Source organism: Rosa chinensis, chromosome 7 (assembly GCF_002994745.2).
Source record: "Rosa chinensis cultivar Old Blush chromosome 7, RchiOBHm-V2, whole genome shotgun sequence".
NCBI classification, from domain to species: domain Eukaryota; kingdom Viridiplantae; phylum Streptophyta; class Magnoliopsida; order Rosales; family Rosaceae; genus Rosa; species Rosa chinensis.
Window position 1 is genome coordinate 61,366,067 of NC_037094.1, and position 60,741 is coordinate 61,426,807.

At 38.0% G+C, this 60,741-nt stretch overlaps 3 protein-coding genes and 1 long non-coding RNA gene across 6 annotated transcripts in view; 1 reads left to right on the forward strand and 3 right to left on the reverse strand.

Annotated features, from left to right (window-relative positions):
• LOC112175712 overlaps positions 1-1,159 on the reverse strand; it is a 1,286-nt gene extending 127 nt beyond the window's left edge. Inside the window, exons 1-2 of the long non-coding RNA XR_005803682.1 lie at positions 919-1,159; positions 1-362 (exon numbers count right to left, since the gene is read on the reverse strand). The exon at positions 1-362 is cut by the window's left edge and continues 127 nt beyond it. This is a non-coding gene — a long non-coding RNA (uncharacterized LOC112175712). The remainder of the gene's footprint in view (positions 363-918) is intronic.
• Positions 1,160-1,892: 733 nt separating this feature from the next.
• Positions 1,893-11,660, reverse strand: LOC112175693 (kinesin-like protein KIN-4C). Its single transcript, XM_024313414.2, has 26 exons — positions 11,274-11,660; positions 10,975-11,121; positions 10,718-10,870; positions 10,388-10,635; positions 9,777-9,955; positions 9,443-9,567; positions 9,307-9,343; positions 9,106-9,197; positions 8,905-9,021; positions 8,692-8,805; positions 8,533-8,616; positions 8,164-8,362; positions 7,432-7,529; positions 7,143-7,238; positions 6,945-7,058; positions 6,750-6,866; positions 6,587-6,667; positions 5,568-5,639; positions 5,381-5,497; positions 4,969-5,054; positions 4,374-4,430; positions 4,030-4,257; positions 3,769-3,901; positions 3,484-3,537; positions 2,737-3,279; positions 1,893-2,630 (listed from the first exon to the last, which is right to left on the reverse strand). The coding sequence occupies exons 1-26, from the start codon at positions 11,382-11,384 to the stop codon at positions 2,253-2,255; spliced, it is 3,780 nt and encodes a 1,259-aa protein (XP_024169182.1). The 5' UTR covers positions 11,385-11,660; the 3' UTR covers positions 1,893-2,252.
• A 23,413-nt stretch (positions 11,661-35,073) lies between these two features.
• Positions 35,074-41,063, forward strand: LOC112176421 (mechanosensitive ion channel protein 2, chloroplastic). 3 transcript variants are annotated; one of them, XM_024314337.2, is made up of 14 exons: positions 35,074-35,223; positions 35,527-35,692; positions 35,806-35,865; positions 36,207-36,358; positions 36,534-36,657; positions 36,751-36,848; positions 36,963-37,076; positions 37,434-37,494; positions 37,849-37,998; positions 38,163-38,273; positions 38,465-38,632; positions 38,719-38,832; positions 39,498-39,554; positions 40,081-41,063. In XM_024314337.2, exons 2-14 carry the CDS (start codon positions 35,612-35,614, stop codon positions 40,858-40,860), a joined length of 2,070 nt encoding a protein of 689 aa, XP_024170105.1. In that variant the 5' UTR covers positions 35,074-35,223; positions 35,527-35,611; the 3' UTR covers positions 40,861-41,063. The 3 variants fall into 3 exon arrangements, with proteins under 3 accessions (XP_024170105.1, XP_024170104.1, XP_024170106.1); XM_024314336.2 differs by having other exon boundaries at positions 35,114-35,223; positions 35,487-35,692; XM_024314338.2 differs by lacking the exon at positions 35,074-35,223 and having other exon boundaries at positions 35,351-35,696.
• A 177-nt stretch (positions 41,064-41,240) lies between these two features.
• Positions 41,241-45,131, reverse strand: LOC112176423 (O-fucosyltransferase 31). The gene is made up of 10 exons (XM_024314343.2): positions 44,867-45,131; positions 44,719-44,781; positions 44,548-44,632; positions 44,384-44,454; positions 44,118-44,206; positions 43,820-44,023; positions 43,023-43,290; positions 42,574-42,801; positions 41,915-42,112; positions 41,241-41,692 (listed from the first exon to the last, which is right to left on the reverse strand). Exons 1-10 carry the CDS (start codon positions 45,005-45,007, stop codon positions 41,483-41,485), a joined length of 1,557 nt encoding a protein of 518 aa, XP_024170111.1. The 5' UTR covers positions 45,008-45,131; the 3' UTR covers positions 41,241-41,482.
• Between the last annotated feature and the right edge of the window lie 15,610 nt (positions 45,132-60,741).

Genomic DNA, 60,741 nt, shown 5'->3' on the forward strand with positions numbered 1-60,741 from the left:
TAGAGATTCAATACAATCATCTTTCCTTAAGGAAGAAACATAAATGATGTCTGCTCCACAATAAGACCCATCTAGCTTTCAGCTTCTTTAACATCATCCTCTGGGTTGGATACATCTGATTCTTTGTGATCCTTCCCTTCAACCTCAGTATCATCAACCTTGGAATCTCTTGTCACGTCCTGTAGCTGCTCAAAATTAGGCAACAAATACTAGTGAGCAAATCAATACAACGAATAGGCAACATATGAGAACCTACCCCACTTCAGTGTTGAGTGATTGCTTGAGTTCGAGAAGTCTTTAATTCCAGAGGCACTGTCATCTCATTAGTTTCTTTCTCATGGGGACTGCTAACATCCCATTAGCTGCCAAAGACAATCAAATCCAAACAAAACATATATGATTACACAGTTTGTCAAAACAAAGTTTGCTTATTCATGTATGAGAGTAAGGATATTCAGTAGATACTAAAATTAAAAATGTATAGAAATTCATTAATTCACAAACCATATCAAAACAACCATATAATTGGCAAAGAAAGAATCAGAAAACAATTCTGAACCCATTTCAATTCTTCATTCATCTAGAACTCATGAATTCCTATCCCCCAGAAGCAAACCAACAGTCAGTAATTCAACAAACTCAATTTAAGAAATCCAGAAATTAACAAACAATAGAACAAACAGATTTCATGAATCAAACGCATCAAGCTTTCCATAATTAAAATCTAAGGAACAAACTAATGCTGAAACAGATCCACTAGCCAAATAATTTCCAAAACAAAAAACAAGCTAAGAAGAATACAAGTATCTGTTACAATAACAGAGATCCGCCCAGAAAGTTTCAGCCAATTCAAAATCAAGGTCAAAATATTAAATCAAACTCAAGAAATCATATACTCACTACAAAGAGAAAACCCACTTGAAGAAATAGATGGTGCTTGAGATGAGAATTGGTCGGGTGAATTCTCTGAGCGTTGTTGATACTCTCCAGAACGAATCGGGGAGATAGGGAATTCGGGGTTGGAGGCTTAGAAAAGGGTGAAAACCCTTGACTTAATCTGATCGGACTGTTTGATCGTTGTTGATACTCTCTCTTGAACGGACTGTTTGATCGTTCTCTCACTCCGCTTCCCGATCTTCTCTGAGCGCCAAATCGAAAGAATTGAGGATCCCTTTTCGCGCCCGAGTTCAGGAATTGGGGTTAGATCACTGTTTATCACTGTTTACGATCTGAGCCGTCCAAGCTCATTAAACCTGATCCAAGGGCTGGGAGCCTATCCCTCAAGTTGGCCAAAAATAGGTATCCCTCATTGGAAGGGGGCTGATAGTATATATATATATATATAGTAGAAGGATGGAATACCAAAAAGAAGGCAGATTTTTTTCCCCTCTTTCCTAATAATGAGTTAAAGATAGACATCCAGAGAGATGATGATCAGTCATTGGATTTGACAAATCATCATAACAGAAAGCATACTCCTAATCACAAACAAGTAAGATAAATATGAATTCAGAAAGAAGATTCTCTTGTAAAGTGTGTATACTTGTATAAACACTTTCCAAACATCATTCATAGAACATCTTCTGTCAATTTATCATATCGAATCGAACTCATCACCTTATTGTTCACCTCAACATTGACAAGTAAGCATGGGCATGCTTTCTTAGATGTCATGATACATTCATCTCACAAAGTTCATAATTTCTGTTGTAGTCCATTAATCATATCTTTTACTTGTTAATGTTTAGCCTGAAGAGATGATATCAACTAATTTGGGGATGGGCAAATGGGCAGGCAGAAGTGGTGCAGAACAACGTCGACAAGTGCTGCTGGACTGATAGTTTGATACCTTCTTTTCGGTTTACCACCTGCAAATGCTTTGTGACTACATGTGCTATAATTCCAAGACCAATTGCATAACAAATTTATGAACAATGTGTCGGATTGAATTCATGTGGGCAATATCTCTCAGTGGTGCAAAGGTAGAAACTTGAACAACACTCCTGAGGACCATCTAAACACACCAAAGAAACACCTAAGCATCTACATCTCTCTTCAGCAATCAAACAGAAACTCAAAGGCTTTTGGGACTGATCAATCCTCGTAGCCGCAGTGTTTTGGCCATTACTAGCCGCCTTGAACACAATCAAGTGAATCAACTAACCTACATCATCGGTACTAGACATACATCTCCAGCTTAGCGCCACTAATGGTATAAATAATGCCACGGTTCTTCTAAGGAGAAATGATATTTAAAGGCCACAGTTCTCCTTCTCATCTGATGTTTTGTTCTGCCGCAGAGGACTTCTTGGAGCAGGAACACCGGCCTCCTTATTGACACCAGATTGATCTGCTTTATCAGAATTCCTTTCTCTAAATAAGTTGCCACCATTTGATGCAGCTGATCGCATTGCCCTAGGAAGCTTCATAGGGATGGGTGCCTCTGGTGCCCCTTTATCTGCCCCTTGAGGAAGCTTCATAGGGATGGGTACCTCTGGTGCCCCTTTATCTGGCCTTTGAGGTGCTTCAGCAGTTGCTGGCTGCGAGGGAGGCGGAGCATTTGTAACCAGTTGGATTGTGGTTCTTCGCCATTTCTTTCTCTGGTTAGGCTTCGGCGCATTGGATTTGGCCTGCAGTTATAGAAATCATTTAGACCATAGAAAGTTTTTAAGTGAATGAAACTAGACCAGCAGATTGAATGTCTCTATTAAGTTTTTGGGATAAGAATAAGTATACCAACGTATTTCCGATCTCTGAAAGAGCTTTCCTTCTTGGTCCACCATCATCAGTTGTTTCACTAGGCCTCTCAACTAATGCATTCTGAAGTAACCTGGCACCCTGAGAAGCAAGATGCTGATTCTTCTCTGTTTCATCAGTCCCTTCATCATTTCCAATTCCCTGAGCAGTTTCTTCTTCTGGAGACCCATGTACCTCAAGGCTGGATTCTCTATTTGAACACTTAGCAGGCACACAACCACATGATGGCCCACAGGCTCCTCCAGTAGTTCGACATTGACATTTAGTTGTTTTGCAGGAGGAAGTCTTGCTACAAGAGCAGCATACGCCGGACTCGCTTTTCCTCACAACACTGACTATCCCCTCACCAGCACTATCTAACTTGAAGCCTCCAGAGTCATTAGTACTTTGCGCATTGAATCCCTCACTTGAACTTCCATATTTGGACTTTCTCTTTTTAGTCTTTGGCTTTCCTGAGGCTATCCACTCATCATCTGAGTCAGATATATCCATGTCCTCCAAGATGAATGATGTCCGTGAATCCTTGTGCACATAAAGCACCAGTAATTGAGTAAATTATAAGAATAAAGACTAGTAGTTATTTTTCAATCAACTGAAATCAGTTCATAATGAAAATAAGTAGTTTATAACATGTAAGAGAGGTTACAGACATGGTCTTATGAAGGTAAAATAAAAAAATAAAAAATAAATAAAAAAGCTTTCAAAAGGGAATGCCACTGCACTTACTAGCTTGCGCAAATCATACTTGTGTCCATTTTCAGATTTCTTCAACGCTGAGTTCTGTTGATATAAAAGATTAACCAAACTAGAATTAGCATTCATGAATAGAAAAAAGAAAAAAGTTAAAGGGTTTCTCTAATGCTAGAAACCAAAAGGGGAAAAAAATTTCCAAAACCAAATGTGTCAAAGAAAAAGACCAATATGAGTATTTCAGTGGGTATCATAAATGAATTATATTTGGTAGTGCTCCTTTCTACTCAAAGTTGTATTCAATATAGCTGCAGACTTCACCTGATGCATAAGTTCAGCATTCTTATTCTCCAACTTCCTGAGCGAACTACTGAGGCTTACGACTTTTTCCTTCAAATCTCTTATTTCCAAATCCTTCTCTCTGTATACAAGTTCTTTATCTCGTAACAGGCACCTTGAAAAGCAGGAGAAGTCTTGTTTTCAGTCATAGACCAAAGTATGAGGGAGTGTATGACAATTACACATCATTTAGAAGAAATGTTTCTATTTGGGGAACTTCCAATGTCATGTATAATCTATTACCTGGAGGAAGAAGCTAAGTTGAACAGATGATTCATCAAAATTTTGGCATCTGTAAGAGACCGAACTTGATTCCAACGCCCCCTGCCATTGAAACCCCGCTCGCGCTCTTCTGCTTCTGACAATTGTGATGCCATAGATACCATGGTGCTAGAAGAAGTAGCAAGCATGTTTTCAAGTGCAAAAATCCTTGAATTTCTTGCACCAGGAGACATTATTTCCGAGGAATCACTGCATTCATACCATTGAAACAAAGATATATATATCATGTACACACAAGATAATGGATGAATTTATTGCAACATGACAACATGATATTGAATATATTCGACTTCAAAAATACTCACCTTAAATTACGTTGTTCTTCTATTAGCTTGGTTCTTTCCTTGGCCATCATAGCACGCCTGTGGTAGCATAGTTAAAATGAAATTGATTAGAGAACTGCCACAAAAGAAACACTGTCCCAGTCAAAAACAAAGTTGATATATGGACAGTTATTGGTCAGAGAGCATGGCTCTTTTCAAATGAAATACAAAAAATATGGATAACTACAGGTACTGTTACTATGAATATATTCAACGTATCAGAGAAGTTGAGATAGATGCTTGACTAGGTTCTTAATACATGATGCTATTTTGCCAAGTGAAATGTACTAACAAAGAGAGATACTGCAAACTCTGCAATTAAAGGAATTTTGTTGAAGTTATATCCAACATACACTACGATCAAAAGTACAAATCCTCTCTAGGTTCAAGGACCTGACACCTTAAATTTTTTAACTTGTCTTGAATAATATTTATCATGCTTATCATACCCATTTCTTCATAAATGATGAAAACAACTGAACATATCTAGAAAGCTCCAACAGCACCTTCAAGCAAGTCAATTCTAAAATCCTTAAAGATTAATTCATAAACTAGTCCAACAGAATTAGAGGCTTACTCTTCAATTTGCCGCTCATACTCAGATCTTACTTCATGAGTCTTAACTGTGACTTCAAGCTCAAGTTCGATTGCCTGCATCAGAGCCTATATGGAGAAAACAGTTACATGAAGGATTACCACATCCCAATGCATAACCAAACAAATCAAAAGGTTACGTCCAGTCAGACAAATAGAGTGAGGAGACAATTAGATCCCCATTACATAGGATGGAAATCGCAGTATTATAATAACAACACAAAAGATAATCAAACTTCTTTACTATCAAGCTACATTAAAAGCAAAGGTCCAGTCCAATGTGACATAGATAATGTGATGCCATCTTTTCTTATATTTGTCATTAGTCCAACTCATAGCATACAAACAAGCACTTCATTTTGATAAATGATTTTTCTTTTTTATTAGAAAAATACCTGAATACCATGAGCATTATGACCAGAAGTTTCACGTGAAGAAGTCTTTCTGGATTCTAAAAGCTCCTTTAGCTTTTTTGTGGCCATATTAGCTTCTTCTGTCTTTCGTTGCAAAACCTGGCATAGCATAGAGAAGTGAGTATATCTTTCTATAAATGAAGGGCATCCCACACAAACGTTTGCTTACCATTTTTTGCCTCTGGTTTAAAGCTAACAGCTTATGCATCTCATACTCGTTCCTCCTTCCCTCTTTCTTAAGCTGATCATTCACAAAATAGAAGATTTGTAGCTGTTTAGTTTCAACATGGATAGAAAATAAAAGATATAATCAAGCTACATTATGTACAGCTTCTTAAAACTATTGCATATAAGAAAATATGGTATACATCTAGCAAAAGCTGCTCTCCCGCTAACCCAAAAAAAAAAAAAAAAGAGCTGATAACATTCTGAAAGTTAAAACTTCAACATCAAAAAATTTACTCCCCATAATTTGATAAAAATGTCGGTTTCGTCAATCAGGATGATGTTTTCTACTAATTAAAATCTGAAAAGTACCACTTGAACAGTTGAATGGTATGCAGAATTACTATAAATATAGACTACAATCATTTGAGAATTATAGTAGAGTTTAAAGACAGCAAGAATAGCCAAAAACAATACTAAGAGCCAAATTTCTTATACCATTCAGATTCTGCGTCTGTTTTTTTTTTTATTTATTTACATCATAATAAGATTAATCTGCCAGCAGACCATACATTGAAGAAAAATTCAACAATATCATTTTGACATCTTCACTTCAAAAAGAGTAAAAACATGAAAACTAACTAACTAAACTGCGTAGTAAAAAGTTAAACTATTTTAGGTCTGTGCCTGTAGTTTGGAGTGCATTCCACTTTGGGCTCCCTGTAGTTTTAGTCTTAGCAGTTATTTTTCTTTAGGGATTGCAGTGATTCTAAAGTTACCTTACTGTCAAAAATATCTACAAAATTGTCCCATAAAAGGTTATCAAAATCAACAGAACGAAGAACCATCATCATACTTCAATTTAAAATGAATAAATTTTTTTAAAATGAATAAAAATTTTATGCATCATTTATTTGCAGATTACTTTATTATGTTCAGTCAAGTCATATCACAAGTAGTGTGGCTCTGGTTCAAAAGAAAACCACAAAGTAAACATCTATGATATTCCTCCATTCTATTTACCTGAAGAACTTCTTTTTCTCGTGATGCTTTCCATAATCTAAACTGCTCAGACTCCTGTTTGATCTTGTGTTGCAATTGAACCTATGAAATAACCTTGTATTAATAATAAACAAACACAGTCATCATTCTCCATGACCATATGCATTTCAACAACAAATAGCACCTTTTGAGTCTTTATTCTCTGAATTTCATCCTGTAGTCTCCTTGCAGCCTCATCGCTTTTTTGTTTTTGTCTCAACAGTTGGGCTTGAGCATCCTGTTTCTTTTTCAGCTCAGAAACCTGCAAAGGAAAAAAATAAGCCGGAGATATCAAAATGCCATCAAAAGGGTAAGTCTAATCGTTTATGAGTCTACTCACCTGTCCTTCAAGAAGGTTCAACTTGTGTAGATAATCCTCCTTTAACTTTTGAGCACCATCCCCAGAAGTAGATGAGATATTTGAAAGATTTTGTCTCAACTCTTCAATCTCTCTCTGAAGAATGAAATTATATGATCTTTTAGCCAGACATTAAATGATAGCTTTGACAACATAAAGTAAAGCAGACAAAAAACTAACCTGAAGGGCTTTCTTCTCATGTTCTAACTCATGAACCTTCTTCTCATACAGCTTAAGAACCGAGGTATCAGAACTTGTAAACCGCTTCATTTCAGCCTTTAACCAAGTCAAAGAAAACCACAATAAAAACAAAGTGACCATACACCCAAGAGAATGGAGAATGAACAAACGAGCAACACCTAGACAACAGTAGGATGAAACAACTCACTGATAACCGCTTCAACATCTCCAGGGAGTTGGAGATGTAGCAAAGACAAAAAGACTACAGTTAAAACTGAAGAAACCTAACCTCCTTTTGCTCGAGAGCTTTGTCCAATTCTTTCAGCTCCCGATCCAGTTTTTCTTGAAGAGAAGAATGTTCTTGCTCTTTTTCTACATCTATCACATCTACATATGAATCAAGTTTGTGATTACTAAAGAGTACAAACGATTCATTAGGGACATATCTAATCGTACAAGTCTTGAGATTAAGTTATTCACATAAAACAATAAATCACAGCTACATAACATAATATATAATAGACCAAAAGCTTTTAACCACTTGAATGGGGGAAAAAAACATATCCATAAAATCAGAGGAAATCATAGCCATAATAATCCTACTCCCCCACCACACGAATCTTTAAAATTCCTTGTATTTTCTTCCACTTTAAGCCAAAAATAACATCACATTTCTAGTTGTACCACTGTTCGCAACTTAAGAGAATTCAAACACATCACCATAAGCAATTGAAAAAAAAAAAAAAAAAACAAGATGAGAGAGATTATAGTTCAAAGAATCCCCAACTATTATTAGTCTGTACAGCCCACAGCTTGCAATACAAGGAAAAAATATGACAGACTCAGACTTTGTACTCAATAACAACAAAAGTCATTGACAAATAGCCGTAACAGAAATCGTAGAGAGATTAATCTTGATGGTAGATGAAATTCTGATACAGAACGCAATCAAAAAAATATAACACAAACAATTAGATAACTAAAAGAATACCAAACAGCAAGGAGTTTTTTCATATCTTACCAGAAACATCCCCAGCTTTGGTATCGTAATCAGATGAATATTCATCATTACAGGGGAATAATATGTTGTTTGAGTGAAAGCCATCACCATCCGCCTCTACACAGTCAACAAGTCTCCTGCTTTGTGAGTTTTTCAAGCATAACAATTCCCCTTCTAACTCTTGAATTTTTGATACATAAGTTTTCAGCATGTCATATTCCTGGAAAGTGTTAAAATGCCATGTCACGGTTTAATTTCTTTTCTAACAGAAAGCTGCAGTAAGACAACAACAGGGGGGGGGGGGGGGAGGGAGGGGGGAGGGGGGGGACAATGCATAGTTCCAAAAAGAAGATAAACTGAACGCATCCAGCCAGTAAAAGATTTACAAACCTGAACTGGATTGGAGTCAATCTCATCCCAAGATTTACCATTTCGGAAGGCTTCAATTTTCATGGCCAGTTTATCTTTTTCAACCTGAAATATATAATATTAGTCAAGTGTCATGGCTAGAAATTATTAATGAATTACACACTTTCAAAATTATCAAACCTGAGCTTCAAGAGCACGCTGTGTTAGGTGTTCACAAGTTATTCGGCGCCCCTGAAGCTCCTGCCTCAGCTCCATGTTGCTTGCTTCGAGTAATGACACTTTGTGTTTAAGAATCTAGGAAAAGTGAAGGTTATTGAAAGATCTAAGATCAATTAACACATTACAGAATTATAAAGAATCACTCTTTGAAACTTCTTCTACAGTGGTATATACCTGCAGTTCTTCAAATGGTGCACTAGCATCACCACGGTAAAATAGAAGTTCAGTCTGCAAGTGCTCAATCTGGCTGCGCATCAATTGTAACTGAGCAGCTACTGGATCACGATTGATCTAAAATAAAGAGTAAAGACAAGATTATTAGACAAAATGCCAACATGAAACCATAAAAGAGAATTACGTTACCCAGAAACTTACCACTGCCTTGTTCTGGATGTTGCGAGCACGGTTAGCATATTTTAAAGTATTCAAGGTCTCTTCTGCATTTGTGTCAGCTGGACTAACACAAGCTATCAAAAGACAAAAGAAAAAGAAATTAGAAACTAAGAAATGAACAGTGAGAAGGGTATATCATGATTGCCTAAAGAAACTATACAGTGACACACAAGTGCAACATACCAATCATCACAGTCTTACTGTTTCCTCCTAGTGAATCCTACAAATTCAATTTCAGTTAGTAAGCTAAAAACATGTCTACAACTTGCAAGAACTAACAACCATCACCAGATTGAAATAACTGAAATAGGTTACATACCTGTAACAAGCGAGTTAACTTGCTATCACGGTAGGGAACATGTCCGCCTTCTTTCCTCTTTTTCTCATCTCCCAGGGCACTAATCACATTTCCGAGAGCAAGTAAACCCTTGTTGATATGAATGCCTGTTACAAGACCAATAAATAGTCTTAAAAATAAGGGGTATCTACTTAAAACCAAATGCAAAAGCATTAAACGGTAGTTTTTCCAAACTTTTTGAGAGCAATAATGCAATGGGAGTGAAAGACTACTAGAGCCACTGTAAAAACATAAAGGGTTAATCTTGCCACAGCCCCATCAAATCCCCATTGTATGCAAGAAACATTATAGTTACCTTCTTTCAAGCGCATGCCATCTGCACCTGTTCGTTTTGCCCGCTCAGAACCTGCTAGGTCAACTAAATGGAGTTTTGCGCATAGTATGTCATCACCGATGTCATCATTATTTGCTCCATTCAGAGAGTGAGAAATCTTCTTTTGCTCCATGGTTATTGTAAATATAGCATGTGAGCGACTGCATTGTGAGAAGAAAAAGAGAGAGCAATAGAAATAATATGTCAGTTCCTTCCTAATGAAGCTAATTAGAAACACACAAATGATCTTTTTTGAGTTAATTAATGTCTCAACATATGAAGTATGAAATCAAAAGGTATGTCATTACACAAGCCAAAAGCAGCATTTCCTATTAATGATCAATTAGACAAAGTCTACCACCCCCATCATATATAAAGAAGTAATAAAAATATACTGCATGGATATCTATACATAGACAAAATTTATTTACATAACAAATACTGGTTCCACAAATCAAATGCAAAACAAAAACAGAAAGTGCAATAATATAATATGCCCTGAACTTAAAGACATACATATATCACTAATATTTGTTAATTAGTCATCTACTTAAATACTTCAGTCTTAACAGAAAAAAGAACAGGCATTGCACCTTGACTGACTGTTCATGTTTGTGCTCCCTGTAGCACGAGCTAATGAACCTCGAGCCAGATATGATCCCATATCTTCCTTCGTCCTAACCTCTGGCTCAGTCACACCAGCAAGTGTTATCCCTCCACTCACTGTTTCTCTGATTTGGATAGGCACTCTTGCTATAGGCTTTGTAGTAGCTGCCCCTTCATTTTTAGAGAGAGTTGATGAATTTGGATCAAGCAAGTCAAACACTTCCTCCTTGAATATCTGTGTTGCAAATTCATCATGAGCAATACACACCAAATAACTTTACACCAGGCAAAATACAGTAGTATAACTCGACATTTACCTCAATAAACGATACCCTGATCAAGAACTCTGTGTTATCTTTCGTTGTCTCCACTCTTTTGAAAATAGTTTCCATCACTTTCGGTATGATTCCGCCGGTGCTTCCTTCACCAGAATAGTTAGTGCCCATTGTATACGTCTTCCCAGAACCCGTCTTCAATATCAAAAGAATTAAATCAGTTACTACCTAACCAGCTCAAGCATAAATAAAACAAACACAATAATTGCAACAAAGAAAATCCAAAAAAAATGTCAAACCTGGCCGTAAGCAAGCACAGTTGCATTGTATCCATGGAAAAGCGCATCCACCAGTGGAGCAACACAATCATCATACACTGAGCTAGAAGGCAGTGCGGTGCTACCGTATACATAATCGTAGGTGAATGTATGAGTCCCAATTTGCACCTATTCAAAACACCCCAATTAATCACAAATCCATTAACATTTCTAACCTCCTATTCAAATTGACCAACACAAAGATCAAACCTTTGATTCAATAAGCAAATCAAAACAATCAAAATCCAATTCAAAATCAAATCAACAGCTCAAAATCTCACCTGAGGTTCACCGGGAACGACGGAAATGCAATCCGTGCAGCCGACCAAAAGCTCGGAGGTAATCAACGGCCTGATGTTCACGGCCACCCGCACGCATTCCGAGCTATCCATCGAGCCCTAAAAATCCAGATCGGAAACCCTAGAAATCCAGCGCCGGCGCAACACGAATCAAATCAGAACCACACGCGCCGCCGCGCCAATTCGCAACGAATAACGAACAGGCAGAAACGAAATATGAACCACTAGAGATTCAGAGCTAAAAGAAGAAGAAGAAGAAGAAGAAGAAGAGATTGATGGATCTGAAAAATGGAGGAGGATTTTTTTTATTATTATTTAAATTTGTTTTCGGCGTTTGATTTTGAATTTGAAAGAGGAGGGGCGATTCGGTTTGGTTTGGTTTTGGGGGGGTCCAAAGTTTAAAGAGGAGAATTTAGAGAAGGGCGGTCTGAGTGCGAATTCAAAATAAGGTCGGCACGTGAGAGGCGCGTGTCTCTCGAACGGTACTAATTAGCGGGTTTAATTTTGGAAAATGGCATCTGGCCCACACCTCGCTTTGAAAATGGGTGGTGAATTTGTGTTTACTAATATGCTAAGAACACCCCTTCTTCTTTTTTTTGTTCGTTTGAGGAGAATGGTGAGAGGCAGTTGTGGACACTTCACTCATACAAAGCAACACTAGTGAAATCCATGAGGTGCAAATGGTAAGGTAATTTTGAATTTTAATTTCTATATTCATCCGAGGACGTTAATTACTATTGGATTTTTAAGTTTGTTTTCAAGCTTTTATGTAATTGATGACATGTTTTAAAAGAAAAATGATATGAAGATCGAGAATTTGATGTATGTAACCATTTCAATTTTCTTTTCTTTTTTATTACAAGGATGCCTGAAGGCAAAGAATAAAAAAAGCCTAGATCACAACTAATCTTAGTGTAGACAAGCCCAATAAATTAGCTTCCAGAAGAAAAATGGTATCAATAGGGGGAGCTAAAGAATCTGCAACCATGACTAAAGTTTGCTAACAAATCAGCCACTAAATTACACTTTCTATAAACATGGGTAAGGGACACATTCCAATTCATATTCCAAAGTTGCTTACAGTTTGCCACAATACTATAAAGAGAACGAAGATGATCAATTGGAGATAGGACCAACTTGACCGCAACAAGGGAATCCATTTCTGTTTCCAACAATCTACAACCATGTTGCCAAGCCATTCCTTTTTAGAGATGATATATAAAGTAATTTTAACAATAACCTCACTAAATGAATAAGATAATAATTTTTCTAGACATTCTTTAGAACCTAGCAAATATAAAAGTAATAATTAATAAAATACATAAAAAAATTATCATAAAGAATATTAATAATTGATGCAATACAAAAAAGCAATAGTATATAAAAATTCATAATACATATTAAGAAATTTGTAACAATTTATATTTGCTCTATTTAACTATTTCTCAAAAGATCATTCAATAGTCCTTTGCTTTTTCCTTGTTCTAAACCGAATTGAACTTCATCCTAATGTTTGCAATGCATACACCAAATGTGGTTTTTTTTTTTTTTCCATCTGGTAGCATGTAGTTGCTCAAAGTTACAATTGCGTGAAATGCCTCTTTTGAAGAAACATTTGGTAGAGTACAATTTTCATCTGGATCTTGATCATCTTTCTTTAAAGTAATAAATATTCATATATCGATAAATGAATAATGATTCATTTATCGATAATATAATAACCCCTGTAAAGTAATAATTTTCTGTAGTCCCAACGTTATTAATTTATAGGGGTTTTGCTGTAAATGAGGACAGACTGTCAACCTAATATAGAAATCAAATTACCACAGGTACGTGCACTCTTACGCTCCACTAAACCTAGTTTTTTTCGTCCCTCGACTGGTTCTTATCCTGCTCCACACTGACTTTGCAGCGAGTGCAGCTAGACAGGTAATATTCATTTTCCTCTTTGGCTTCTCATCTCACACATCGACTTAGCTTAGCTAGGTTTGAGATTGGTTTGGTTGGATAGGAGAAGCGACGGGCTATCGTTGGGTCATATCATTTTCACTACTAGTCACGGCGTGCTGGTGGTTGTCAGATCGGATTGCTGGGGTCGCGGGTGGGAAGAGAGCTATTGTTGTATGGAGGTCGACCCATATCTGTAATAGATGAGGCTATGATTGTGCTAGCTAGGGTGGGTTGTTGTCCTTACTTGTACGATGACGGCTGGGGTGCAAAGATTTTGGGGATGCTACAATGCATTGTTGAGGGGGTAGTACTAGGTGTCTATGGTATGAAGTAGGGTTACCACTTGGTTTGGTAATTACCAAACTAACCGAATACCAACCGATGTTTTAGATTTGGTAAACCTACTTTTTTGTAACCGAGACCGATAAAACCGAAATCAACAATTATAAAAAAAGTTGGTTTGGTTTTGGTAAATACCGAATCTACTGATTATCAAAATATTAACTTTATATATTATAGTTTTTAATACACATACATGTGTATTAAGAAATAAACATAAATATTTGCATAATAGTATGAACATTATTACATATACTACATTAATAGTACATGTATTTTAAGTAACCTGCTCAAATATCGTTAATAATCTAGTTTTAAAATTGTTAAAATTTGGTGTCACATGTAAAAAAGAAAGCTATAATAAATAGATGAATATAGAGTTTACGACTATAAAATTGAAAAACCTAGTAATTGTTCATTCTAAATTATATCACAAAAAATTAGTTCTTCTAAAATTGATAATACCGAAAACTGAAATACTGAATTTGGTAGATATGATTAAAAATCAAAAATTTTGGTTGGTAATTGGTAATTCAATTTTGAAACCAAAAGCTTTGATTTTGAAGTTGGTAATACTTATAACCGATTTGAACCGACTGAGTGACAGCCCCAGTATGAAGTAATCCTATTGTACTATGGGCTACATCTTGGGCTTGGGCTCAATCCTTGGGCCCTAATTGAGCTACTGATTTTAGTTTTTAATTAGTTTTATTTTATCAGAGAGTGATGATGGTTTCTTTCCTCTAGTAGTGACAGGTTAAAGGCGGGGTTACTATGGTTTGTTGCTGGTTTGGTATTTTGTTCTAATTAGTTAAGTAGGGGATAGATGGTTTTTTAGTGTGGCTGTATTTCGACTCACCCTACTTAATTGCTTTGTGCACTTGGGGTCTTGAGGAATTATTCTATGGTTCCGAACTACCACGTGGCACTGTCATGTGATGGTCCAAGTCAATAATATCACTCGAATTTAGTGGGGACCATGCAGGGGGGGTCAAAAAACAAATTAAGATACTAATCAGAAATCATATGAGCCAATAACATCAACCCGTATCACCATGCGTACCATCGTTCGAGACCATGTTATAATTTTTCTGGGGTCTTGGGGTTTAGGAGTTGAAATGTAAGGTTACTAGTTTTGGGGGTTATTTACAGCGTGTGATTGGCTTCTTATAACGTTTCCTTCAATGATCAATGCAAAGGCATTCTCGTTTCTCCTAAAAAGAAAAAAAAGTATTACTTTTTGAGTTTTTTCAAGAAGTAAAGTTTTAGCTAGTAACCCCAAATTATACTTTAATCCTAGTATTGGGAAAAGTCTTTGTCTTCTTTCACTTGTACGTACTACTTAATTCTTTTCAATGGTTTGTAGACTATTTTGTAACCATATAGCCATATAGGATCATCACAAGCTCCATATCTTTATATCATTCTATGGAACTACAGCTCCTACGCTCGACGACGGAAGTCTCTTTTTTTTTTTGGTCAATAAAAACATTCATTAAAAATCAAAGGGAAGAACCCAATGGAAAGAGCCCAAACAAGGCCCAATTACAAGTAATACTAACAAGGAAAATTACTGCTCAACCCAAATCCACAAAGATAGGGCAAAACAGAGTAATCCTAAAAATTAAGAAAATCATCATCTTCTACTATACAGCAGCCGCCACCCAAGCCATCCGTGCTGCCGTCACCGCTGCCCGGAGCCAAAAGGTAGGGAAAAGTGCCATATCGAGGAGATGAAATCCGAATAACTGCTGCCAAAACAATCCCAAAAAACAAATCCAATCGAAACCAAGGTAATGAGAATTTAGGGCTGTCAATTCCGACACGACCCGATAACACGACTCGAAACCCGCACAAAATAAAGCGGGTTGAACCCGCACGATTAAAAAGCGGGTCGACGGTGGGTCAACCCGCCATGACCCATTTAATAAATGGGTCGGCCACGGGTCAACCCGCCAACACGAAGTGAACCCGTATAACCCAATTATGCTATGTTTCTTCTTGAAATTTTGGACATTCAGAGTATTTTATCATAGGATTAGACAATTTGAAATATTTCTCTTTTTAATTATTGGATTTAATTATTTATGAATTATATATAATTATTTATATCATTCATCTTGTGGAGTTTTTAGTGAATTTAATCAATTTATGTATTTTTTTAGTTAAATGGGTCTCATTGTTAACACTTAAATGAGTCATTTTGTCTAACAAGACACGACTTATTTATTAAATGGGTTAAGCGGGTTGGAAATGGGTAACCCGTTTAATAAATGGGTTGGGTTTGGGTTTAAATTTTTGACACGATTATTAAATGGGTTGGGTTTGGGTTTATATTTTGCGACATGACAAATACCTTAACCCGACACGAACCCAACCCAACACGACCCATTGACAGCCCTAAATGAGATGATAAACAGGATCCAAACCCACACACAAATGCCCTCTTTTCCACCAGAGAAACTCAAACCGGAAAGGAACCGAAGCCACTGAAAAGGGACAGAAGCCAGTAGCAAAGAAAAAATCCAATGGTGAATGGAGAGTGAAACACCCATGCGTGAGCACCCATACACCCCAAGGTAAGTGTTTAAGTGTTTAACACTTTAAAGAGGTAGTTATCAGAAACTTCAAGGAACAAGTCTTTCGTAGTTGGAAGGGAGTTTATGTGAGGAAATGGGTGAGGGGAATCATGGAGGTTTGAGGATTTGAAAATTTTCTGGGATGTTTGATAGAGAGAGAAGGAACAAAGTCCTCTAATACTGAACATAAGTCAGGAAACCACCACAAGAGGGTGTAAAGCCACCACAGAGGGTGTGAGAGAATCAAGGGAGATGAAGTGAGTGCAAGCCAGAGCAAGGAGAAGTCCCTCCCCCCCAACTCTCAAGCCACCAATCGAGATCCGGAGGATCACAATCAGGGGAAGAGAGAGAAGGGAGAGAGCTGTGGTTCTAGATCTGTTTTCTCTCTCTAAACTTAGAGAGAGAGGATCTCGCGTAACTGATCAAACACTACTTGACTAGAAAAGAGAACAAAAAAATGACGGAAGTCTCTTTTAAACACAAGTTCATGCTATGAACTCTTATAGCTGTGACAGAAAAATGTGAATTGAAGATTAGCGGCCGGATCTAGTATATATATGAAACTAGCTAGATTGCCTGCATACCTCTAGGTCATAAGTAGCTCTCCGTTTTTTCTCATTTTTTTAAAATATATTTTTTGCTTCTACTGCCCTTTGTTGGGAGTGAGAAAAACTCATATTCTAGATAGAACCATCATATTGTTTAAGAATGAGAGAATTGAGAGAGATTGATGAGAGAATTGTGTGTTTCATTATTGATAATATGAGCCATATATTACAAAGTACATATATATTCTAATGATACAAGGAAAACTATTCCGAATAGGACTAGGAATTCTAGAACCTTCTCTCCTATTATAATCATAGAACTAATCCTAGTTTGATAAGGTACACAAAGTCAATATCCTTCGACACATATGATGTTCGTTTGTCAATTTTTCCTTCTTCTTTTTTTTCGTGCTTTTCTTCATGAATAAAATGAATGATCATCATTTGATTTGGCATTTCTGACTTGGGTTTTTTTTGTTTTTTCCTTCCTTTCTTTCTTGTGATACGAAATGGGAGCTGGCCGGCATTGACATGGCAGCAAATTAAAGTTGCATGCAGGTCATCTTCAGCTCTTTTTTTTGCTTTTTGCATTATCTGAGTCGATCGGTCGAATCAGTCCTCCTCCGGATCATTTGAATCCAATTAACTAATTAAGCAAGATTAAGCCCAAGATGGAACATATATGTGATGGATGGTTCAACTATAGTAGGCATCTGAAATCTGCAAAGAGGACAAGAGCGTTCATTCCGCCGTCCCAGCCATGTCCGAATGCATTCGCTATGAAACACATGTGAGCAAGGCATGGCAACGCAAGGCGGCCTACTCCTAAACTCTTCCAAGCACACACTACAGATCTCTTCCCCTGGAACTCTAACCCTTATCTCTTCCCCCTCTATAACGTCCCAAACCGGCATCTCTTCCCCTCTATAACGTCCCGATCCGACATCTCTTCCCCCTCTATAACGTCCCAATCTGACATCTCTTCCCCCTCTCCATCCCGCTTAGGATTACTCTCGCAACGATATGTCGTGTATACTCTTAAAATCGAAACTTGCAAGGCAAATAACCCTTGATTCTTCCTCTCCGGGTCAAATTCCCTGCCCACACCCTTAACCTCACCCAATATTCGGGTGTGCTCCTCGCTGCCCTGCGTGATTTGAAACGGTGAAAATTTTGCACCCAGTTCGTCATCCGTACTCAGTAGCACTTGCAGATCGAATTCACCACACAGTTTCATCACGGGGTCCTCATAATGGTGGATGAGGGTTGGGCAGTCTTCTTCCGGTGATGATGGGAGGGAGTATATGCTCCGGGTAGACCATGAGCTGAAGAAGATTTGGTGCTGGGTAATGTAGACAAAGTGGACTTGAAGTCGAGCGGGTGAAGGTGCTTGTTCCAGACCTGGTGAGTAGATGGGTTAGACTTGTTCCACGGAGGCGCTGAACCGCTCCTCCCGCCGGGAAGTGACCACCACATCCTGCGAATCCATGGCAGCAGTGAAAACCCTAGCCAGCTAGATCGATCAATGGAAGATAGTTAGAGGGTGTGGTAAGGAATGGGGCGAAACTGAGCCAAATTGAAGAACTGAGAAGAAAGAAAGACTACTTGAAGGATAATTGTGAGAGAGGACTGCACTGCCCAAATATATAGCCGAAAGAAAGAAATCCAAATCCTAACTGTGGAAGGAAAGCCGAAAGATACAAATCCAAATCCTAACTATGGAAGGAAAAAGTTTTTCCGACTGTTTATAGGAAATGGGTCCAGTTGTTTGAACTTTGAATGCCCAATATCTTTTTTTCTTTAAAGCCCAAATTTTTTTTTTTTTTTTTTTTGGTCAGATTGAATGCTTAATTGCTTGTAAAGTTTAGAGATGTCATTCACTGCATGAATGTCCTATTGTTCATCATGTAAACTGCATGATGAACCAATTTAATGTCATTATTGTTCAAGACTAATTAAAATGATTGATAAATATTGGATCAAAATGCATACCGTAAGCTAGCATGGGAGAAAACCTAGTTGGCGTAACTTTGCATCAATTGCATGCACGGATGCAGGTTAGTGAGACAATAATATCCTTTCAAAGATAATGAAGATAGATGAACATCGAGTGGTGGTGGTACAAAGAAAAGAGGGAGGAGCGCTGGCAACCATGTTTTTCTCAATGCGTTAAAATGAACCTTGATGGTAGCTACTAGCTAGCTTTTCAATAATATGAAAAATGTTACCCTATTACGTCATACTAGCTAGTCATTTAAATTCTTAGTTTGGTTGATAATTAATCCTCTCTTCTTAATATTGAAAGAGAATAACCAGCCTAATCGTAACTCAATAGTACTCCACCCAACATCATCACTCAGATTAATCCCAAAGTGTTAGACCGTCATCTAATGTTCTTTTATATCAGTCATTCAGTAGAATAGAAACCTTTATTCAACGAAACAACGAATACAAAGCATGAGGATATTTGAAACTAGACACGAAGGAATCAGAATGAGTGTATGTCTCATCTCCTTGTCAGGATTCAATTCCTGAATACTTAGGATTGTAATTACGAAGGGGAGAGATGAGTTTAGGAATCAAGACTGATTCATTTCTTCTCTCATTCCAGTTATCTCCGATTCATGATTATTTTCTATTCCAAGTAGGGAGGTATGTGCGACTTCATGTCCACCACCGGTCACTCCCACGTTTTATAATCTGGTATTCCTTTGAATAAATGAATCATTCATTCTAGAATAAAAAATAATTAAAAAAATTATATACACATCCCTTTATGCTAGATACACACCCTACCCTCTTCCCCTTTGTAAAAAAATATTAAAAAAATATTTCAAAAAATAAAAAATAAAGTTGGCAGCCCTACTCTTCATTCAAGTTTGATCAGCTTGAGTTTCGCGTGCCAGCAAATCGACGAATATGGCCTCTCCATAGATCAAGAAAGGGACCGTAATAAGTGGTCCACAAGGACCTACTCCAAATTCTAAGTTTGAGCATTCTTCAATCCTTGCCATAATAAAGAAGATGTTCAATCTCCCTCGAATTTCTTGAGCAGCTTCCCTTATGGAATGAGCAAGAAGATGAGTGCGAAGGAAGCTCATGAGTATGTAAAGGACTAAAGGGTGATGTTTCAAGATTCATCAGAGCAAACAAAGAGGCCATCAAGTTGGGAGCAGACAAATTAGCAATAGTAGATATAAGATCTCCCTCACAATAAGGTCCAAAACTAAAAATTAAAGAAATCATCCCGTGGTCTTTATACCTAGCTATATATAGAATACATCCTGAAATCATGTTCCGCCTTATCAACTTGGGATTTCTATTATGGTTGAATTTTGTGATAGTAGAAATCAATATGAGGAGCAGCTATTTTTGCAAGAAAAAAAAATTGACAGCAAGGAGGACGCCAAGAGGCATGTGATGGCAAGGGAGGGGATTAAACAGAAATCCAAATAAAAAGATTGAAAATCAATTACAAGTACAACAACAAGAGTTTCAAATGAAAATTAAAGATCGAATAAGAGATTGGAAATAATCGATTAGAGGAATGACTTAGAACTTGAAAATTTTAGGGTGGCTCTCAAGTATTTTTAAAACACATCAGTGATGATGAACAACGTCAATTGCGAAGAGAGTGACCGTGCGAAGAGAGTGACGGTGAAAGGGTATAAAAGGAAAAATGGCATTGATATAAAAAGTTAGGGGATGTGTATTAATAAAGTAGAAGTGTGTATTTAAAATAAAAAATAATAAAAATTTAAAATTTAAAAAATTTAAAAAAAAATTCCAAACTTTTTTTTATTATTATTTGTCAATCACACGGTGTCCTCAAAAGCTTCATAGACTAATCCGTGTTCGAGGGATCTTGTCAGAACGCTTCCTCCCCCATGGCCACCAAGAATATATTGAGATTTAACTCCAATAAGCGTCGGCGGGATTCGAACCCGAGTGTGGGGGTTCCACACTTGGAGGCTCTTACCAACTCGACCACATGTGGTGGTTAAAGATTCCAAACTTTGTTGTGTCCTGAAAGTCATTTGCCGAAAATTCTTTAGCAAACTCATTGAGTGGGGAAAAATTTTAAAGAAATGACTCAAGTCGTACCTCAAGGTTGTTGTTTTATTTCTTTTATTTCCTTTTTCTCCATTTTCCTATTTCATCAATATACCCAACACTTCAAATCCTCAATTAAGTGACTACTTAGATGCAAGAAATTTGTAGGGGACTGTGAGTGGGAGTGATTTGCTGGAGAACCAATTTTTTTTTCAAACGTACAAAGTTCATTGGACCCTGTAAAGCTTGTATTGGATTGGATGCAAACTTATCTCTCACAATTTTTGACAAAAGCTGATGTTGGTTTCAAAGTAACTTCCATCAAAACCATATTTCTCTATTAGAGCAGCTAATGGGACTCTCACCACATGCTGGAGTTCAGGTGAAAGAGGGTGCAATGAAGTTGGCAGTTCAATAAAAATCAAATATGAGAGCTGAGACAGAGAATTCCTTGGAAATTCTGGGGTTTTTGCACAAATTCATAGCTACATCTGAATTGATTTACACTCTAAATGTTGATGAAAATTTAAAGCTTCTTAGGATGATTTCTTAGTATAAAGAGGCTCTAGAATTATGTCAGACACTTGGTTTTGTAGATAAAACCGCTTAGTAAGTTCTTGACATTGTTTTTCAACCATCTGTTTTGATTCTATGTATTTGTATCTATAAGGCTATGAATGTGTCATAGATGACATTATTATATCCATTTTCCTAGAGCGACGGTTATATTTATGTTCGTTATATAGTGCTTTCTTTAGCAATTAGGTTGACTATTATCAAAATGACTTGAATATCAGTGCTCGAGGAACCCAATGTTGTTACTAGAAAAAACTGTAAATTGAGATTAAGTCGATAAGTGATTGTGTGACAGATTGATAGTAAACTAATTCATCAAATTCTTCATAAATTGTTGACGATGTGAGTTCACTTAGGGTCAATTTTTAGCCTTAGTCATGTAAATAGTGTTTTCTTACATGATTGAAGACTAAAAGTTAGTTTTTAAGTGCACAACATTATATGTAGAAATTGATGAAATAGTTAAGGATAGGCTATAATCAATCATATTGGAAAGTGTAAAGGCACATTGGATCAAATTAGAAGTTCGGTGGTACAAACAATTTTAACTGTAAAGTTCAAGCAGGTAAAATGAATTTTAGCTAGAAAAAAAATAACAATGAGTTACAAATATACATATTCTTAAGATATCAATAATTATGCCTTCCTTATTAAAGTGTTTTCCTCGTAATATTATATTCTTTACTAGAAAAAATAATAATTATGCCTTCCTTATATTAATTTTTTAAGGGAGACCAATACACTGCAATCAATTTCTAAATCTTCAATTGAGAATCAATGATTGATTACCCCATTTAAGGTAGACTAGACATTTGCAGAAGAAATATAGGGAGGATTAAACATATCAAAACAAAGAGTACTAGACAGTTTAATTAGCTGCTATAGCTCTCTAGCCTCTAACCTTCAAACTAACCCCAAAGCATGTTGATTTTCTTTCATCACCATAAATCAACATGGAACACCAAGAGCCTTTGAAAGATCCACTCTCGAAGGCTACCCTAGACACAGCAATGTGCGGTGGGGCAAGCAATGGACCACCCTGAGCACTCCTGGCACAGAATCTATTTTGGAAACAACACCAGCGAGTACTACGAATGGCTGGAACGCGGATGGATAGTGGAGGTTAGGAAAGGCACATGCCAGGAGGAAAGATTATCCAAAGTAAGATGTATATAAGATTAAGATTTTAGCTATTTTGTAGTTTTTTCTTCTTCTTGTAAATAAGATGTATATAACTATTTTCAAATAAGATAAGTACTATACCTCTCTCTTTAATCTGGTAAATCATTGATTCAATAATTGATTTAGCTACAATAATAAACCTTCTTGATTGTATAATCTTCATCTTCGTCTTGACATCCAGCGGTTTCAAAAACATCGACTATCATCATTCTTGTTTTGAAAATAAAACTTAACCAAGTAAATAGCTAGAGAGTGAGAAATGAATACTTGAGTGCATAACCCAGTCATCTTGAGCCTCTTTTTATAGACCAGTGGATAGTTCTAGATTGACAGTTTTGAAAGCAAAAACAATGGATTATGCCGCGGTTTTGAAAAACAGTGGGAGCTCACGTGGTTTTAGAAACAATAAATTGTTTTCACACATGAATTTCAGTCTTAATCAATTACTTCCTTAAAATAAAATTAAAAATTAAAACATTTCATGTTAGGCCCTTACACAATTTAGACAGATGTTGTTTCCTTTTGGGTTAATTACATATAAGTGCATATTTGAATGTTTTTTTAGCCATAAGGCCACCAACTAGTTTTTTCTCTCATAAGGCCACTAGATTAAAAAGGGTGTTATATTTTGGATATTAAAAACTAACATATTTACATAAATGCCACTATAGTAAAAAGTCAACAATCATTCTCTCTCTCCTCTCCGGCAAGGCCTCTAGTCAACTCCAGCGGGTCTCCGGCAGGTCTCCGGCCGACCTCTGGCGAACTCCTGCCAACTTCCGGCAAACTCTGGCGATCACAAAAGCTATTGTTACTAACACTAAAAGTTACTGTGGCTAGCAACAAAAGCTACTCTTATGGGATTCCCGGCCACCTCCGGCGAGGTCACAAAAGCTACTATCACTAGCAACAAAAACTACTCTAGTGAGATTTCCGACAACCTCCGGCGAGATACAAAAGTTACTATCACAAACAACAAAAGCTACTCCTTATAAAAAAAACCTATGCTCCCCAAAACGAAAACCTACTATCCCCACCAACAAAAGATACTGTCACCAATACCAAAAACTACTCTCATCAACAACAAGTGATACTCTCACAAATACCAGAAAACTACTCTCACCAACACCAAAAACTACTTTCACCAACAACAAAAGTTACTGTCACCAACACCAACGAGCTACTCTCACTAACATTAGAGAGCTACTAACATAGGTATAGAAAGCTACGATCACTATGGTGGAAAACCACTATAATAGTTACAGAGAGCTACTGATTTGAAAAAAAAAAAAACTATTGACATTAGCTTGAAAATATACTAACATAGACACATAAAGCTACTATCACGTTATTGAAATGCCACTAGAACAATTACATGGAGCTGCTAACTTGAAATAATGAAAATAGAAGCTATTGACATCATGTTGAAAAGATACTAACATAGACATAGAAAGATACTATCACTATGTTGAAAAGCCGCTATAACAGTTATAAAGAGTTACTAACTGCAACAAATAACATACAAGAAATGGTTCATTATTCATCAATCAAAATACATCACAACACCATCAGAAAACAAAATTCAACCACAAAAACAAAAATACAAACCAAACTAAAACACCATCAGAAACATAGATACCATAAGATCAAAATTGAACAATGAGGCAAAAGATTAAGATCCAATTTCATTACCATAACTCAAAACAATACAAAAGCTACTCAGAAATCAAAACAATTGTAAAATTCATAGTAATTGGGCAAATCAAACCAAAGCTATCAAACTGAATGAAAAAAAACAATACAAGAGTTTCAACCATTTCAAAACCAGTAGCAATACATGATTCAAACCACAAATCTATAAGAAAATAAAAAAATTAGCACAACGAACCATAAAACAATCAATTCCGGTGAGCTATATTCCGGCGACGTTGTCCTCGTGCAAGGAGACGGTGAGAATCTACTCCGGCTTGTCTCCGTTTGGTTCGGCTTTGACTGAGAAAGGTGATGGAGATGGAATCGACAACAGCATAGGCGATGGCGTTGAGGAAGGGTGCTACCGGAGCCAAGGCTGAGATCCATTGTGCATCTGAGATCCATTTCGTGCGTCCGAGAACTAGTCGAGAAACGGTTCGTCTGTCGGGATTCAGTTCCAGTCACCGACGCGATGGTGGAGAGGAGTGTTTTGCTGGAGAGAGAGAGAGAGAGAGAGAGAGAGAGAGAGAGGCAGAGGAAAGAATCAGAGATCTGGTTCCAATCCGCGTCGTGCATCAGAGATCCAGTTCGTGCGTTGGAGATCCTGTAGTGAAACGGAGGTGAGAGAGAGAGCACCGTGCAGGAGGTTCGCCGGAATCGGAGGCGGAGACCAAGCCGTGAAGATTTGTGATCGACGAGGGAAAGAGGGGGAGCAGAGAGAGAGAGAGAGAGAGAGAGAAAATGTGACCGTGGAGAGAGAGAGAGCAATATATCGATAAAATTGGGTCCGTTAGGTAGGAAGGGTAAAATTGTCAAGAAAGAAATAGTTTGGGGATGCAGGTGGCCTTATTTGTACAATAAAATTTAGATGGCCTTATAGCTAATTAAAGTTTCAAATTGACACTTGTATGTAATTTTCTATTTCCTTTTTTATTTTGTGGTCCACTCTACTTATTTATTAGTGGATGATTTTAGACCGACAATTTTGAAAATAAAAGGATTAAACCATGCCTCCACTTTAAAAAACAATGAAAAATCATGTTGTTAAAAAGAGTTAAATAAACCACTTTTACTAACAAAATATGAAAGAGCAATGAGGTCCTGAGTAAAGTTAATGATGGCCTAGAAGCATAACTGTTTATTAGATATTCAACCATGGTTGATTTTCATTAAACATGTCACGCCCCGATTTTCAAGCACAATTTATAAACAAATACCAATTACAAATACTCCGGGTGTGATAGTTCAGACATCAATACAAAACACTAGGAAAAAAATTCTTTAAAGAACAACAAGTAAAGATTTCATGAACCCACAATATCAATACATGCTCATTCTTTAGAGTATTATATTACATTAGACCAAGTTTACAAACTAAATTGAATAGCAATTCAATAAGTAAACATCCCCATCCCACTCACTACACAGCGGAAAACTAACAAGTGCGTACAACAATTAAGTTCCTAAACTCATGACTGCAATGACAAGGGACCACAGCTCCATCACGTTCACCCTAACCTGTATGATAGATCCCTACACCATTAAATAGTGCACCGGATTGAAATAACAAACCCGGTAAGCTTATGAAAGCTCGTGTAAGTAAACTCAAAACAACAAGGAAGAAACACATGCTTAAATCATCTCAAACTAACAAAATTATTATACAATTATCATAACAAAAACATCAAGTTCATATCATATCATATCACGCTCACGTATGTTAACTCAAAATCTAAAATCACATGCTCTAACTCTCAACTGATTCATTTAATTTTACAAAGGTTCAACTAAACAATCAACACAAGTAACGTTTTAAAACATTAAAAACTCCAATAATCCAAAATTATCCTCTATTTATCTCAATTGAACAATTGTCACCTCAGTGACCTTTTAAAAACATTGAAATCTCAATAACCACTTCTCGAAAATGTAAAGCACTGATAATTTAAAATCAAGTAAAAAGTAATCCCTGCATGTGAATTAGTTTAGAAGATCACATCAAAAGGACATCAAGTAAATCATCATAATCTCTTCATATCATTTAGTTCAGGAGATTACATTAAAAATAATCAATAAAAGTCAAAGTAATCCCTGCATATCGTTTAGTTTAGGAGATTACATTAAAACCAATCAATTCAGAAAACAGTAATCCCTACATATAGTGTAGTTCAAGAGATTACGAAAGAAAAACAAGCAATTCATTAATAAGAATAAACAAAAAAATCAATACATGTTTTATCTACTGATAACACCAAACACCACATCAACAATTTCAAACATCAATCACTCAATAATAAACACAGATTGCCACACTAGTTTCGCCACACAGGTCCTACTACACCATAACAAAACATTTTCAAAATATTGTTTTCACACCTCAACATTTTCACAAATCGTACATATTCCTTTCAAAACATAAATCTAACAACACCTCATTTTCCATTTTCAAAATTCATTTATTTTCTTCTAAATCACCTCTCAACCCAATAGTGATAAAATCACACAAAACAATGTTTTTCAGTTCACCGAACAATTCCAACTATATTTCACTGTCTACTCAAACCGAAAATCATTTGTAGCAAATCCTTATTTTTACTTACCCATGAACCGTTGACGATCTAGTTCATATAATTTAAAACAAATATTTGTTTTGCAACAGGTATGATTTTACAGCTAATAATTCATTCTACTAACTATCACTCAACTAATTTATCACCCAAAACAATGTGAGATTTACTCATCTCAATATCTCGCTGCGTCTTCACACAAACCAAGACAAGCACAAAATTATCCAAGCTCTGCTCATACAATTTCGCCAATCACCTAATCACATCAAGGTCAAACTCAATACAACACAAAACACACATTCATTTTAAAGTTCAAAACACGTGAAAAATAAATCGAAGGATACATCAATTTAGACGAAACCCCATCAGAGACCACCTAAGGGCTCCAAAACACTCCTAGGATCAAACCACCCAAACAAAAGGACGATCCACTGGTCGGATCCTCACGGATCGAAAACCGAGACAATCAAAAACTGTAAAAACCCTAAAAATTTCATATGAACTCCGAAAATTATGTATTAAATATCAAAATGCTTGTATCGAGGAGTAGATGATAAATAAAACCAGAAACTGGCCCTGACATGGCTGAAAACACCGTTAAGCACCTCCACAGGAGGTGGCACACCGCCGTCGGTCAAACACAAAACCACCCTAATGAAACCGTCCAAAACTTGCATAATGAAGAGAGGAACAACTTTCATACCTGAAACTAAGTCAGATTCAGCCTAGATCGACCGGAATCACATGTGCAAATCAGAGAATCCTCCACCATTGAACTTCAAATCACGATCTAGACTACCACACTCAAACTCGTCCTTCAAGGCTGGTATGGATGTGATCTAGAGGAGGAGAAGATTCCAAAAATAAAAGGATCGAGCCTAGCCCACGCCAAAATCAGAAAGTCCGACCGGGTCGAAAACGCTGCTCCGATATGTCGCTTGCGATGGTTGTCGTCAACGGTGAGCACCAGAGGGAGGATGGGGAGGTGGTAGCGAGGACGTCTGTGCAGGTGGCTCGATCGAAGGACGCCGAAGATGGGAGAAAAAGCCGGGTCGGGTGGAGGGCAAAACAACCCGGTCTTAGGTTTCCTGAAGGAGAGAGAACAGAGGGAGAGAGTTTCCAAAAAAGGAAATTTGAGAATTATGACCCAATTTCCGGAAAAACCATATATATATATATACTAAAATGGAAACTCTTTCCGATGGCCATAATTTCTTCATACGATTTCTGATTTTTGCGTTCCACATATCCACGAACTCGTGATGACGTGCTCTACAAATTTCATAAAGGAAGTTTTCAGAGAAACCCAATGAATAAAAAATCAACATTTTGACCTCTCAAAATAAAAACATTTTGAGCATTTATTCGTCCAAAATACTTCTACTTCACCCTCGAACCCACTAATCGCACCACAATCAACAAAATAAATTCCGAAAGACACTTGAAAATTAATAACTAATTTCCGAGGTATTACAAAACAATCAAGCCAACTACATCAAACCAAATCTTTTATAAGAAAGTACAAACTAAGAGTGTGTTTGGATGAGGGAAAAAAAAATGATGGAATTTAATTGAAAATGAGGATTTCATAACTCCTAAAAGCCAATTCTCTCGTTTGGCATTATCAGATTGAAAATTTTAGATGTCTCTGTAAAAAAAAAAACGAAGGAATTCATTATTTAAATTCCCCACTTCAATTTCCACCAAAATAGGTGTCATTTAAGAATTCCCTTGCAATATTCAATTTTTATTTCCAAAATAAGGCTTTTTTCTATTTTATTTTTTATTTGTTTTAAACTTTATTAATTTATTAAAATAAAAATTGAATAATGAAATGTGTAATAAATTAAGAAAGTTTAAAAATTGCATCATCATCTTCTTTAGCCAATTTATAGTCACTGTCCACAATTCCATCATAGTCCTCATCTTGATTCCTCCAGGCTGCTGCAGGCATAGACCTAGAACACTCACCCAGTACTCCTGGTATTATATAGCCCATGCTTCTTTGATCTCCTAACCTTTCTCTTTGGTTTCTCCACGACCTTCTGCTTCTCTTCCCTTTCCCTTTATCCTTTGTCACTTGAGAAGATGGACTTGATCGAGTTGGCCCATCACTTGGCTCATTAATGTGTATTCCAGCCCTTAACCTTGACCTTGTCCTTGGGCCATTTTGTGGGCCTGACCTTGGATTCCTCCTATCACCATAAGGCCAATTTCTTCCCCTAAAAATCTGGTCCATCAAGTCCTCATTATCCAAGACACCATCCATAACCACTGTGGGCTGTGTTGTAGGCATATACTGCTCTATTTCTACTAGGTCTTCTAACTGGATGGGCTCTTGTTCTGGAATTGGCATTTCTTCAGCCACTGGCTCCTCCACTTGCACATCCTCATCATTTGTTAGAGGGAGGTCCTCAATAAAATGTCCAAAAAAACTGATATGGTCCACCACATCATCAAATGTTCCAACTCCCACTCTTGGAACTCTCTCCTTGGCGCCAAACAGACAATGTAAACATCTAGGATCCTCCCATTTGCAGGAATAAACTGGATCATATCTACTGCATCTGCATAAGTTGTCACTAGCAAGTACCCAGTGCCTTCCTCTGAGCCTGGGATCCTAAACCAATAGCTTATTGGGCCTCCAGTGTAGCCCAGATCATTGGCCCAGTAATTAAACCCAGTTAGTGACAGCTTATCTGGGTCTACACCATCCACATATACAATTGGGAAAGTACCCCTATTCATGCGCGCCACCATTATTGTGAAACCTACCACCACAATGGATGGCAACTGTAAAAACACCTGGTTCTACAAAGACGGATAGAAAAATTGAATGTCAACAAAGCATCCAACCCCAAAAGCCATATCCATCCAAAAAAAAAAAACAGTAATCATTTACTTCCCCTACTTTCTATGTCAATTATTAATTTTTCATCCCTTTTCATTCAATTCTTCTTATTTCACTTCACCTACTTGTTTCTAGTGGATAAATAGCAAATCAACTGCAACCTACTTATTAACCCCCAAACCTCCATACCAACCGAAGAATACACCTAAACCATCACCAATAGCAGGTTTCAAAACTCTAATCACAATTTCATTTCCCAACCAACCCTAATAGTATGAAATTGGGGTTTATTTGAAAAAGCGGAAAGCGACAACAGAGAAAAGTAGTGATTATGTACAGTACCTCCAAACCCTAGACAATGCGATATTGACTTCCATAAACAAATGTGGAATCTTTGGACCATAATCATTCAAAAATACCATAAATAGAGACAAACCCCTAAAAGGAAAAAAGATCGGTGAAGGTAACCAGGTTTTCCACACCTCCGAAATTGGGTGGATCTTTATCGAGCCTAAAGTACCTCCAGTAGTTCGCCATACTTCGAAAACCCTAAGATTCCTGAATAAAATATCTTGCCACAGATATCCTCTCCTTCCAAACTTCTGCAAATATTCTGCTCTCTCTGTTTCTACATGTTTTTCTGAAGAAGACAACGACAAAGCAAAGCTTTCGGGAAGAAGAAAGAACTTTGACTGTCACTGACCCCGTGTGGACTTCAATATATACATGAATACGGTTTACAAATGTGCTAGTACTATTTTACCCTTCAATTTTTTCACAAAGGCATATGTCATAACGGGGGAAGTAATAGTGTGTATATATTTTAGGTCGGGATTTCAAGTTCATGTACCAAAATGATTTGTTTGAAAATAATGTATCGAAGCTCGGAGTCACCCATTTATCATGTACTGTTGTTAAAAATTTTCCTTTACTTTGTAAAAATTAATTGCAATAATTTTTGAAGAACAATATATAAAAATTATTTAGAAAACATGATGCTGGAATGATTACCGTTATTATTTATCAGAAAATAATTAAATATAATGGAAAGTTTCACATGAATAGTGTTGGGGTATAATAGTCATTTTAGTGGTCAATTTGAGTAAAATATCTTATTTGCCCTTGCACTTAACGGAGGGATAACGGAATATAGACGAAAACACTTTATTGATGTGATTTTGGAAATTCAGGTACCTATTTGATCACTTTGAAAGTCCAGGTACCATTCTGTTTTGTTAGAAAAAGTTCAGACCCCACCTATGCTAAAGACCCAAAAATTATTTTTTTAATTTTTTTAATGGAGGATTGTCAATGCATTAATAAAAGAAAATGCAGATAACAACATATCATGACTCATCCTTGAGGGCTACATCAAAATTGAGCCATGTTATGCTACCCTAAAGCAACCTAAATGTAATTACCTTAGAATGCAACTCTAGTAAACAAAGTAACCAAGATAATGTTAAGATTATGGACCAAAGTCCACCCTAACGTATTCATAAAAATACAGGACCAACCTACTCAGAGGGGGCTTCCTTTGGATCCCAAATACAGACCCATGAGTGAATTGGCCTAAGAACCACAGCTAACACCAGACCAAATAGAAACAAAGCACTAGTCCAAAACATGACCAACATAAACTTCTTTGGCACCCAACCCTCTGAGCACCCAAATAGCCTACGTTCTACCACCATAACAACTCCACACAGTCTTGCTCCCAATCCGGCAAGCCATTTCCACGCTACCGTCGCTTACTGGAAACTCACTCAATCTTGTCTGCTCAACACCATGATAGTTAAATCATGCTTCCAACAACCACCATTGTCTGCATCCAAATCTGAATCAAGCCTCCAGTAGCCAATCCCATAATCACCATCAAAAGGGTTGTTGACCTGATGCAAGGCAAAGCTAAGAGCCTCACATCAGAAAACACCAGCCTAAAATGGCCTTGCTACTCTGATCAAACCCAGCCAGTAGAAGTCGAAAATCTCCTTCAGCCTCCCACGTTTGGGTCGTCGCCTATCCACATCGATGAAGGAACTGATATATAATAATCACCCCCGCAAAAAGGAGATGGAAATGCCTCCCATCAAATGCTGATTGGACTGGCAACAAAAGAGCTTCAAAGCACATAGACGCCAGCCATTGTCGCTCCAAGAGACTCCAAGGAGAATTAGAGATGGCAACAAGTGTCCTGGATAGACATGACACCAAAGACGATGCTGAAATAGCCCCCCATTGAGAATGGAGGAAGGTGCAGAGACGCTAGGCCCAAGGGTTGCACTCACAAAGCACTAAAAGAGCTCTACTATGTTTCATCTTTATTTACTGATGTATCATAAAATTACCTTAAAAGCAAGTCAAAATTATGTAGAATCAATGTTCTAAAAAACGGCCTACGAGCTAGGCGGTAAGGAACCGATCAAATTTTGAACTAGGCGTTGCCCTTAGGCTCTGGGCTACTAGGCCGCCCTAAACCCTAATTTATTCTATATTTTGACTGTTTTTATATTTATAATTAATTTTTAGACTTTAAATGTTTTTATTTTTATTATTATAGGTCATAAAAATAATTTAAAAATTTTAAAAATAAAAACCGCCTAGTCCCCGGGTCACCGCCCGACTAGCACTTAGCGTTTTTTAGAATCTTGTGTAGAATTAAAAATGTTAGTGGTGAAAGTAAAATCATTTATCTTCGTTACAATGTTCAACGTTATTACTTTACTTTTGGTCATCATAAAACTTGTGAGAATCCTTCCTCTTACAAAAAGGAAAAAAAAAAAAATTGTTTTCATTCAAACACTAATTAGTCTATTATACACCCAACAACTTTTACCTCATATACCCTACTTATTTTAGTTCTAATCAAGTAACCACGTGATGTGGTGTGTTGGTCGAATGATCTAATCTGGAACCCCCAGGTCTAGCGTTCGAATCCCAGCTCCATCCGGTGGCCAGCAGATTTGAGGGACCCTTTGGGTTCGTGCGTCTGCGGTGTAGTGAATTAGTTTGGCTTTGCTTGGCTTTCGCCGCAATGTCGGTGCAGGTGTCCTGCCACTGGGATACCACTGCATGGGTGTGTGAGTTACTAACAACTCACACGATAAAAAAAAAGTAACAGAAAAATTACCCCTAATCTTTTTTTTCCCAATTAAGGTAAAAAGAAAAATAAAAACTCAAATGTATGACACTTGTCGATCTGCATGCTTGAGTGGGCCCAAGAAACACCTTCTCGTCTGAAATAGGATGACATCTTCTTTCTAAACCTCGTAACCAAAACGTCATTTGTTAACTTTCCAAGAAAGCTTTTTCAAAAATTACACCCAGACAAAAATTCAAACTCTCTCTCTCTCTCTCTCTCTCTCTCTCTCTTCACTCTCATAGCTTCACATGCTCTTGCTGAGAAAATATGGATAATCCAGACTCGGAAATGAAAGAATTGGAATTGAAGTAGAGGAGCCTAGGTAGAGTCTTCGACTCCTTAAATGTCCAAGCTTCTTCGGTCTTGTTGTTCACTGCGCAGTGGAAGGAGCTTGAAGACCATTTTGAGAACTACCTATATATAATCAGTTAGGAGGTCCAAATACCAATTTAGGAGGTATGAATAAAACCACCCTATAAATAATTGAACTCTCTATATAAGAGAAAAAAAAAATTGTACTCTCTACTTGAGAAAAAAAGAGAGTGAAATTCACACTCTATATTTCCCTTTTTAGTATCTTAACATTATATTTTTACAATTCACATTAAATCTTTACTAGTATCTTAACATTGTATTTTATAATCTATAATACAGAAAGACAAAGTTTAAGATACTAAAAAAGAAAACATAGAACATTGATTGCAAAATGAAAAGTGTGAATTTCACTCTCTAGAAAAAAAAAAACTTGAAGATGAAATTGAAAATATTGGGATGAAACTAAAAAGCCTAGAGGGGGGTGAATTGACTTTTCCTACAGAAACCACAACTTTTCTTTAATTCAAAAAACCTCAACAAGAAACGTTAAAGGATTGAAACATATATATGAATTCCTGAATATAGCAGTGTAGATAAAGTGCATAAAAGAAAGGTAAACACAATCACATAGTAATCAAGAGACACCAGAATTGTTTACGCAGTAAAAACCTCAAAATGAGGAAAACAACTGCGGGGCCTTAACTCTCTAAAGCCCTAGTGAAAACCAATTCACTTAATGGAAAGATACGAGTTCTCGTACAAACAACCAATAGCACTGACCTTGGCTATACTTACTAGACACATTCTAGAAGGTTGTATGATCACGTCTTCATAAATCTTCTCCACTGATGAACTGCTCTCACTGGTAGGATTGACAGGTACTGACCTCGACCTTCAATCTTCTTTGCACATCAACAACTCCAACTGACCTCGAGAGTACTTGACATGCAGTATATGAAAAAGTGTTTGACTCAACAGTCTACTTTAACATGGAACAAGTAGATTACCAATACGATTTGAAGCACATCACTATTCAAAGATGAATAAAGTCTTTTTCTAAATCACGATGGATGAACACAATCTTTTTCACGTCAAAAGACCCAAAAGATGAACGCATTTTCTTGCTGTTTATAATATACAGACTCACCCTAAAACCTTGGACAATAAAGACTCCAAAACCTAATTAACTCCTAATATGGAAGGAACAAATCATAAAAAGATATTCAACAAGTAAACATGATTCTATCCTTAATAAAGACGATAAGACTTAACAGATCAAATAATGTAGAGAAATATCCTTTTAAGACTCAACTAATGAATGTGCACAAAACGAGAAAAAGAAGAAACAATATCCAACGACCTGACCTGACAGGGATTGCAGAATAGATTGCAATCCCAGTATGCATGTAGGTTGACCTTTATGAAAAGCAAATGCATATGCTCTTTACCTGGAGTACTTCGAAGAGTCAGCTGGAGCATTGTATGACCATATATCTCTTCCAGTTTAGCAGACCTATGATTCTAGCTTTTGTATTAGGAATGCCAATATACAATAAAATCTATACTAACAGAAATAAACTGTAATTCATTTGTTTCTCTATTCCAAGTAAGTAAATATGCTATAATTCTAAACACAATGGGTGTTGGGTTTAAGAATCAATTTCTCCGAATCAACTCTTGATTTGTAAGTTTTCCCATTCCAAATAACTGAATAAGTAAACTTTGCTAGAAAAAGAGTTGACTTGAGGAGGAGATATGATTCATGAGTCGTATATAAGACCCGACGCACGTGCCTAAATATCATCGAGACCAAATCCATATGGAGTGTTTGGCAAAGGTGAGGAAGCTACCGCTAAAATACGAACAGCCGCGCACAATAACGCTTTCATAGTCTAAGCGCCACATAAATCCCACCGCTAGTAAAAAGAGTAATTCCGCGGGTCCCACGCAACCAAAGCAAAATCCAAAACGCTGCAGACTGATTGGTCCACGCTGTCCCCGTCAGAGCCCACCCGTATACCTCCCGGCGCACGTTAGCGCAACGCCAGCCATTTCACAACTCTTTCTCACACACGCCACCGTCCATTTCACGAAGCCTTCAATCTTCAGAAGAATTGTCATCGTCTTCTCTCCTTTGGGTAAATACTTCGCAGCTTCCTTGTTCATAGTAATAAATATTCTGCTATAATTATTGTTTTTTTTTTCCTTTTAATTTTGAGAATTTTAGTTTCTGTGTAGCTCAAGCAGTAATCAGAATTATGCTTTCGAATTTTTCAATATATACAGATATTATTTTTTTTCTGACTTTTTGCTCAGTTCAAGCGTAGATAATTAGCTGCTCTTGCTCTAATTGAATATTCCCAATTTTTTGTTTAATTTTAGAATTTTTTGGTATTTTAAGATTTCAATATGAAGTGAGAAATTTGAAGTGTTTGTTGAAGAGGTGTTGCACTGATTTGGGAGTCTGAGTCTGGGAGAATCGTGCCGGGTTCGAAAGCATTGTGGAGAGAGTTTGAGAATCAAGAAATGCCTCAAGCTGGTTCTATGAGGTTGTTGTATGAATGGAGAAGTCACAGTATTCATGGATGCCATAAACAGCCACATGCTGTATGTGAGACTTCCTTGTTGTCTTTTTTTCTTATACATTGCATAAGTGAGTAGCTTTTTATTTTTCTGGAGTGTTAATTGAATGGAATTGAATTTATTTGCACATATTGCAGTGTGGTGTAGGAAAGGGTCGAGTACATATGGTTAGCATCAATCTACCGTCACATGGCTTGGTATGTTTTTTTTTTATTTTTTTTTTATGGATTTCTGAGATTTATGTTCTCTATAATGTCTGGTCTATGATATGGTATGATTCTTATACACATACTTGACACTGGATTGTTTTCGCTTAGTCGAGGTTTTTTTGTTTTGCTTTTCCTTTCCTTTTGTGGCATTGTTGTATGTGCTCTAGAGATTCAGAAATCTGCTCAGTATTCCTTATTTGAAGGTTCTGTGAGGTTTAGGCTTCTGGTGTAGCATATGATATATGCATGCATGTGAATTGAGGGCCAATTTTTCTTAATACAGTCTAAGACGTTCAGAATTCTTTTCCAACATGTGATTGTCGCAACAGGGTGCCTGCAGTCTCCATCTTTTAAGCAGTGTACGTGGCCCAATAGGTCCAGTATCTTCCAGATGTAAAGTTTTCTTGTGTAGATCTGTTTTTATACCAAGTGGAGGAACTGGGGCTCCTGCTCTGAAATCTACTGCTGTAGTTTTAACAAGGTATGGGTTTTTGTTCCTTTGCATACTTAAGTTAATGTATAAGTTGTTTCTTGTTAGTCTTTCTCACATTTATTGCTTATTAAATTATGCTCAGATCACTTAGATGACTTTATTCTATAGTTATCTCATTAGTATGAAATATTTGGTATCTGAAGAAATTTAACATATTGTGCAGGTCTTATGATGCTTTACGTGGAAGCCCTGTTTTCCTTAAATTGATTCAGGCAGTTGCTGTCATTGCTTTTGCTGTTTGGGGTCTTGGGCCCCTGATGCGCATGGGGAGGATTATATTTTTTCAAGTATATAATTTATTATTCTTCTACCATGCGTTGCTTTTAGACAGAGGTTGGTTATTTCTTGAAGTGACTAATTTTTCCTGCAATTTACTTCAGCGGACTGATAGTAGTTGGAAGAAAAGTAGGTCACACTATGCTATGACCTCTTGCATTCAGCCTTTGCTGCTTTGGGGTGGAGCAATGCTTGTATGCAGGTATATTTCCTTATTGGATGAAGTCAGATTCAAATGTTTGTTCGAGTAAAATTTGTCAGAGTTGACTTGTCCAGCTATTTTATCTGCACTGATTAAGACAACCTGCTATTTCAGGGCATTGGATCCTGTAGTTCTACCATCAGAAGCTAGCCAGGCTGTCAAGCAAAGACTTGTAAATTTTTCACAATCATTATCAACAGTGCTGGCGTTTGCCTACTGTTTGTCAAGGTGAGTGCTGTGATGCTACTTTGATGTCTTTTAGAAACCTGTTCATTGCTCTGTGGAGTAGTAATGGGGTTTGATGAGTTAACTTAATATTTGTTTCATATTGAAGTTGTTAACTTGTCCTATTTGTAATAAGTAATTTGAACGTTGAGAATGACCTATCAGTGGTCACAACAATTTTAGTTCTTCTGCCAAGACCTGGTTATTAACCTAATTTCTTGGCATAATTCTTTAACTTTATTAATATCTTCTTAGTCCTATAATCATTGATTTGAAGCGTCCATCTTATCTCGTTGATTGTGGGGGCTCTGGTTTTGGGGTTAAAATTGATTTTCTATTATTGTACTTTTCTCTTTGCAGCTTGAACCAACAAGCACAGAAATTCTTTGCGGAGACAAGTGACCCAAGTGATACCAGAAATGTATGTTTTTGTTCCTTTTAGTTGGCCCTACTTTCTTTATTTGGTGTTTTTCCTTTATTGTTGCGTTGGAACTTGGAAAGATGAACTTCCTTTTCCATTGAGTAATACTGAAAATGAAATGGCATCAGAGCTTACGAAAATAAGTTACGAAAGATTAAGATGAGCAGTTGTAATAAAAGCTCTGATAAAATGCACCTTGTAATTAGCTTCTTTTGAATAAGATTGTCACATATTTTTCCTCTTCGAATCAATTTTCTGCTATTTTTAATTATTTCGTGATAATATTATAGTTTAGCTATCTTGAGGGTAAAAGATTGTTTCTCTTTAGACAGTAATTGTTTTTTGCTTGGGCAGATGGGATTCAATTTTGCTGGCAAAGCTGTTTATACTGCAGTTTGGGTTGCTGCAGTGTCATTGTTTATGGAGTTGCTGGGATTCTCGACCCAGAAATGGCTAACAGCTGGGGGTCTCGGCACAGTATTGCTAACCCTTGCTGGTCGTGAGGTACACATTTTTCTTCCCCTAATATTTGAAATTAAAACAGCTATTATTTCTTGATCATAACCAATCTGGATTATCCAGGTTTATACTCTTGTTATATTTGAGATTCTATTTGAGAATTGTTAAAGCTTTTTTTGATTGTGTACCTTTTTATTTTTTGAACTCAGATATTCACAAACTTCCTTTCCAGTGTAATGATCCATGCCACACGGCCATTTGTTGTCAATGAATGGATTCAGACTAAGATTGAAGGCTATGAGGTTTCTGGTACTGTCGAGGTGTGCATACATCTTTATTAGTAATTCATAAAATTGGAAAAGTAATTACCTGGAAAAACATAAATACATATGCATGGTTACATTGCCTCCACCTTAAAAATAAAAGGGCTCAGTTTGTTTCCCTTGCTAAACAAATACTGCAGTTGAACCTGTCCTTTTTAGTTTTTGATAAACTTGTTATATTTTGTCAGCATGTGGGGTGGTGGTCACCAACAATTATAAGAGGCGATGATCGTGAAGCAGTTCACATTCCAAATCACAAGTTCACTGTGAATGTTGTGAGGAATCTTAGCCAGAAGACTCATTGGCGCATCAAGAACCACATAGCCATTAGTCATTTGGATGTCAATAAAATTAATGTGAGTACTATATCAGTTCACTGTTCTGTTTAAGTTTATGCTTCAAGAAATTTGCGATGGTTCTATCATTCCTGTTCTTTCTTCAGATTATTGTAGCTGATATGCGCAAAGTTTTAGCCAAAAATCCTCAAGTAGAGCAGCAAAGGTTGCATAGAAGAGTTTTTCTGGATAATATTAATCCAGAGAATCAGGCTCTTATGGTAAGGCTGTATGCTCACATTTGTGAGGTTTTTATTGATATTTTATTTTCTAAATGTATAGATGTAATCATGTTTCAATACAGCATGCTCCATTGGACAGACAACATTTGAGAAAAACCTTTTCTATATGTTTCTTTGCCATTGTATTCTGCTCCTTTTTTGCCTTCCTTATATATTTGCTTATCCTTTCCAAAAGTAATTAGTTCTAGCACTTGAGAATATATGAAGGATATTCTTGTATATGTCCATGGTGATTTTATTTATTAAACTCTCATCCAACTCCTTGCATCTGTGTAAAAATTTTGTTTGCTTTCTTAGGATTGTTTTATGGGGTTGGATATGAACATCTGCATGTGGCCAGAGTACAGCCAGAAAACTTCATCTCTTGATATCAATGGAATATACTGATCGGCATATAGATATATACATGGTTGGTCTGTTTGGACTTGTTTACTTTCTTTCCGCATAATGAGTTAAATGTTTATTAGGCATGTTGTTCTCCTTTTCCTGTCACAATCTGAGGTTAACATTCTGTGCATCTAGAAAGTGTAGTAGGGATTTTATTTTTATTTTTTTGTTATTTTGATTCTCTGTGTGTGTGTGTACACTTAATGGTTGTTCCGTATTTCACTTAAATTCTCATAAATTATCCAATTTTATTACAGATTTTGGTATCTTGCTTTGTGAAAACATCTCACATTGAGGAGTATCTCTGCGTGAAGGTAATAGTAAGACTACATTGTTAAAGTTTTATGCAATATGATGCCTCCTCTAAAGAAAAATGATAGTAAAAGTTAAGATAAAAATTGAATTAGATGCCATTACAAATTTGAGGAGGTTTTCTAGAGAAGCTGACTAATAAGTGTAATAACACAAGTAAAGTAGTTGGTTCTTTAGTTCTCAGAAAGCTTTGTGCTTTCAAGTTCGACTGTTTATTTACCTACTGATTCCAGTTAATGATTCTGAGACTTGATGCTGAGAGTTTTTAGGAAAATGGTAGTGCCTCTAACCTTGTGTGGATGTCTAGCAAGGGCTAATTTTAGGATTGACTAACAAAAGAATCAGTGTTAGTGTGTTACCTTTTCAATCAGACTCTAGACAGAGTATATACTTTGTTAGTTTACCAGATGTCCAGCTAGGCCTGAATTGTGTGTTTGTTCATGGATATAACAAGATCATTTGCGTTATCAAGGCTTTCAGATTGGAATGTTGAATATTTATCTCATGTAGAATCTATTAATGCTACAGGAGGCAATACTCTTGGATCTTCTCAGAGTTGTCAGCCATCATCGTGCTCGGCTTGCCACACCCCTCCGCACAGTTCAGAAAGTATATGGTGATGCTGACATGGAAAATGTGCCATTTGCTGACACCATTTTTGGTAGTTCTACGGCACGTACTAATCGTCCATATGTCCTCATTGAGCCATCCTATAGAATCAGTAGTGATGACAAAAGTAAGGCTTCTAATCGCTCAGCAGGTACAAATGGAGACAAGGAAGAACCTATAGCTGGGCCAACACTAACACCTGCGCAAACTGAAGATAAGGCAACTTCAACTTCCAACTCAAGTACAAGTCCCAAGACTTCGCAAATGCCAACATCTGAACTCCAAACACAGAATTTGGCATCTGATGGTTCAGCCCCAGACACCTCTGAAATACTGCAGTCCAAGAATGAGAAGATAAGATATGCAAGGAAGGAGAAGGGAGTTGATTCCAAAAATGTATCCCCAGAAAAGGCGACATCTAAGAAGTCTCCTGTTACTTCATCTGAGATGGGTGGTGGAAAGACGGATATTCCATTGACAACGTTACAGGCAAATCAAGATGGAGAGAAACCTGTTGCATCACCGTCTACAGCTCGCGCTCCCTTAGAAGAGAATATCATTCTCGGTGTTGCCTTGGAGGGCTCAAAGCGGACACTTCCCATTGAGGAAGATATGGCTCCATCTCTTATAGAATCAAAAGAATTCACCGCCAACCGTAATGGCGGCGGGTCTCCTCTTGGCACAGATGTGAAAGATTGATGACTGACTTCTAGAGCCTGGCCAAGTGAATAGCAGAACAAAGAAGGCTACCGATGGCATAATGTTCTTATTAGTGAAAGTGAAAAAATGCATGCCGCTGCGTTTTTGAAGCTGGCATTACATTGTATCCCATGATTGTTTGATAGATTGAAATGAAAATATGTGGGTCATTTTGAAACCATCAGTTTCTCCCATATCCAATATAAACATTTCAATAATTTTTATTGAACCTCTTGTCATCCAAATATCACTTTGGATATAAAACCAAGAGCAAGGTGCCGTATCCACTATCCACTCACGATAATATTAAAGTGTATTAAGAGATGCAACTAGGGTTAGATGAACGAAGCTCAAGTTCACTATGTTGCTAGAAAACAGTCTGGTGCCTTCTGGACAGAACTTTAGCCTATTCAAAATTTTACAAAAATGATCTCAAATAAAGCAGTCACTGTGCTCCTATTGGATTTCTCTTTCACTGGTGTGAACCTAGGCTCGCCATTCAGGCATCAATATACAATAATTACCTAAATGAAGACTACAATAATGACACAACCTACAAAAACCTACTTGTAATTTAAGATTGATGCCAAAGTAAAAGCACAACCTTTGATATTTATGTCAATTAAGCTTGACACATGCAATCAGGAGCAGGATATGTATATATGGATTGCTTCTCCTTTCTCAACTTGATCTGCCCTTGTCTGTTTTTATGCCCTTCCAAAACTGCATGTTGGAATTCTGACCACTGCATGCTCTTATTCAAGAACAGCTTACTCAACAGGGTCATGCTTGGTCTAATAGTCTTCAAGTTCATATAAGCTCGATGACACACCTGATGATACAGATTTGATCATCTCCGTCAGAACTTTGACATTTATATAAGCAAATCTTCCAGTGAAATATGTGATTTTAAAATTGCCATAACAGGCTATTTAGGGCATTACTTTCACTATGTATAAGTACAATCACAGATTTACCTATGTAAATAACTCAACCCCTACAACCTTAAAGAACATAAACATGTACCAAGTATTGAGAGCTTGATAAATCTTACCAGTGCATTGTGCATATTTCCCGGAGAAGCAGAAATGAAGATGTCACTTTGCATGCTCACATAATAGTCAACAGCAGCTAACAGAGAAGCCTTGCCTTCAACCTTAGCCCTTTTCTCGGCGGAGGTAAGGCTCTTCTTATCCTCCAGTAGTGGAAATAATCTTCTCAGAGTTGAGATCCTTGCTTCTCCACCATAAACCTGAAAAAAGGAAAGTAAATTGTTCATCCACTTTTAAACCCCAACTGCTAAGACAATTTCAATTTTTATTGCTAAGTGGCATAAGGAATCATATGAAACCTTTTGTGTTTTTGTTTTCTTGCAGAGAGTAAAAAAAAATTATGATAGAGGTTTGACGCTTTCAATATATTATCTTTTAAACCATTCAAGACATAAAGACTGAACCTATTTAAACTGCTTTTATTAAATCATTCAATCTATAAGAACTGAACCAACTTGCTCTCTTAACAAGGAAAAAAAGGCATTACCCAGCAAAACCTTAGCTGTCAGGCCCTTAATAAACCTATTTAAACTGCTTTTATTAAATCATTCAATCTATAAGAACTGAACCAACTTGCTCTCTTAACAAGGAAAAAAAGGCGTTACCCAGCAAAACCTTAGCTGTCAGGCCCTTAATAACAACATATTTACTCAAGACAAACCTTGTGGGAAGCAAGATAAAGCCGGGTGCTATTGTTGAAGCCCAGAGCTGCTAGCAACAATCCAATCTCTTCAGGCGTCAACGGGCAACGCCCCTGAACTCTCAGCTCCTCATCTGAGAACTGAGATTTTAGGACCCTTCCCTGCCAAATTACTTGTCGATATTTTGCAAGAGCAAGTTTCTCAGCTTTACCGCCACCAAAATCACAGGCGGAATGAGCAGCCATATCCTGTATGAGTATGTGTGGGGAAAGAGGATATAAGCAATTACTAAACCACAAATCAAACAGTTGACTGCAACTAAGTGAAAAGTAACGATATAGGATTTTCCAACATTTATCAACAAACTTTGATTTGACATTTAGCATAGATCCGAAGTTTCAATTTCCCAAAATAGAAAGATGCATATTCCATAGTTCTCAAGATGATACAAAGCAGATGAGGAACATACTTTGTCAAAGCGAAGATGCAAAACAACAAACTTCCCAGCTCCCTGTTTATCAAGGTCATTTGTTCCCTCTTGTGAGTCAGTTTCTGCGTTTTGGATTCTTACAGGAGGGTTGCGGAGACGATTAACAAGGGTTTCTCCCAATTCCCTAATATGAGGAACAAAGGCTAAAGCTTGAAAGTTCACTTTACAACGTAGGCGCTGAATGCTTTCGGGCAAATTGTCGAAAGTTAAACGATGGGAGAACGGGGAAATAGCAGCAACTCCATAACTGTATCAATTGAACAACTTCTGAGTCATAAGAATATATTTATTCAAAATAGTTCCTGAAAGGTGACCATAAAGTTCAAACATGTGCATATACTGAAGGTTGGTAGCTCAGTTGTACAAAAGTAAGATACTTGAACCAGGTCCATAGGATATTTTGGCTAAAATCCAGACAACAGTAATGCAAAAATAAGAGATGCTAAATATTATGTAACTTAAAGCTGGTTGCTTGACAGGTAAACAATATCATCATGATTCATAAAATACTCAAAAATATTGATTGTTCAACCCACCTCTCCCCCAGCCCTTCCCTTATTTACTTAGATAAAGGACATTCAAAAACTTGAGATTGAGTTACCAGGACCAATATGGGCAGGGGATCTAGCTTTATGAACATACATCATATGACAATAGTATATGATATTATGATATTGAACTTAGCATTCTAAAACAGGAAATTGCAACAGGATGAAGTGAAAATTTTAAGCAACAACTTCAAATCTGAAGTAAGAAAGGTTGAAGCATTTACTGACCTCTGCATTATGGGCAAGACATTTTCCAGATACCACTCAGCAGGAGCATGAACAGGTGCCGTTTTAATTCTAGTAGGCCGTATGCCTGTAGCATAATACTCCCTAGAGCTCCAAGAAAACTCACTAGGAAGTTCTTTAACTATAGAAACTTCATTGCGTAGGACTTCTAAAAAGTGATCGACATCAAAAATTTCCTCAAAGGAACTGCAAAGCACATACAGTTCCGCATCAATGGCTCCACTTTGGAGAGAACAATACATTCTAGAAAAGTTCCCAGGTTAACTTACTCACTATATACCTCGAATCTTGCCACACGGGATTAACTTCAAGGTGCGGTAGAACCAGAGTTGCATTCAAGATTTTAGCAACAGCCACCGCATCACAAATCTGTTTGTAAAAGAACCAAATAAAATTGATCAGATATTCTAATTTTACACATCCAATCGGCTACAATGTCGCAGTAAGTAACAAATTCAAGCAAATGGGCATTCTAATGTAACCTCATTATCTATATAAAGTACATTTCTTCCAGTAAGAATTCCCTCATAAAATTTAAAAACTCACCCCCATTTTCTGCTGATTCAAGCCTCCATCAAGGAACACCTGTATATACCCATTTGATCCTTTCGGTTTCGCTGCCAGAAATGAAGTAAATTTCATCAGACAACAATCAATTAAGTGTCATATCACACCCAAAAAAAAAAAAAAAAAAAAACTTGAGCACTCACATGAAGCACTTCTAGGCTCTTCAGGGCAATGCTTCCATCCCTGATTGGGCAGCGGAGCCCAAACCTTGATCTGATGCTCAACGGACTAAACAAATTCAAATTAGAGCAAAAATTGTTAATACCAAAATGGATTAAAGCAAATACGAAATCGAGAGAATAACCGGAACTCACAGATTGGGTTGACAAGGCTGCTTCTAGAAGATGTAAATGCCTGGGCTTTGGAGCATTCCATTCCTGCATTGCATTGTGTTCATATTCAAAAGAATTTAAGAGTTTCCATTAATGGAAAGTTGAAAACTTTTTGAGAGAGGTGACTTACAGAGAAGATGGAAGGAGAGGCGCGGCCCAATGGGCCGAAGAGATTGGGGAAGAAGGTGGGGAAGAGAAGGACGAAGAGGGCAGCCAAGGCGGCTCTCTGAGAGTGGTTGGGGTGGAAGTAGTAGTCTTTGTAGAGCTTCATGGGTTTGATTGGAGAAACCCTGAACTTTCACATATGTGACTGAGAAGAGAAGAGAAGGTGAGAAATGGCAGAGTCTGAGTCGGATCGAAGGTTTAAACGGGGAAGAAGGGAAGGGAAGGATGCATGGAGCTTATGGTGTGGATGTCCTCATTTGGAACGACTTAATGCAAGTCTTCTGCTGGGCCTCATGTGCTGGGCTCAACCCGAAGATAAAGGATGTGACTCTACTCAACTTAGACAGGTTGACCAGGCCCAAAAAGAATTTGCATTTCTAGAGTTCGATAATTAACACTAAATACTGTTTTAATAAGTTCAAATGTTCAATAATGTTTACCCAGTTAGTAACTAAGTAAGAAAATTATATTCAACCACTATTGAATGTAAGTCTAAGGATATGAAAAATTATTTTTAAGTTGAGTTGTTTAGTTTTCAACCGTTGGATGTAAATTAAACAGTGATTGAGTATAATTTCCTTGATTAATTATTGACTGAGTAAACACCACTGTAGCAAGTTATAGATAAAACTGTTATTTTTGATTACCAAGCTATTTTCTAAGACACCAGTTTTTAATTTATTTTAGTTTGTGAAATGGAGAAAGCTCTCAACTGATGCTTCTCTTAATACGAGTTATAGGCGCCACACAGTTTTAAGAATTTTTTTTTTTTTTTTTAGGGAAACTGACAATTCTTATTAAACTTAAGGAGAACTCTCCTTTGTGATTACATTAGAAACAAAATAAGGAGGCACAACGCCCCAAGAAGAAAATTGAAAACTAAAAAGAGCAAATCTAGCTAATTTGTGAGCCACATAGTTGGCTTGACGGTAAGCATGAGTAAAATAAGAACCTAGCATCTCATGGAGACTGAAGATAATGTCATCATACACACGACCTAGAAAGGAAGTATGGGGAATGACACTCTGCTTAGTTGCATTTGCAAGAGTTAGGGAATCTGTCTCAAAAATTACCAGGGAGAGACCATGCTCAATAGCATGTGAGACAGCTACTCTTTCCGCTATAGCTTCAACTTGTTCCGCTGATTCAATTATCATCAGTCAACATCTTAGCACAATGCTGCAACCATTCCTTTAAATCTAAAGCCAATGCTTCACGCGAAAAGCACACCTGTTGTAGACTAGAGTTTGACTGCAACACTTGTTTAGAAAATGTTTACTGACGACAAAAGTGATCAGCAGACTCTGAATCTTGTAAGCACAACACACATAATGTATTCTCAATGGGCACATGCCTTGCTATCAGTAAGTCAATTGTAGGAAGGCATTGTTGTACCAATTTCCACATAAAAATCTTTGTTGTACCAGGTACAGTGGCTTTCCACAACCTCTTCCAAAATGAAAGCATTGGGTTCGGTTGCTCACCATCCCCTTGTGTCGAAACTAATAGATCATAGTTTTAAGAATTGATTTTACCCTACAAAGCCGTAAAAAACATGGCAAATAGATCATAGATTTTTTTTATGACAAAAATACCATTATTCCAATTCTAAACATATATGAGCGATAATCAATAGCCACATGTGAAATTATTTTAATAATAACTCTTTATGTCTCGCCCCATTGAGGTGGGTTATTTTGTAAAAAATTTCTCAATTATGAATGAATTCAATAAGGTGATGTTATTAAAAAAAAAAAAATGATCTTAGCTGAGTCAAGTTTGAGCATGAGATCAAGGTTGGAAAAAATTATTCTAAGTTGAAGTAGAACTATTGGCAGTTGGCACGAGTTTGAGCTTGGTAGAAAATATTTAAGTTCGAGACCTTGATCCGCTTGGCCTAGCTCATTATTTTCCATAATTCTTTTCTTTTATTCGGAGTACATGAATGGAAAAGAACAGCTTTAATGTCTCATGAAAACTGCTCAATCTAATGTAGCTGCATAAATATAGCACAAATAAACTGGTTGAAATGCTTTCCGATGCTCCAGTGGATGCCTTCTTTTGACCAGCTGGAATGACCTTCAACTCGTTAAACCTTATGACTTTCTTTGCCAATCGCCCCTGCACTGCCCAATGACCAGCTGGATTGTTTTGAGTGCCTCTTCTCATATCTGATATCTTTGGTATTTGTATACCGTATACGTAGTTAAGGAGTGTGGGGGTGAAAATTTTGAGAATAAAAACTTAAGGAGATATCTTATCAAGGAAGGGATAGCCTGCTGAGGAGGAGATATCTCGTTGAGGAAGTGATGTCTTGTCGAGGATGCCCTCATCGGGGAGAAAATATCTTGTTGAGGAACATCTTATCAAGGAGAGGATCTCTCGTCAAGAAGGAGATATCCCCTCTCTTGACAATAAGGAGATATCTTGTTGAGGAAGATCTCAATAAGACAAAGCCCTTCGAAGAAGATCTGAATAAGGAGAGATTTCTTCAAGAAAAGGTCCGAGTGAGGTACAATCATTTCGAGGAAGAATCTTCTTGAGGTAGATTAGGATAAGATGGAACTAGTCAATGGAGGTAGTAAGCTCATCCGAATCCGTAGCAAGCTAGCAGAAAGCACTTTCCCACATCATCTTGAGAGAGGTGTCACAAATACACTAACATATGACTTATAGACCAAGCACACCAATATGTCCATTAGTTGAGATATTCACACAAGCTCGCATATAAATACTTGGTAACATTTTCATTTGTGGTAAGTAACACATCCCAACTACACCTTATACTACTGAAACTATTACTGACTTAGACATCGGAATACCTTTTATAGATATCCTCTTTTTCTTTTAGAAGCTCGATTCTTCAAACACAAGACCGAATTTGAAAGACCACAAATCAATTCCAGACTGCGAAACTTTCACTCTCCCTCCAGTTAGAAAAGTAAGTGCAGAAATCTTCTGCCAAATGTTGGCGCCGTCTGTGAGAATCATGTTTTTCCAAAAAAAACATGGTGGAGTGGAAGATTTCAAACCAAATTCATCTGACAAGACTGGATGGGGTGGATCAAAAGATGATCAATACACAATCATGTTCTAGCAGATGTAGAAGATGGAGACAAAACTTGCTTAGCTGCGAAACAAAGAAGAACTCAAAGAGGCAGAACATCCTAGCATAGCAGAGAAGATCTAGTCGCGGAGAATGATGCAAGTAAAATCAATCTTGAAGGATTGGCGATCGAGGATGAATAATAAATGACCTAGAGAACGAAATCCAACCCAAAAATCCAATTGTTGGGAAATTACGGGTGAAGTTAGAGAGATATGTGATGATCGCGGATGAGCTGTTCGGCTGTTCCACAGATTCTTTTCAAACCTCCACTTGCGGTACCTTAGGCCGAACCAATTCAATCAAGCACACCTCGCATTAAAAAAAGTACATGAGGGCTCGAGTGGAAATAATACAGGGGGCAGAAGCCTAGCCCATAAGATCTTCACCCAAGGATATTTTTGCCGTACTTCAACAAGAGAATAGGGCAAATTGGCAAAGATCATTTTGACCTGGAGATAAGGTACTAAAACGGGTCGTGGAGAACATTAAGAACGGGGAGACAGGTTAGTTAAATCCATCGTGGGAAGGTCTCTACGAAGTCATGAAAGTCTTTGGCAAAGGAACATACAAGTTGAAGAAAGTAGAGACTGGAAAAATTTTGCCACGCCCGTGGAACGCTGATAAGATCTTCACATGAGGAAGTATTATGCCTAGAAGGCTAGAAATCGTGCTCGAAGAAACAGAATCAAGAGCAGTCAAGCATTTAAGAAGATTCAATAATTTTCAACTTTTTCAATGAAATTTGGTTTTTGTTCAAGGAAAACCTAATTTGTGTTTAGCCCAAACTCTAGGTTACTTGACCTAGTGATAATATGATTTAATTAGAAGGATCTAGAATCCTAATCAATGTAGAATTACTTTCCTTGTATAATTGAGATTCTATGCATTGTAATCCTCTATATAAAGAGGCCCCTATTATCAATGAGAATACACAGCGATTATCTCTCAATTTCTGATTCCCTAAAACACGTTATCAGCACGAGCCCTAACCCTGAAACTCAAAATTCGTAGCCTTCAAATCCCAGAAACCTCCGCCGCCCACCTTGAAGCTCTCACCTCCAGGAGTCCAAAACCGGCGGCGTTGTCCCCAGAACGGGCCGGAAAATATACGAACCGGCCCCCGGAAATACAGTTACTCTCTCTGCCCGGTTCGAAGCCTTCCCCCCTGCCCACCGTTACCAAACTCCACTAGAAGCTGCAACAGGACCTCAGATCACCGGACCCGAAAAATCACCACCGGAACCAGTCTAGAACGACTAGAACCGGCTGCCTGAACCAACTGAGCCGCTGAACCGCCGCCTGCATCTTCTATCTGTGCTTCAGTCAACCGAACCCAACTCCGGTCAACCCTAGGCCCAGCTGCGGTCAGCCCAAGCCCCAGAAGCCAAAGTCCTAGGCCCAGCAGCGTAAAAAAAAAAAAATCTGACGTCATCCTTGCGTCATCTGCCACGCCAGCATCCACGTTAGCCTCCAGTCAGCAGCCACGTCAGCGAGCCACGTCAGCAATCCGGTCAACCACAGTCAACGCCGGTCAACCCTCTGGTCAACGACCGCCGGCAACTTTTCCGGCCAACTTCCGGCGACTTTCCGGTCAGCTACAGTAACTTTCCGGCGACGACTTTTCCGGCCATCTTTTAAGGGGAGACCAATAGCCGAACTGTGGGGGTTCGTGCTCACTCCAAGCTTGGAGCTTGTAGAGTCCTCCAAACTTAGAGTTTGTTGAGAAGAAAACGATCGACCACATACATCGTTGTTTCGATCTAATCCAAAACCCCTCTTAGAATCGGATTTTCTTGGAAGCGACTACGCTCAGAAAATTCCTAATTTCTTGGAAGCGACTACGCTCAGAAATTTAATAGTTTTTTGTGGTAGCCTTTTCTGCTCCGAAACTAACCCTAATCTTGTGTTGTTTTTCAGGATGAGTTACCTGAACAAGTTGAACTTTGTTCCACTCGAGACAACTGGCGCAGGATACCATAGGTGGGTTCGAGATGTGCGCCAACATCTTAAGGCTGATGGACTTCTGGAAGCCATCCAAGAGCCTAGTCAGAACGTGCTCTCCATTGAGCAAGCTACTGCTTTTGAAGCAAAACAAGCTAAAGCCATAATTCTCATGACAAGGCACATGAATGACGTGCTCCAAAATGAATACCTCAATGAGGAAGACCCAAGAAAGCTATGGGTAGAACTTGAGCAGCGATTTGGCAACGTTCGTGACTCTCTGCTTCCTGATTTAGAAGTGCGATGGCATAGCCTCCGCTTTTGTGATTTCAAGTCTATGCTTGATTATAACTAGGAAGCCCTTCATATCAAGTCTCTGATGGAGTTTTGTGGCCAAGCCATAACTGATACGATGTTGATCGAGAAGACTCTCTCTACCTTCCCCGTCTCTGCACTAATGATTTCAAAGAATTATCGGATTGATGTAAATGCAGGACGTATCACAAGGTTTCATGAGCTCATTAGAGCCATGAACGTAGCTGAAAAGCACGATAATATCCTTGTGAAGAACTATAATGCTAGACCCGTGGGAACTAAGCCTATTCCAGAGTCTAACTATAGTCGCGCCCCCAATGGAGGACGCAAGGAGCGAAACCCTAAGGATAGGGACAATTCTGGACATTCTGGTCCATATGTTCGCCCTAAAGAGGAAGGAAATCGCTGAGAGAGGCGTGCACGGAACTGTGGAGGTCAACGTGTGAAGAGAGAGATAGGCGGAGCCTCCGACCATGGTGGTAACGCCACCAAAAGGATAGGTCGTCCAAATCGAGCCCCAATGGCGCCTCGATCAAGGGAGCCTGACCATAATGATGTTTGTTTTCGATGTGGATCAACTGAACATTGGGCCAAAACATGTACCGCACCCTAGAATGTTGCAAACGCATACAAGACGTATCGTGAAGCAAGGGAAGCAAATTACATGGCACAAGAAGATCAAGATGGCGATCTAGATCGAAGGGTGGAAGACTACAAGGATCAAGACCCAGAAACTGGCGATTTTGATTAAGTCTTTTTATTTTCCAAGAGATGTAGGCGATTGCCATATTATTTTTATTGGATTAGATTTTCTTTGATCATAGAAACAATGATGTACTCCGTTGGCTTATGAATAAAATTTCGAGTTCTTTTCATTATGACTCAATTTTGATTCTGAACTTATGACTTTGTGACTACGATGGCTGGGCCATCAGTATTAATTCAAGGACATGGAATAGCCCAAGTTCCACTTGCCAAATGGCACCTTGATTAAAGCAGTCACAGAAACTCTCTACGCTCTTAGGGCAAATCGTACCCTATGAATAGCTAGCCAACGAATTCCATGCGAAAATGCATGTAGAGAACGGAAATGAGTTCCTTTGCATTACCTCTAAAGATTGCGAACAAAGACGCATCTTAGAGAAGTTTATGTGTCTCTCTAGTGGACTTTATGTCAGTATTCGAGTTATTAAATCAAATAAAGTTATGAGAGAAGATCTCTTGGATTTAGACACATATTGGCTTTGTCACGAGAGGATAGATCATCCTAGTCATGATATGATGATCCGTCTACAAAAGGACTTCACACGGACATCTTTTCTCTCGAGCGAAATGAAGCATGAATCAAAAGTTGATTCTTAGACTAAGTGTAATCGACGCTGCTGCCTAGGGCACCACCTCCGTCCACCACCAGCCTAGGGCTGGCGTAGTCCCTATCCATGACACCATGGATGGCGTCCATCATGGTGATGGCACCCCAGGTGATGCTGCAATCACCAACTTGCTTCACATAGTGTTTCGGACGCTCAGGCCTAACCAAAATACTCAATGGTTGCTTCTAAGGCCTCTCGCTCGTTTTACTAAGCCAGTTCATTAGGGAAATTTGGACTGAGACCGTCCTACGCAAAGGATATGCAAATACTCATTCTGTTCTTACAACGAATCAGTAGGGATTTTGTGGATTGATTCAACCAACTTGCGGACGCTTAAATATTTTATGATGTTGGTTGACACGCAAACACGCTGGTCACATGTTGTGCCATTGTCCACCTATAAATGCTGCTTATGCTACACACCTAGCACATATCATATGACAATGGGCTCACTCCCCAAATCATCCTATTCAGTCAATTGGATTTAACTATGCTAGTGAGTTTACATCGAAGACTTTCGATGGATATTGCAATGGGCTTGATGTTGGACATCACATTCCTATGTACACACCCAATTGGTCTCGTGGACAAGACTACGATGGTAGTCCGAACATTGGTAATGCGCACCAATCTTCTTACATCCGCTTGGGGTGATGCGATATCGCATGCAGCCATGCTAATTCGTCTACGACCTACCGCCACTCAATGTACCTCTGTGTTACAGCTAGTGACTGGGTACACGTATTTTGTACTTACGCACATTTGAGTGAGCCATTTATGTGCCAATTGCGCCGCCACAGCGCTCTATGATGGGTCCTTACAGACGAATGGGCAACTACGTTGGATTTGGGACTCCAACAATCGTCCGCCACTTAATGCCTTTGCAAGACGATCTCTTTACCGCTAGATTTGCGGGTTGTCACTTTGATGAGACAGTCTTCCGTCGTTAGGGGGAGATAAGAACACGGATGTTCAACAGGAACGACATGAATTGTCATAATCTGTCCCCACTATGTCTCATCTTGATCCCTATTAAAGTGACGAGATCACACAAATATGCTGCAAACATGCCTGCAAGGAAGGACGTCCCTACGAGAGGACGTAGCGCCACCCTACACGGAGGTAGGCATGGCGCCAATGCCAAAGAGAGTGGCACTCTGGCGTTACAGGCCATGGCCCTAGCTAGGATGCGTGGAGAGGCCCGTGGGTTCGAAGGATACTTTGGCACATTCCAATCCTTTGATCATCAAGACTCAAAATCCGTCTCATGAGAATCTTCCGGGTTATGGTTATCGTTGGGGGACGCCTCAACGTCAAAACCTATTCCTGAGAATATTGAGCTCTATGAAACTTACACTAGTGTACATGAGACGTGGGATAGAAACTCCATCAGAATTGATGATGTAGTTGCGTATTTTGTTGCGCATGAGTTTTTGAGTTAGATGATATCGAACCACGCTCCGTTGATGAATGAATGCCAACGTAGAGAGTTTTTGGCCTAAATGGAAAGATGCGATACAGGTTAAGATGGATTCTCTAACGAAGAGGAAGGTTTTCGAGCTACAGATGCCAACACCTCCTAACATAAAACCTGTTGACTAATAGGTCTTCGTTAGAAAGCGTTGTGAGAAAAAGAGATGGCAATCTCGCCTTATGGCGCAAGACTTCTCACAAAACGCCCTGGAATCGACTACGATGAGACATATTCTCTCATAATGGATGTCATTGCACTTCACTACCCTGTCAGTTTGGTAGTTTCCGAATAACTGAACATGCAGCTTACAAATATGGTCACTACGTATCTCTATAGGGATCTAGATACGGAATATACATGAAGGTTCATGGTGAACTTCATTTATCCAAGTCAAGTGGCTCTAGACCATGGAGCGCGTTTACAATAAGGTTGAAACGTTCACTAAAGTGACTACTTGATTGGGAAGGGATATGCCCACGCGTTTCTATGACAAGTTTCGGATTCTATCGCGGTTCATGTTGGACATGATCTTCATTAGAAGCCCTTAAAGAGTTAAGGGAAACCGCTGAACACTTGAAATCCGAGTTTGAGATGAAGGATTTTGGGAGAACACGATTATGTCTCGGTTTGGAACTTGAGTATCGTGTCGATAGATGCTTAGGCATTTTGACAAGGTCAAGCCTTCAAGCACCCCCATGATCGTCCATAGTCTTGATCCTGAAAAGGATCCTCTTCATCGAAAGGATGATGACGAAGATGTGCTAGAGGCAGAAGTGCCTTACTTAGTACAATAGGTGCATTATTGTACTTATCCCAATGCACAAGATCGGACATCTCATATATTGTGAACTTGTTAGCTAGATATAGCTCTGCGCCAACGCGACGCCATTGGATTGGTGTAAAAGATATCTTTCGATACTTGAGATGTATGAATAATATGGGCTTGTTCTATCCCTATAGAGAGATGATGGATTCGGACCCATCACACACCAGAACCGCCGCCAACGCTGGCCTGCGTTCTCTATCCCCATCCCAAAACGACATGTGTTTTGGAAGGTTTTGCTGATGTTGGGTATCTCTCTGACCCACACAATGGTCATTCCCAATCCGGTTAAGTGTTCACCATGGGAAAAGACCGTGACATCTTGGAGGTCTACATAATAGACCCTAGTCGCTATATGTTCGAACAATGCAGAGATCATTGCTCTTCATGAAGTGGTTCGTGAATGAATATGGATTGGATTCATAATTACGCATGTTCGAATAATTGTGGTTTGAAGTCTACCACAGATGAGCCTACGAGCATTTAGGATAATGCTGCTTGTTTTGAACAAATGAGGCAAGGCTACATCAAAAGCGATAACACCAAGCATAATCAGCAACAACAGACTTTCCTCTAGATCAAAGTGAACTAGATTCAACCTGAGGACAATGAGGCAAACTTGTTTACTAAGTCATTGCCCAAATCCACGTTCGAGAAACATGTGGCAAGAATTGGCTTGCGGAAATTATCTGAACTCCCATGATCGTAGTTATCAGGGGGAGACGCAGACATCAGGGGGAGATGTCTACATGTTCACCTCGAAACGTGAAGGGTGTGTTGTGCTCTTTTTCCCCTTCGACCGAGGTTATTTTTGTCCCACTGGGTTTTTGTTACTCGGCAAGGTTTTTAACGAGGCAACGAGAGAAGCACCGCGTTTGGGCAACACAAGGGGGAGTGTTCAAGGAAAACCTAATTTGTGTTTAGCCCAAACTCTAGGTTACTTGACCTAGTGGTAATAGGATTTAATTAGAAGGATCTAGAATCCTAATCAATGTAGAATTACTTTCCTTGTATAATTGAGATTCTATGCATTGTAATCCTCTATATAAAGAGGCCCCTATTATCAATGAGAATACACAGCGATTATCTCTCAATTTCTGATTCCCTAAAACAGTTTTCAATAAAAGACAGCGACGTTGTTTGTGATCGACGACGGGTCGGCTCTCGTTGCATTTACTTTTATTTGATATTTTTGTATATAGTAAGCATTTCATGGAATAAATTTTCCTTTTTTGACAATTCAAAACCATCGGTCCTCACGACATGAAACCGTTAGTCCTCTTGACTTTAAACCGTTAGTCCTCGCAACATTAAATCGGTAGTTTTCGCGACATTAAACAGTTAGTTTTCACGACATTAAACAGAATTAATCCTTGCCCCAAACAAATCGTCCTCGTGATATTAAACAGAATCAATACTCGTGACATTAAACAGAATCAATTAAACTAAATAGAACTGTTCTCGCAGCATTAAACAGAACGTGCTCGTGATATTAAACGAAACATATCCTCGCAACATTACACAGAACGTGTCATCGCGACATTAAACTGAGTGTGTCGCGACATTAAACAGAATGATTCTAGTGACATTAAACAAAATAGATGTCCTCGCGGCTTTAAACCGATACTTTGTTCAAGGATAGTATAATACAAGTGTCCTTATAGACATAAAACAAGTGCCCTCGTAGGCATAAAACAGGTGTCTTCACAGAATGCAAAGACTTGTCTCATCTGAAAATCGTCAAATTCACTCGAAAATCAATAATGCGCAAGGTAAAGCTAATTTTACCTTTAGATACTTGCACCTCGTGCAAAAAGGAAAAAAGGAGGTGCATATGGCAATCATGTCGAGATGGATTGTGTCGAAGTACGTAATTGCTCTTTAAGATTCTACCATGAGAATCAAAGGCGAGTCGTGCGAAAGCAAACAACGTAAAATCCATCCAACACATCAGTTAGGAAAAACACGAATAACGTCAATGAGTGCAGTACCAAAAATGGAGCATGGGGGGGGGGGGTGTGAACAATTTGAGAATAAAAACTCTTAAAGGAGGTATCTTTGTCGAGGAAGGGATATCCTGGGCTGAGGAGGAGACATCTCGTTGAGGAAGATATATCTTGTCGATGAGGGGATATTTTGTAGTTGAGGAAGAGATATCTCGTCGAGGAGAAAATATCTTATTGAGGAGAGAATATCTCGTTAAGAAAGAGATATCTCATCGAGGAAGATCTCAATAAGACAAAACCCTTTAAGGAAGATATGAGTGAGGAGGAATTTCCTTAAGGAAAGATCTGAGTGAGGCACAGTCCCTTCGAGGAAGAATCTTCTAGAGATGGATCGATTAGGATAAGGTGGAAACCGGTCACTTTAGTCTAGGGATGGTAATGGGGAGGGTAGGGTAAGGGGATTAAATTATCATCCTCATACCCGACTTCATTCTCCATCCCCTTACCCACCCCAATCCTTGTAATAAGATATCGGGGATTCCCCATCCCCATTGTGGATTAGGTCCCCATACCCGCCCCAATCCCCGTTAACAATATTACTAATTTATTATATAAAAATTTATACAAATAATTATGGATTGTAAAATATGAAGTTAAAATCAAATATTAAAATAAAATAAAGGGATAATGACCACTCACCCAATTTTAGCTTAAAAATTGCCCACTTACTCCACTAAGAGTTTTTTAATCTCATTTACCCAATCTAACATCTACTGACAAAATTACCCTCATTTTAATCTCTCTCTCTCTCTCCCCCCCTCACCGATTTCTCTCTCTCTCTCCCAAATTCCACTCTGATTCCGGCGACATCGTAATGTGATTAGCGGTGATGATGAAGCAGCGACATCACAGAGAGGATCCGAATCGGATCCTGCAGAGCGCCGGCGACATCGCAATGGGATTGGCGGTGATGAAGCGGCGACATCACAGAGAGGATCCGAATCGCATCCTGTAGAGCGCCGACAATATTGCGATCAGATTGGCGGTGATGATAAAGCGGCGACATCACAGAGAGGATCTGAATCGGATCTTGCAGAACCGTGCGACCCTACCTCCTTCTGCATTGGCGGTGGGTTTTGAGCTATCAAACGACGTCGTGCTGGGGCATGATACCAACCGTGCGACCCTATCTCCTTCTCTACTAATCTCGCCGGCTCCGGGTTTCATTTTGTTTTTGGTTATTTTCGTCTTATAGGAAAGGAAATCAAATACTTTTCTTTTCTCCAGGGAAATAAAAAAATGAAGACTAGCAAACTCGGTATTTTTTCCGTTCTTTTCTTTTGATCTTTTCTTAAAACAAGTAACTTGAGCATGCTCTTATAACATTTTTAATCTGAAAGTGAGAGAGCCAGAGAGTGAGACTTGTCACTCACTGAGAAAAAGGACATTTCCCCTTTTTTTATTATATTTTGGTTGGCAATAATAAGATTATTGGGAGGCAATAATAATATTACTGGGGGGGCAATAAAATGTTTATTAGGGCAATAATAAGATAATTGAGAGGCAATAATAAGATTAGGACTCAATTCTGCTTACTACCCTGTACTTTCAAGGGTTCATCAGTTTAGTCATTGCACTTAAAATTTAATCAGAAAAGTCCTTGCACTCTCCAATTTCATCAAATCGATCCAATCACCCATTCTGTCACCACTCCGTTAATTTTTGGGGAAAATTTCTAAACTACCCATCTGCATTCACAATACCAATGCGTCGGCGGGTTGCCTAGCAATGGGTAGTTTGGGAATTTTCCCTGTGAGAAGGTCCCACGTCAGCATTTTAACAGCAAAAATTGACGGAATAGTGATGGATCGATTGAATCGATTTGATGAAATTGGAGAGTGCAAGGAATTTTCTGATTAAATTAGAAGTGCAGGGACTGAACTGATGAACCCTTGAAAGTACAAGGTAGTAAGCAGAATTTAATCCATAAGATTATTTATTTGGATAAACCTACTAAAACATTCACAATTAAAAACATCTTCATTTTTCACTAATTATTGATCCCCAATGAACTTGTTATTGGGGGGCAATAAATGTTTATTGGGGAACAATAATATGTTTATTGGAGGGCAATAATATGATTACTGGGTATTATTAGGGGGCAATAAATTCAGACGCCGAAATCCGATCATTAGTCCGGTCGCTGGATTCGGGATTCCGATGAACGGTCACCGGATTTCGGTCACCGATCACCCGATTCAGGTCACCTGAGTCGGCGGTCCGCCACTGGTCACCGGAGTCCGGCAAAGTCTCCGATGACTTCTCCCTCTAAGTGAGAAAGAAGGAAAGGGCAAAAAAGTCCCAAAAATAAATAAAAAATAATAAAAAAAGAATTAATTGGGTAGTAGGGAAATAATCTCTTAGAATGTTTGGGTAAGTGGGCAATCTCTTATTTCAGTCAAGGAAAATTGATATGTTCATAAAGATCTTTTATTAAAAGAATCTTCTTCTTTTTTTAACATATTTATTAACAGAATTTAAATATTGACAAAAGATGAAGTTTACATAAATATTTATTTATAAATAATATCAAAAATATATATATAATAAATAATATATATATATATATATATATTTCAGATAATTCTTATTGGGTGGCTATGGGGATGGGGATCAAAATACCATCCCCGCCCCGTACCTGATTTCAGAATTCGAATACTGGGGATCTCCATCCCCGTTACCCGATTTCCCTTGAATTTCTCCCCGTTAGGGTTGAATACCTGATGGGAATTTTTGCCATCCCTACTTTAGTCAGCTCAGTCGAATCTGTAGCAAGCGGAAAGCACTTTCCCATATCATCTTGAGAGTGGTGTCACGAATCCACCAACGCATGACTTGCGGACCAAGGCACCAAGCACTACTATGCGCACTAGGGCTGTCAATGGGTCGTGTCGGGTCAAGATATTTGTCGTGTCTCAAGATACGAATCCAAACCCAACCCATTTAATAATCGTGTCAAAAATGTAAACCCAAACCCAACCTATTTATTAAACGGGTTACTCATTTCCAACCCGCTTAATCCATTTAATAAATAAGTCGTGTCGTGTTAGACAAAATAATACATTTAAGAGTTAACAATGCGACCCATTTAACTAAAAAAATGCATAAATTGATTAAATTCACTAAAAACTCCACAAGACGAAAAATATAAGTAATTATATATAATTTATAAATAATTAAATCCAATAATTATAAAGCAAAATATTTCAAATTGTCTGATCATATGATCAAATACTCCCAACGTCTAAAGTTTTAAAAAGAAGTATAGCATAATCGGGTTATACGGGTTCAGTTCGTGTTGGCGGGTTGACCCACGGCTGACCCGCTTTTTAATCGTGTGGGTTCAACCCACTTTATTTCGTACGGGTTTCAAGTCGTGTCGGAATTGACAGCCCTAATGCACACTAGTCGAGATATTCGCTCGAGTTCGCTTATAAATACTTGGTAAAATGAATATTTATAATAAGCAACACACATCACATCTACACCTTATATTATTGAAACTATTACTGACTTAGGCATTGGAATACTTTTTGCAGGTACCTCACCTAGTCACCTTTTTCTTTCAGATGCTTGATTTGTCAAACACAACTCAATTTCAAAGACCACAAATCAATTCTTGACTGCGAAGCTTTCATTCTCATTCCAGTCAGGAAAAATAGGTGAAATAATCTTCGATATGCCGAATCTTTCCACACCAACAAAGAGATTGTGGCGAACAATGATAGCCCTAAACATGTCACTTTAGGTGTCTTCAGCACTTTCCTTCACCAGACTCTCTGAGCACTTTCCTTCGCTGATGCTGCATAGCCTGCATCTAAAGGAATTCCGAGACGTAACTAAGTGAGATGTTGTTATTAGCCCAACCTAAATTTAGGCAGAAAATCTCTCAAGTATACCTATATCATACCGAACCAAATCAAATTACTTCGAAGAAAAAAAAAATTATTCAGCGTGAATCAGCCTTTGTTTCTGTCTTCGTCTTTCAGACTTTTAGTCGCTATAACGCTAGAAAGTGGGAATCAGAGGCCTCCGAAAGTCCCAAGTATCTGAAGTAAAAAGGTATGAAGAATTTTATCTCTTCATCTTGAAAGATTAAAACCCATATATTCTGATTTCTGAATTTGATTAAAGTCCCAAGTCCCAACAATTTGATGACTTCTTCACTGATTTTGCTCCAAATTTCTCTTGTCATGATATGAACTTATGAAGGCATGCATTGATCTTATGAGACATAAAAAAAATAAAAAAATAAAAAAATAAAAAAATAAAAAATAAAAAAAACAAACAAACAAACGTTAGGCTTCGCCTGAAAAAAAGGCACCAATAAACTTAGCCCACCGCAGTTTTCGAATCCTAGTTACGTCCCTCACTACATTGACAATCTCTTGAACTTTTCATGGGTTTTTACCATGTCCTGCAATATCCAAAGGAATATGTAGAGAGCTGGCTACCATGATATGCGTCATTGCTAGATGTGAGTTGCCATAACAATAAGAGCTATCTAGACAAAAAAGGGCACATCCATAACAGTAAAACTATCTAGACAAAAAAGGGCACATTCAAACTGTTTGAGAAGAAAGGAAATTAATCAGGCATGAATGAATTAGGTCATTCATCAAATGCACTACTTAAGAAATCATAAATTCTTAGAGCAAGTTCACCAGTTGGGTCACCGGGTCACCGGGTCACCAACTATTCACTGTTTTTAGTACTTATTTCCATCCTCTGGGTCACAGCCGGAACAGTTTCCAGACTGACCTGGGTCACCAAAATCACTTTCTAGGTCACTTTCGTGA

Coding starts and splice junctions, on each gene's coding strand:
- LOC112175693 (XM_024313414.2), bottom strand. CDS start 11,384: ATGGATAGCTCGGAATGCGTGCGGGTGGCCGTGAACATCAGGCCGTTG. Junction 8,806..8,904: donor CACCATTTGAAGAACTGCAG/GTATATACCACT, acceptor CACTTTTCCTAG/ATTCTTAAACACAAAGTGTC. Junction 6,668..6,749: donor AGAGAATAAAGACTCAAAAG/GTGCTATTTGTT, acceptor GTTATTTCATAG/GTTCAATTGCAACACAAGAT.
- LOC112176421 (XM_024314337.2), top strand. CDS start 35,612: ATGCCTCAAGCTGGTTCTATGAGGTTGTTGTATGAATGGAGAAGTCAC. Junction 35,693..35,805: donor GCCATAAACAGCCACATGCT/GTATGTGAGACT, acceptor CACATATTGCAG/TGTGGTGTAGGAAAGGGTCG. Junction 37,495..37,848: donor ACCCAAGTGATACCAGAAAT/GTATGTTTTTGT, acceptor TTGCTTGGGCAG/ATGGGATTCAATTTTGCTGG.
- LOC112176423 (XM_024314343.2), bottom strand. CDS start 45,007: ATGAAGCTCTACAAAGACTACTACTTCCACCCCAACCACTCTCAGAGA. Junction 44,633..44,718: donor CAGCCTTGTCAACCCAATCT/GTGAGTTCCGGT, acceptor GAATTTGTTTAG/TCCGTTGAGCATCAGATCAA. Junction 41,693..41,914: donor GAAATATGCACAATGCACTG/GTAAGATTTATC, acceptor CTGTATCATCAG/GTGTGTCATCGAGCTTATAT.